Raw genomic sequence first — 72,089 nt, forward strand, 5'->3', positions numbered from 1 at the left:
ATAATGGCTGAAAACTTTAAAATTTAGGGAAAGTCATGACTCTACCCAAGCTGGAAATTAAACTCCAAGTGGGATAAAGCCTAAGAGACTCATATTAAGGCATATTTTAAACACACTTAACAACTAAAGACAGAGACTGTTGAAAGCAGAAAGACAGAAGTGACTCATCACATACAGGATCTTCCATAAAAGTGACAGTTGGTATTTCCTCAGAAACTACGAAAGGCATTAATCTGTGGCAACATGAATTTATAGTGCTGATAGGAAACATGTCAGTGAAGACTTTTCTGCCTGCCAACACTATCCATTCACAATATGTGGGAAACTAAGATATTTCAAGAAAAAAAAAAAAAAAGGTAAGGCAATTCATCATGCGTACATCTGTCCTACAAGAAATGCTAAAACAACTTAGCTTTGTAGCTGAAACAAAAGGAATCTGACATAATTGTCCTATGTAATATAGGAATACACCACAGCAAATTTCACCATTTTGTATATTCAGGAGAATGGGATCCTATTTAGAATAAAATGCATTCAATGCTTGTATAATTATATTAAAATGGATTTTACTGTCATGTATATCTACAAAGAACCTATAAAAAGAACATAAAAAAGCAAATAAAAAAGGGTATTAGAAGTAAATCACTGTAAAATTAAGAAAATGTCCTGATGAAGTGTAGTGCTGCCAATGAATTTAACTATCAATAAAATTCTACTATGTATTCAATCCTTTTTTGTCTTCTATATTATTTCAATGAATTTCATTAAAAATAATTATAAATATATGCTATGGGCACAAAATATAAAAAGGTGTAATTTGTGACCAAAAGAAGAAAAAGGAGGAAGTAGTTAATTGCATCAAAGCAGAATAAGCTGTATGAACTTGAAAGTTAACTGAGAATCATTTCAAGGTAGATATTTTTTAATTGAGGATGTTAACAACAACCCCATGGTAACTGCTAAAAAAAACTTCAAAAAATATACAGAAAAAAATCAGGAGGGCAATATAAAAAAAGTGCAATATAAACAAAGATCAAACAAAATATAATTCAATAGAAGAAATGAGGACAAGAACATATAAGGCATACAGAATGAAATAGCAATATAGTAGAACAAAGATTATCAATATGATTAAGGTTTTCAACTACAAAAGTATTAGGCACACCATTAAAAAAAGACATAGAAGAAATATGCAATCTATAAGAGACTCACTCATACCAAACTCAATTACATTGGAAGTTAAAATTGCATGATTTTCCATGCAATTACTAACAGAGTAGGGAATGGCATAGTAATATCACACAATCAATATTAAAGAAAATTTGTTTAGAGGCCGAATGTTCTCTGATATGTAGATGCTAACAAACAATAAAGGGTGGGAGGGTGGGGAATAGAAGTTAATTGGATTAGACAAAGGGGAATGAAGGGAAGAGAGGGGAATAGGAAATAGGAAAAACTGTAGGTAAATTATGCATAAGTTTCCTGGGTTCATGTACAACCACAAGAATGGGATCCTCATCGCAATAAGTTATACTCCATGTATTTATAATGTCAAAATACACTCCACTGTCATGTATATCTAACAGAACAAATTTAATAGACATTAAATTAGAAATGAGAATTTTTTATATTAGAAAAGAAGCTCAATTTACCTACATTATAATTATAATTGCATTATAATTGCATATGTAACAAGTCAGAGAGCCTGAAAGTGTAAAAGGTAAGCATTAATAACTGAAGAGAAATATAGTTGTAAAATAGAAGTTTAATGAGAAAGCTGTTTGCAGAGGTGTGCAGAAGACAAAGGAAGTGGAAACATGTGCTAAAGGATTCTGGGACTAGCATCAGCAGGAAGATATTACCATCCCAGGTTGGAAGGTACAAAGAAGAAGAGTGTCACTGGAGATCAAATAGATATTTAACCAAGAGACAGTGGATGCCTGCAATGTAAATGTAGGTACTGGTAGATGAATAGAGTCATTCCCAAAACTGTGACCTGGGAGTGTGGGAATGAAAGGATAATTACTCTCAACTTTTTAATATCCAGTTATCTGAATTCAAAGGATGTGGCTTCTGTCTTAATATAGTCCCTAGAAGTCAGTTTCCAGGAAACAGACATGAGATAAGGAAAGATTCGGGTTTGTACATGAAAGCAAGTCACATGTTAATTTGTCATTCATTAATTTATTTATCAGTTCCACATTAATTTAAACCTTCCGATGTGATAACTCAGAATTAGAATTAAATGAATAATCAATTCATATGTCATTTTCAGGGAACACAGCTTGTGTTGGAGAGGGTTGGTCCAGCATTGGGTTGTTTTTAATCCTCATTGCCCTGTTACAGTATTTTACCTTGAAACTTCTGGTTCATTCAAGACACACTGACACCACCCCAGCTGTAATTGGGCTAGTCTCTACACCACCATTCTGTGAGCTGTTTCATTCCAGTTTGAAGAAAGAGCAGGTTAACAGATTTCTGAATGAGACCCTGTATTCATCTGAACAAGTGTTTTGTTGTTGTTGTTGTTGCTGGATTGTTTTCTGACTAGTGTGTCAGTCATTCTGCACCCTTTAACAAGGATACTGTCCATGAGCTCTGTCTCTACTAATTTTCCCACAATTTAGATCCAATTCAAATTTCTTTGCATGAAAGAAATCTCACTCTTGTATATCCAATAAAATTCTTATAACACAGTCCTGAGGTCATAAAACTACATCTAACTTTCAGTGCATAACAAACAGAAAGCACAAACAATTTAATATTCTATTTTAGCCACAATTGACAATCAGAGATTATTCTATGGCCTTAAAATTATTTAAAAGAAAATATGAAATTAGCTCTTCTCATACTCATATGTAATGTCCAAGGAAATAATCACTTGACAGTTTGTCCTATATGCTTTTTGTCTTTTCCAATGGTTATTAAAATACAATTGTGTGTGACATGCATTTTATTTATGTATTGATAGGTAAATATGTGTGCATGTGCATGCACACAGTAAGAAAACATGGAAAGATCATTCCAGCTAGAGGAAATAGCATGAAGTACAACTTGAATTATCCGGTTGGTCTAAGGATACCTTTTCTTTCTCCCCCTAGTGGTTAAACAGTCTCCAGGCAGAGAAGGAGACAAATAAATCTAAGGCACATTAAGACAAAGAAGAGGAGAATATATACATATGGTGATATTTGAACACACACAAACAGAAATACCTATGTGTGTATATACAGAATGCCTATGATTTTGAAGTGACATTTGTATAATAACATGTAATACATATTTTGACAAGCAGTATAAATAAATGTAACTTTAAGTACCCCAATTGTTTGACTATTTCATAATTGCCAAAAATATTTGCCCATTTTAATCGATAAGCCTCTCTGATAATATTTAGATTATTTTTGAACTATTAATATGCAAATGCTATATGCATATGTATTTTTACTCATGTGCTTCTTCAGGATGGTTTTCTAGATATAAAATGAAAGCCCTATAGTGTATATGAGCTTTCATTTTCAGAGACAGTGAAACATAGTGCATTAAATATTATATGTGTTTACTTTTCTACTGTGAGTGTTATCTAAGGACTATTTGCCCAAGTTTTTGTAAATACTGAGAATTAGTGTTCTTTGGTAGATCCATGGTGTGACTTCCATGGATTTCTCAAGTGAAATGTCTTATTCTCTGCAAAGAGTATTTTATTACAATGATTACAAATTTCTGGAAATAATGTCTATGTCTATGTATCTGTTTCTATATTTCTATGTCTTGCCCTCTCAGTGATTATTCACACACACACACACACACACATACATCAATGAATATTTATTTGTGAACCTCAAACAATGTCAAATGTAAGCATACTTGGGAACAAAAAAACAGTGATTGGGAAATCCACTTTGGAAAAATCTAGTATTTTATGTGATTTGATGTGATTGTGGATTGTAGCCACATATCCATCATGGGTGAGGGAAAGGGTTTCTGTCAGAGAGATCAGCTAGCTGTAGTTTAATCACTAAGAAACATTTAATAGAATAACCACAGGAGACAATTATGTTTTTAGATCAAAGGGTGCATGATGGATGAACCATGCTAAGACCTGGCTCTATCAAAAATGGAGGAGCCCACCTTCTCTTTATTTGTAGTTGTACAGGTAAAGGGGGACCAGGAGGAACTTCTTCTGTGCGGAACAGGATGGGGTAGAGTTATGGAAGCCATTTGCTTTAGCAGGACATCCCAGAAGAACCAGTATATTCCAGGCAGATAGCACGGAAGCCACATACTTCAGGCAATCTGGAACAATCTTGATGATTGCCAGTTCCTGGAAACCAGATTTCTTTGTCTGATAGCTCATCAAGCCTGCTTTTAATTGTTGGTCATAAATTGCTCCTCACACCTTCTTTTTTCTTTTAAAAGTAAATGGTGGGCTGCTACTTTGAGGTTCCAGATCTTGCTTCTGAGGGTATGGCAACCTATTATCATGATACAAAAAAGAATTAGTAGCAAATATATCATTCCAATACTATATCATATAGAGTGTTTCAACATATTTCTAGGATTAAAGCCATTCAAATTATGAAGTATTTGATCAGTTAGAGATGCAGTGTTCATGAGATCAATTTTGCTTTTTTGAATATCCTATATGTGATGATGTGACTTCATAAGATCCAGGATATTATTATTGCTATGTCAAATGTCCATCAGATGATTCTTTATTATCTCCTAGTCCCACTGGGAAGTATGATATTTGGTTGCAATAACACAGACATGCTTACAATCATCATGGCACTTAAGACTTTGTTTAAATTAAAGCAGAAATCTCATTACTGATATTTGTAATAGTAGCTATTTAATTTGATCTCAATCATTTTGTTAATGCTTAACTTCCAGGAGTCATAGTATCTTGACGGAATGAACTATGCCCCTTGATACACTGAATGTGGGAATGGATAGAAACCTGAAAAAAATGTATTAATATATATAGGACCCAAATTATCATCAAATAAGAAATAACTGTTTCATTGCAAATGTGAATTACTGATCTTTCCAGTGTAACATCTATCAGTTTGTTGGATGCAGGAACAAAAGAGCAAAAGGGTCTCTGATCCAGATGTTTGCAGGGTGTAGAGGAAGGGAGGGCTCAGGGAGAGGATGGCAAGTGTTAGGGGAGGTGGTCCGAAAGAGGATGCCTCTAGCACCAATAAAGGATTCACTATAAATCCTTGCACTGTCCACATAACATAGGACATGAAAACCTAGCCCAGGGTTGGTTTCAGTTACAGGTCGCATACCAGCAGCTGCTCAGCCAAAGTGCATTTGGAGGATGTGGAGGGTCTCTTTCTGTAGGGTGGGGAGGGAGATGGGGCACTGAAGTGGAACACTGAAGACTCAGACCAAGATCAAGGGTGAAAGCAGAAGTCTATCACACATTGGAGGTGGTAGCACGAATTGAAGCTCCCTCAAAGCTCTATTCCAGAACACTGTCATTATTTGACTCATCTCGTGAAACTCTGGAACATCCCACATGTAGAGCTATTTTTATTTGACATTAATATCGTTGAGGACAATTAGAGGCAAATTTTGAGCATTATGGGTGTCTGAAGTCATGAAAAACAGTTGAAGAAATTAATAGGCTAATTCAAAACTTTAAAAGAAGAAGATGGTGAATGAGCTTGTTTTAGTCAGTGTTTTTACTACTATGACTAAAAGACCTGAAAAGAACAACTTTAGAAGAGGAAAAGTTTATAGGAGGGCTCAGAGTTTCAGAGGTCTTAGTCCATGGACATCTGGTTCCATTCCTCAGGGATCCAGGTGAGGCTAAACATCATGGCAGAACAGTATAATGGAGGGAAGCAGTTCATGTGTTGAGGAAGGAGAGAGTGACCTCTACTTGTCAGATACAAATGTAAAACACAAAGGCACACCACAATGCCCTACCTCCTGCAGCGACACCTAACTGACATTAGTTACCGTTCACTTAATCCCATCAGGTGATTAATTCACTAGTTAAGACTCTCATACCTCAATCATAATTCATGCATAATCTTTTGGATGACTCCTCATAACAGGGCTGATCATAAAAGACATCAAGGAAGTCTGACAACTCCTGGGGCATTAGAAGGTCAAGCAGGCTCAGGAAATAACTAAGAAGGTCCTAAGTTTTTACATTGGGACACCTTCACATCTCTGTACAAACTGGTACAAAAACAAACAAACAAACAAACAAACCCACAAAGATTAAATAATTTATCAAGTAATCCAGATCTCCAATTTGGGGACTATACTGAAAATAATTGAGAGCAGGGTCTTCAGCAGATATTTGTACATCTACATTAATAACAACATTATACACAATAGCTGAAGATTGGAAAATCCAAAATATTCATCAAAGGAAGAATGGATACACAAATTGTGGCATATACAGTCAATGAAATATTTTCAAGCCTTAAAAAAGTAATGACACAATTTTCCAAATGGATAAAGCTTGAAGACATTGTAATAAGGGAGAAATTTAAATAGGAAATGTTATTTAGTATAGAATTTTAGTGTAGGAAGATGAAAAAATCTATGGAGATGAATGTTCGCAATAGTTGCATAATTATTCAAATGTACACATCACTCAACTTTATACCTTAAAATGGTAAATATGGTAGGTTTCACATTATGCATATTTACAGAAAATAATGTGTGTTCGTGTGTTTGTGTGTGTGTGTCAGAGAGAGAGAGAGGGAGAGAGAGAGAGAGAGACAGAGAAGGAGAGAGATCACCTGGGAGAGATCTGATTTGACACATGCATGGGAGACAGAGATATAAATGAAGATGGAGGTAAAGTTGAAGTGTTGTAAACACAAGTCAGGGAGTTCTAGCAATCATGAGAAGAAAAGGAAAAGGAAAGGAATAGATTCTCCATAGAAAAGAGTACAATCCTTCCCACAACTTGATTTTGGCTCAGTGAAATGGATTGCAGTCTTCTGGCCTCTAGAAAGGTGTGAGAATGGATTTTTTTTTTCTATTTCAAAGCTGTAAATAAAAATTTAAAAGACAAAGATGTTTTCAGAAAGAAAAATCTTGGACATAGCACTATCCTTTTTAATAAGGAAAGAAAACAGTATGAGATTCTAGTTCAGATATGCAGGATATAATGAAGACTGATAAAGAACATAAACATATGTTTTTATCTAATTTAGTCTTTATTAAAAATGGTACGACTTCACAGGGACTTAAAAATATAGGAAAGTTGTTTATTTTCAAGGTATTTTAGTTGATATGTAAAAATATAAAAATCAGCTCAGATTCAAGATGGTGGATTAGAGGAAGGCTGCATTTCCTGTTGTTCTCAGGATTCAAGGGATTAGAGTACTCCTTCTCAGCAAGGTGAGTGAATGAGGGTGTTTTAGTCAGCTTGTACATCACTGTGACCAAAAGAGCTGACAAGAAAAATTTTATAAGAGGAAAAGTTTCTTTGGGGGTTCACAGTTTCAGTTCTTAGTCAATAAATGATCAACTCCATTCAAATGGGCTTAAGGTGAGTCAGAATATCATGGTGGAAGAGTGTGGTAGAGGAAAGCAACTCAGGAAAGGAGTTCAGGAAGCAGAGAGAGAGAGACACCCCTCAAAATGAACAAAATGTATAACCCAAAGCTACACCTTCAATGACCCACCTCTTCCAGTCACTCCTCACCTGCTAAAATTACCACCCAATTAATCCTTATCAGGGGATTAATGCACAGATCAGGTTAATGCTCTAATAACCCAATCATTATACCTCTGAACCCCCTTGCATTATCTCACACATAAATTTTGGGGGGATACTTAATATTAAAATCATAACAGAGGGATTTCACTAAAATTCAATATTGGTCAGAGAGTCTTAAAGACTTAGAAATTTAGGTGGCTAGAACTAAGAACAAGAAATAGTACTTTGGAGTTGAGTTGCATTGTATTGCAGCAGCAGCAGGGGTCACCACAATGGAAAGGGATAAGAGAGAGAGAAATGGTGGACAGATGGGCATGGAAAAACCTGGAGATGAGAAAAACTGACTAAACATTGCTTTTCCAGAAGCTACACAACAAACTGGTGTTTGAAAAGTTTTCTGTATTCATTAACTGCCCATGGAAAGGTGAGGCTTGGTGCTGTCTTGAAGAGGTCACACTGCAGCTTTCTGCTTCAGGAGCCTGAAGATTCATGTCAAAAATTGGCATAGTGCTCCAACAAGTGCCTATGTGTGGGCTACATTGTACCTAGTACAGCATGAGTGAAGCAGACAGGGGGATTTAAGTCAGAAACACAAAGGGAATCAAACTCATTTTCCATTTGAATCTGGCAGTTCACATGACTGTAGGGAACATTCCTCAAGCTTATTTGGAAGCAGTTGCTGATACAATGATTAAAATAAATCCAACAGTCTGGATGGGGAATCCGAGGAAATGGCAAAGACTCATCATGGATTGTAGGCCTTTGCAGTTACTGAGGCTGAGCTACAAGCTCAGGGAAAGCCTTGCTCAACAGGCATGGTGGCAAGCTGTGATGTGAGCTTGCCTGTACTGCCTCGCCCCATAATGTGTGGTGGAGCCTTGCCCTTCCCTCAGTCCTTTGTCTCAGACCTGTTGCTGGACAGAGTCACTTAGGGATACTTGGTTTGTTTACATTAGTAGGACATATAGCTCACTGATAGGTTGATTCTACATGCTTTAACGAGTGTCTTAATATGATTGGATGATGTGTCTATATATGTCTTGTATGAACAGAAGTAAAATCAGATCTGTGCCTTCTGAGCCTGGTCTCTGGTATCTGTGCTCTTTGGGTGACATTGTCATCCTCACTCTCGTTGCGACCCTGTTAGATGAAACTACACATGACCAGCTTGAGTGATGGGAAACTGAACTGGCTGACAGAATTTTCTCAGCCTGGAGGAGCTTACATTGGATCTTCGAACCCCAGAACTATAAGATAATTAATGTGTGCTGTTTTCAGTCATAATATTTGTGGTATTTGCTAAGGCAGTAATGGTGACTTATACAAATAGTATCTCCTAGTATTAATGAGAAAGAGTAAGTACAAAAAAGAGTGAGTGTAAAGACAAGGTTGGGGAATCAGAAGGTGAATAATGGGGAAGGTGGTGGCAAAGAGAAGATTAAAAATTTTTTGTAAGAGACTTACTTAGAGTAGCATCATTGAGAAATTATTGTTCTGTCAGGATATAAGGCTGTCTGGTGTTCCACCCTTCTATCAACACCTGATTAATGTATTTTCCTTTACCAGTGAAGAGTGTTAAAATGGATACAATGCAGTTTTCATTTGCCTTTTTATTTTTAATCTGTTTCCATATCATTTTTAGTTGACAAGTAGTGGAAGTAGTGATCATATGTACTCATGGGTACATTGTGATATATGTATACATGGTAGGATGATTGATCAAGATAATTAACATGGTCATTATCTCAAATACTGGTCACTTATATATGAGCAGGATATTTAATATCTTCCCATTTAGGAATTTTGATGTACACAATGCATTATTGTTAATAACAGGAAAAATGTTCTACACTAGATCATCAGACCCACTCCTCCTGTCTACCTAAAACTTTGTACCATTAACTACATTCTCTTCTTTCCCCATCCACTCACATGGTCACCCCCTTCTCAAGTTCTGGTAATCGTTACTCATCAATACTCTAAGAGTGTGACATTTTATATTACACATAAAAGTCAAACCACGTGACTTCATCTTCCTGTGCCTGACTTATTTCACTTTATATAATTCCCCCAGGTTTTCCTTGGTTTAACAATGATGGCATATTAAAAACTCACAAGAGTGTTAAAATATAGAGTGGCTCAAGCCAAGTGTTACACTATGGGATTAGGAAGCATGCATATGTGAAAACTGAGGACACTCTCTCCAGTGGGGCTTGGATGTTCACTGGAATTCAGAGAAATAGGGTGGTGAGAAGCTGGTCAGAGAAGACATGCCTTTAGGGAAGGATATGGGTCATGCCCCAAAGGGGAGATTCCAGATGACAGCACAGTAACAGCAGCAGCCTACAGACTGCTCTTTTCAGACAGGAATGAAGCTGAGCTGGTATGCAGGCGGCACAGAGAAAAACCCATTGACAACTGGGGTGGTATCAAGATCCTTTGGGTCCACCACAGATTTCAGGTGAAAGTTCTGTAAGATGGTGGTCAGGAATAAGAACAGTTCCATGCGGGCCAGACCTTCTCCTGCACAAATCCGTTTTCCTGAAATAATCAAGAGAGCATAAATTTTTCCTCTCACGGTGTCTCTCTGCGGGGCACAAGAAGACTGCAGAATCACTATTTGATGAATGACTGGGTGGACTGATGGATGGATGGATGGATGGATAGACTGATAAAGAGTAAACATAGTACTGGGGTTTTAGCTCAATGGTAGAATGCTTGCCTAACACATGTGAGGCACTGGGTTCAATCCTGAGCATCACATAAAAATAAATAATTTAAAGTATTGTCCATCTAAAATTTTTTTTTAAAAAGGAGTAAATAAAAAGTATGGCTGATTATACAGAAGGATGGGTACAGCTGTTATCCACCTAAAAATTTATCAGCACTCTTCTTTCAATCAGTGTTTATTGAGCATCAACTCTGTGCCAAGAACTTCATTAACCATGTCCACATTAAAACTGTTTTGTTGATAGTTCATGCTTCCATCAATCTTTTCCCAGAAACACAGGATTATTATTTGTGTTACCTGTTCCCAGTCAGAATTTCCATATTTCCTCCCATTCAACATATCTGTTAGACTTATTAGATTTAAATACACAATGCAGTTTCAAGCTTTATTTCATGTTGTTCCTTTTGACTAGGATGCACTTCATACTTCTCTGACATACTAGATCAAATATCATTTTTCTATAACACTCTCTGGAATTTTTCCAGTCTGTAGATTCTTATCCTCTTTGGCTTTAATCAGCAATGAAGCACAGATAATTTGAATCATTATTCTCTACTTTTCTAGTCTACTAAAGTATGAGTTCCATTAAGGCAGGCCTCAGTTTTTGTCATATTAGTATCTATAGTGCCAGACCTAACAGCAAGCCTAAAAAATCAAAGAATAAATTTATGTAATGATATGCCAGAGACTCAGCATATACTTCACATGTGAAGCGCCTTGATTCCCAAAGAGGAAGTACGTGTAGGGAGATCAAAGTACTCTGGTATACTTAAAGAATAAAATGCCCTGTTCACAGGGTTTGCTGACCCTCATTTGCTAGTCATAAGGCTCTGGTATCCTTGCTAAAAAGCAAATATCCTACTCCTATGGTTCATTGTCTCTGTTAAAATGTCCTACTTCCTCAGTCCTTTTTCTTTGGATCTTACTAAGAGGCTCTAATATCTTTTTTTTTTTTTTATTTAAATGCCACTCCATCCATTTTATGCCTCACTATGTGGTATGAGAGAACAGGCAGGAGGCATTTCTCCCTCTGCGGTCATGAGCAGCCAATCCTTTTCTCTCTCTCCCACAGGACTAGTCATATTGGATTACAACCATCTCTTTATTCATCTGCTTGACTAACTGGGGTATGGGACCCTTTTGCTGTCCCATACTGTGCTGTGGATCCTTTACCCAGAGCTCAGCAGAGGAATGAGAGGGACCACATGAAAAATACTCACTAAAGTTGTGGAATTAGATACCTTTCAGAGGGCAGAGGAGGAGAGTGGAGATGAAGTTTATCTTCTAAAAAGAGTTCTGGGAGTACAGTGTTGTATTTTGAGGCATGACTCAATCTACTCTCTGTAGCTTTATTACATTGGGGAAACTAGGTCACTTTTCCTAAAGCCCCAGTAATCAGACCCAGTAATGATGTTGTAGCCTGATCTTGGACAGTACATGGATACTGGGCATATTGTTCATGATCATGTGCAAAGAACATTTCTACCAACCCCAAAATAAGCATTGTGCAAGTTTAACTGATCCTATGAAGGTGCCTTGTCCCCTGAAGTACCAAAGGAAATAAATATCTCTCACCTGTTGAGAAAGCCATGAAGTAGTCACTTTTCTTGAATTTACCACTTGTATCCAGGAAGTGGCCAGGGTCGAATTTCTCTGGGTTGGGGAATTCTTTGCTGTCATGCAGCACGGATGTCAGGGATGTTATTATGGTTGTGCCCTGCAATGAACAGACACAGATAAACCAAGTTGTAAAGAAGAAATGAGGTAGAGGAAAATTTGGAATTTCCTTAGTCCAAATGTTAAGATCTGTAGATAAGAAACACTTTTCCAAAGAGCAGCAGTGATATTTCCAGTTAGCCAAACAAATAATAAAATGCATGAGTTTAAGATCAGTGGCTGTGACCACGACAAAGTACCCGCAAAAGCATTTGAAGTAGTGAGTACTTGAGAACTTGAGCACCAAACCTTTAATTCTCCTTGTCATCAAACTTGGATGCTGGTGTCTGTCCCTACTCAATATTCTTTTTTATCACTTCAGTTTTCACACATTTTGTATAGGATTCTGCTTTAAAAGGGTCTCTACTTGCTCTTGAAATGTCAGGGATATTTTATATATAGGAATTTCCTGGGATAATAAAAAGTACAACAAAAACTAACTGAATATTTAACCTTGTCACCAAATTTGAATCTCCATAGAAATGTGGGGGAGCTCTTTTTTTTTTTTTTTTCAAATAAATTATCTGTCCCTCCCATGGAAAAAAGTGATGATAAATTAAAATAAAAACAATTGCAACAATTTGGTGAAGATTATAAATTAAAACTAACATTTTTAAAATATTCCATTTTTGTTTTAAATTAGTATGTGAAAATGTTTATTTTTCCACATTTTATTGGTACATTGCAATTATACATAATACTGGGATTTTTTTGTTTGTTTTTCATTCATACTTACACATAATATAACATTGTAATTTGGTCAGTATCATTCCCTAGAGTTTCCCCTTTTTCTCCCCTCCTAAGTCCCCCTGGTCCTTTTTGTCTTCTCCATTGAACTTTCTTCAATTTTAATGAGACCCCCTTCTGGGTTTTTTTTTTTTTTTTTTTTTTTTTTACTTTTCATTTTTTCTCTCTGCATTTTACATGTACCAGTAAACATATGTCCCTTGACTTTCAGAATCTAACTTATCTTGCTGAACATAATTCTCTCAACTTCCATCTTTTCCTGAAGTTGAGGAATTCCTGATGATTTCTTTTGTTTATGTTTGAATAAAACCCCATTGTGTATATAACACATTTTCTTTATTCATTCATCTGTTGATGGTTATCCAAGCTGGTTCCATACATGGACTATTGTGAATTATGCTGCTATGGACATGACTATGAATGATCACTTTGGTATGTTGACTTTAGGTCTTTAGAATAAATACAGAGAAGTGGTATATTGGATCATGTGGTTGTTCTTGAGCATATAAATATTTCTTGAAGATACAAAGGCAGATATATTTTCAAAAAGTGTATTTGAATGGGCACTTTCCATAGAGAAACCAATATGCTGTGCATGGTGGCATGTGTTGTAGCTTTAGGTGCTAAGAGGCTAAGGGATTAGGATTGCTTGAACTAGGAGTTTGGAGCCAGCCTGTGAAACAGAGAAATCTTGTCTCAAGAAAAAGAAAAGAAAACAAAGGAACTACTTGCATGACCGTTATTTCACACTCCAAATAATTAACTTGAAATGAATCATCAATTTAATCACAGGACTAAAACTATTAAACTTCTAGAAAAATATAAGGACAAATTGTGCAATCTTGTACTGGCAAATATTTTTACATAGGAAATAAAGCACAAATTATAAAAGAAAATATTGAATTGATTCTGTAGTTTAGCATAAAGTTAAAAATTACAGAATACTCTCAGTATATTGAAAGCAAATATAGTCCACCTCAACACTTTTACACAAATGTTCATATTATTTATATTTAAAAAGCAAAAAAGTAGAAACAACCAAAATTTTTCACATCCTTATGAGTGGAGAAAGAATTCATGGTATTCATATCATGGAATACTATTCAGTAATAAAAGGGAATAAACTACTAATACATGTAAATGAAAATGAACCTAAAACATTTGTTCTGCTACATAAAAAAAAACAGATACATCAAAATATAAGGGAGACCAGTAGGGTACAGGGAGGGAATCAGGAGAAGGAGGGTTGTTGCATAAAGGAAGTTACTGGGGAATGAAATTGATCAAATTATGCTTTGTGCATGTATGAACTGACCACAATGAAACATAATATTCAGTATAATTATTATATGCCAATAAAACATTTTAAAAAGAAACTTAGATCTGTAAACAAAGAGTGTTGGAGGAGGAATAAATGAAGTAAAACAGCCAGAGATAAGTGATTTGATTTTGTATTGTACTATGTCATATTCTATTGTATGATTTTCATGATAAATCAAAACTATAGGTACAGAAATTAGATCCATGGTCACTGACTTGGAAGTGAAGAAGTATGACTGGCTGTAATAGGAGGATGAAGAAACTTTATGGGGTGATAGAAATATTATATATATAGACACAGTATTCCATGATGTTGCTAAGGCTGGTTTCAAACTTGTGGGTACAAGCAATCATCCTGCCTCAGCCTCCTGAGTAGCAGGGCCTACAGTACACTATCATGCCCAGCAGTATTTTATATCTTGATTGTCATGTGGTTACATCACTGCATATATTTGTCACAAGGCATTGGAGTATATGCATAAGATAGTCAGTTGTAGGTTGGGGATGTATCTCTGTGGTAGAGTGATTGCCTAGCATGCACAAGATCCTGGGTTTGATCACCAGCACTGCAAAAGAGGGAGGAGGGAATATATTTTACATTACATTACTTAGAACTCCATCAAAAACAGAACAAGGTTGAGTAATATTCTATTGTGTTTATGTACCACATTTTCTTTATCCATTCATCTTTGAAAGGGACTCAAAATACTTTCTTCTTTCATGTATAAATAAAAAGCACACTAAAGAAAAAATATAGAATAAGGGATTGTATCAAAATGACTATATGGTGAAAAGTAAGTCTCCTTCTCACTTTACCACAGAATCCAATCAGGACTTTTCAGACACAACTGCCTCCACCAATTAGTAATATATCTCTCCAGGAATATGATCCTTGGTAATTACTCTATGCATGTACGCAAATAAACCCATATGAAACAGGTTTATGCAACTTCTTACTTTGCTCTTATTTTCATCCATATTAAAGTTATTCTGCAGCATTTTTATTTTTTATTAATAAAGCAACTCAGATAGTGCCCTATGTTGACACATACATCCACATTATAAATGCTGAATAATATGAATGCATATTAAACTGCTGATAAGCTTTAAGTAATTTGCAAAAGTTCTTTGTGATGATCAACTATGTAATGAGAACACATTGGACATTCCTGTTTGCACATGGAGTATACACCAAAAATTAGAATTTCCATATCATAGGATATACATTTTATATATTTTTTCTTTTTTTATGTTCTTTTTTTTTTTGTTTGTTCCAGGAATTGAATTGAGGATGCTTAACAATTGCACCACATCCCCAACCCCAACTCTTTTTATTTTTTATTATTTGAGAGAGAATCTTGCTAAGTTGCTAGGGTCTCACTAAGCTGTTGAGGCTGGATTAAACTTGTAATCCTGCTACCTCAGCCTCCCAAACTGCTGCAATTGCAGGTGTGTGCTATTGCAACTGAATTACCTTCTACTTTAATGTATAGTGCCAAACTGTTGTCCAAAATGGATGTGCCAGTTTTGATCCTGTCAGCAGCACATGAAAGTGCTAATTTATACATATCTTCACCAACACAATCTTTTTTCAACCTTTGCAGCAATGAGGTAGGTGAAAGTAATATCTCCTAGTATTAGCTTTTATTTTGCAGATGCTATGTGGTTGAATTCTGACAGCATCATAATGAGAAAAATAAGGTATTATCAACAGTGTGCAAATGAGAAAGCCAAGACGACAAATCTACCCAGGATGACAGCTAAGACTTGCAGAGCCAGAGCTGATACTGAGGTCCTTCTGACTCTTGAATAAGATAAATTCTTAGATTAAGATAACTTGCATTTCCAAGTAGTTACATAGCTGATTTCCTGGATAAAGTTGACAGAAGGCAGTACCTGATTTTTTAGAAGAGACAAAGGGGAAATACTCTTTCACACAAGTGACACTTCTTTCACCTGCTGCCCTAAGTGTACAACTGTGATTTGGATCCTGCATTTTCCTGACTGAGAAATAAGAACTCTCCAACACAAAAGAGGCATACTTTTAATTCAGTAATTACCATTGACCTTCTACATCTCAGAGGAATCATCCTTTTCAAAATGTTTCATCCACCATTTCAGAATTATGTGTGTGTGTGTGTGTGTGTGTGTGTGTGTGTGTGTGTGTTAAGAGAGGGAAGTTTTATTGTGTCCTACCATTCTGATTCAGTCCTTAAGCATAAACATCTGTCTTAGAGGTACAATTGCTGCATCATCTGACTGTTTAACATTTTAGAAAGGCATTATGATGTATGTACTGTTGATATTTATGATATTCCCAATAGTAATGGAGGATAAGATCATAGAATCAAATGCATGAATGTTTTTAGAAAAATTAATGAATATTTCAAAGAAAGTGGAATAAAAAGACTATAAATGATTCACTCAAATTCAATTAAGTTTTAACCACTCAGTGAGACAATACCAAAATGCATTTTTTGTTTTCAGGGCTTTTGGTGGTGGAAGATTTCATTTTTAAAAATGTACTTATTTATGGTGTGATATAAACAGGTGTAATGATCAAATCAGGATAAATAGCATTTTCATCACCTTATTGATTCCTTAGTAACATTTGAATTGCTTTCTTACGATCATTTATAAGATATATAATAAATTGTTGTAAACTAACATTATCCTAGTGTGCTGTAGAATGCTAGGAGTTATTGCCACTATCTAACTATATTTTATTGCCTCTCATCCAAACATGATGAAATACATTGAATCTTATTTGGAAAATACCTAAGACATATGCTGTCCAACAAAAAGTCCTCAGGTCACACATTTAAATTTGTGAGTTAAAAATTAAAATTAGAAATTAAATAAATTTAAAGTGAATTAACCTAATTTAAAACAATGAAATTAAATCAGTTTCTTATTTGCACTAATATATTACAGGTACTCAAGGGTGTGTATGACTAATAACTACTTTATTGGGCAAAAGAGATATAGAACATATCTATCATGCAGAAAGTTGTGTGCACAGGACTAGACCAGTATTTAGCTAATCACAACCCACCCAAATTCAGTCTATCATCTGTTTATATACAGCCTTTTATCTAGTAATTTAGATAGAAAAATATATGTATTTTTTTACATGAAAATTATAGAGCATTGTACATAAAAATTGAAACACAACTTTTTCACTCATTTACATATGATCTATGAGGGCTTTTGGGTGATGATGGCAGAGACAAGAAGTGACAAGAGAGACCCTATTGCCTGAAAGAATAAAATATTTACTATCTGGCCCATTAGAGAAGAAGTTTGCCAACTTATCTTAGACCATTATGACCCTCTCACTCAGTGGCTGAATCCTGTAATAATAGGACTTATTTTTATAATTCACAAGAAGGTCGTTAAATAAATTATGAAGTTTTACAATTCCCTTCATTAGATTATACATGCAAAAAGGAAAAGCTTATTTCCTTGGGCTCTCAGACTGTCTTAAATCAAAAGTAACCAGGCATACCATGATTCCTGCTTGTATTCTTTGCTGAAAACAGAATGAATGGAAAAAAGCTAAACCTTGTATGGAATCTGTCATCATCAGGTCAAGGTCCATCGCCTCTCAGGAAAGTCCTCCATTCCTTCTTCTCCAGAAGATGAAAAGAGTGTTTCTAACCTTGCTAAAATCATACATCTTTCTCTACCATGAAAACACAACTTTTAATTTTATCATTTGGAAGTTTCATTAGGAATGTTTTTCTGCTTTAAGTGAAATGGTGTAGCTTGGAGCATTCTGATCAGAAAGTCTAAATAAATAGAGCAATGTTACTTTAGACTCATTGGAAAGCTGCTGAGATAAAAATTGCTTCCCAGATTGCACAGATGGGGGAATCTCAGAGGTTGTTCAATAGTTGCAGTCAATTTTCAACTTTGTTAGTCAACAACTCTGAGTCAGGGCAGGAGGTGTTATAGCATTTCCACTCTCTAGTAGAAAAGGGAAGAATTCTTTCTGGAAAAAGATAAACGTCATCTGAAACTGCAACTTTTCTTATACAACTGTATTTAGATATTATTAGGCATTCTAGAGACACAACTAAGAGGCTATAAAAAAAAAGTGGGAGGATAGAAAGGCAATAAAAATAGTCTCAAAGTAGAAAATATGATCTCCCATATTTTATGAGGTCAGCATTACTTTGACAGGAATATGACAAATTTCAAGAAGAGATATTGGAGAATAATCTTTCAAAAATAAAAATGCTTGGAAATGATATTGGCCAAATTATATTGATCTATTTTGTGCAGGCATTAATATGTAATAACAAATCACATCAATATGTACAATAGTAATGCATCAATAAAAATGTGAGAAGAGAAAAAAGTAATAAGCTGTAGAAGATAAATTTCTGCTGTGTCTATGCTTAAAATATGCATATTTAGTGAAGAAAGAGAGCAAAATATTATGATTAGCACATGATCAATGGATGCAGAGAATACATTTGATAAACTTGTACATTAATGTCAAACAAAATGACACATTATAAGAAAGCATCAAACACAAATAAGAAAAATGAAAACTTCCCTCTTCTAATCAAAATATCTGCCAAAATGTACATAAAACCTCACACTCAATAGTGTTATGTTAACCCTTCACCTCCTATAAGAATCAAATAAATTAAAAGCATGTGTAACACACCACTTGGGTTCTACACTCTGCTGGAAATTCCAGGGAGTGCAAAAATGTAAGAAACAGAAATTAAGGTCACTAGAAATGGAAAAGAAAAAATAAAACCAATACTAACCAGATAGCAGCTTAAGATACATAAGAAAATCCAAATGAATCTAAACACAAAATTATTATCAATGATTAGAAAATTTAAAAAGAATTCTAGATACAAAGTCATTAAAATAAAACTGTAACTATATATCCATATGCCAAGAACAACAAAATGAAAAGGGCATTATTTAAATTGTACAATTTTATTAGCATTCAAAATATTAAACACTTGATGAAGAATCTTTCAAAAAGTGTGTATACCACTTTCTTGAAAACAAAACAATATTGGAAAAAATAAAGAAAACCCAAATAGAATGAGAACATATAAAATGTTCATTAACTGAAATATTCAACAAGTTAAGATGTCAATTCTTTCCAAGCTGATCTATAGATTTAATATTATGTGGAAAAGTATTCCAATAGAGTGTTTCAGGAAATTAACAAAGTGATTCCAAAATTTGGAAACTAAACAGCTTAGAATAGATAATTCAAACTTAAAGGGGCAGAAGAAATTGGAAAAATTCACACTTCTGCATATCAGGAACAGTTATGAAGCTTTGTGACCTAGTCTGGTCCAGCACCAAGTCCATCAAGGTGACACACGAATAAGGTTTGCACATCTCTCATTTTGTGTTGGCAGATGATTGGACCCATAAGTGAATCTGAGAATCCAAGAGCACTAAAGTGCAATGTGGGACAAATAATCTTACCTTGGGAATGAAGTAGTTTCTGAATTTAATGTCACAGGTCACTGCATGGGGCAGACTGGTTGGAACAAGGTCAATGTATCTCTGGATCTCATGCAAGACAGCCTCTGTATAAGGCATACTGTTCTTGTCCTGCATGCAGGGGCTGCGGTGTCTGCCAATCACACGGTCAATCTCTTCATGGACTTTAGCTGATAAGATACAAATAAGAACCAATGGAAAAGAGAAACACCTGTGTTTCTTAAAATAATTCAGGATTATAGGAAGCATTGGATGTGTGTCCAAACAGTATTAGAAACACGACAACATGACAACAAGCACTTCTTCACATATAAAATGATCACTATGATACTATCTATATCTATCTATCAATACCTGTCAACAAATATTGACAGACATATATAAATACATACATACATATACTATGAGACATATACACATAAGACTCACCTATTAACTGGATTATTAAAATATATCTACAAACTTATATAACCCTATATTCTACCATTTATGATATCAAATATAAATAGAAATATTAAAATGTTTCAAAATGTGAAGTTATCACATAATTAATTAAAGAATTATCAGGAATTAATGTTTACAGGAATAAACATTAATTTTATACCAAAATAATATAAATGACATTTATATTATTAAATTCAACTAATGGATCTACATGTATCCATGCCTGTGGGGTGTGTGTGTGTGTGTGTGTGTTTGTGTCTGTGTGTGGTTTTCAGTGGAACATTTTTCAATCCCTCATTTCTTAAATATTTCCTTTTTGAATCATTATAGAAGTTTCTTCTGAAATGTCCATTTTTCTAGATAATAGTCTAGTTTGGTTTCTTGATTTATCCACTTTTAGAGAATTTCTAAGGACTTCCTGGTAAGGAATATTAAGATCCATCTCTACTCCATGCAAAATAGGAACCCCAAAGAATTATGCACCCACATCCCTCATATATTTCCCCTCTCTATTACTGTATATTTGGATCACAATTTTTTATTATATCAATATACTTTTTTTACACCATTATGACCACATAACTAAAGTTTACTGGTAAGTGTATATTTCACTCATTGCACATGTTTGACTTATATTTGAACAACTTACACCAATTTCTAATTTTCTAGTTTCTTATCTTATATTGTAGCCAAATGGTTAGTTGATGTTTCAAATCCTAGTAATAACTTTCTAAATGTTTAAACTTCAGATTCTCTCTTTTAATTTCCTTATCTTCTATTATACCTGCTTTATCTACTTAATATACACAACTGGTTGTTTCCTAGGCCTGGTGCCCAGGACCCTCCTTAAACTCCCATCCTTATATATAAGGTGTCCTGATTCTTGCCTTGATTTGGAATATTTGGATGGAGCATATCCTCCTGTATCTCTCTGTGAAAGTGAAAGAGGGGAAAAAGTTCTGTAGCAAAGATGGACCTAAAAACATCTTTTCCTTCTTTTTGTTGATTTTTTGGATTTGTTGTTGTTGTTTTGGGCTTGTTTGTTTGGGGTGAGGTTTTTGTTGTTTTGTTGTCCTGGAGATTGACCCAGAGGCTCTCTACATCTGGACACACCTACTGCCCTTTCTTTTTATTTTGAGACTGGCTGCCCCAGGCTAGCCTTAAATTTGCCTCAATTTCCAGCATTAATCTCTGAATAGCTGGGAATAAATGCTTGTGCCTCCACACCTGCCTCTTACATTTTCTATTAACACACAAAATAATAGTTGCTTTTTAGAATCTGAAGTCCTACTGATTTATAATTCTTTATATAAGACTTGGTTTATTTCTGAAAGTTTATGTGACTTTTTACTTTACTTTGATGTTCTAAAATTAATACAAGACCTCTTAGCTTCAGTTTTCCTAGAGAGTAAACTTCTCTTCCTATGAGAAGAAAACACTTAACTGCTCAAAGAGATTGTAGAGGGCACCTGAACATAGAGGGGCTTCAATTTTCTGCCTCAATTTCCCCTAACTTGATTGACATGTGGTGCTTCTAAATCCTGAACTTCATGGATAATTTTTGGTACACAAATTGGATTTTCCACACTAATACAACTTCTTCTTCTGTCATATAGGTTACAGTTTGATCTTCTCTGCTGAGGTATGTCCATTCCTTCTGCTCTCTGGGTTTCAGAAATTTTTTTAAGGTTCATTGGCTATTTCCTCTACACCTCCCATTTTAAAAGGAGTTATTCTTATTTGTGATTATGTTGTAATAGTTTTGGTGAGGGTCCTGAAACAGAAAAAGATTGTGTTTACTTCTAATCTGCTATGCATTACTGGGTATCTTTAAAGGTATATTAATAAGTAGAGATGTTCATGAAAATAATTATAATGGAAAAATACTTGTAGAATAACAAAATTCCTTTAGGCACATCTTCTAAGTGTCAACAATTTTAAAAAAAGATTAGTTTTCTAAATTTCTTTCTAACCTTTTAGAAAACTTCTCAGACTCTAGTAATGTACCTGCAACTTCATTAAATTTCAAAAGTTTCTATTTATGCTCCCATAGAGAGTTTTGATTTTCCATATCCAGCATTAGAGCATGAAATTTTCACAATAAGGAAAGATTTTCACAGAATCTTGCAAGAACACAGCTAATATTCCAAGTGACCTTTCCTTCAAAGGACCAATGTGCGGTCTTAGGCCAACTCATGCTGGCTGTTGCATGCTGCAAATCACTTCCCAGTGGAACTGAGACATGAACAGAGCTTCACTGCTTTGCTACTGCCCATGCTGTCCTTCACTTCTCTCAGTCATTGTGCCCTACTCTGCCATGTTCTCTTATTTTGATCTTTTTGTTAAATTTAGACCAATTATAACTGGTGGCACAGAAATTTCAATAACGAAACTTCTCTTAAGAGAAATAAGATGGAGGACAGTAGCAGTGTCCTGCCAGATTTCTGTTGTGAAATTCATCCTGCTCACACTCTGCAGTCATACCTGTGATCTCTGGGTGCTTCAACAGGAGCAGGAGTCCATATCTCAGAGTGGTGCTTGTTGTCTCTGTCCCAGCTCCAAACAGGTCATGTACAACGTTTATTAAGGCGTCAGTGATAAATTCAGTCTGTGGATTGCCCTTTTCCTAGGGTGATTCAATGCACTTATTTCACAATGAATTTAGTATTTAATTATAATAATTTCAAAATAAATCAGATAGTGACAAATGTAAGCCAACATAGAAACGAAAGAATACAACATTACAAAAAGCTAATGTATGGTAAGGTAAACTACAGATTAATTGACCAAGAGTCCCTTTCTTACACACTTATCCCTTGTTGCCTAAAGATTCTGTTCACCATCCTACATAATTTTTACAACTAGCAAGGACATGCAACATATTTCTTATCAATAAATATAAGCAAAAATCTGTTAGTGCCGCTTCTCTTTCCATCTTTTTTTTTAATCTAAAGCAATGAAGTTTAGTTTTACTAAACATTTAATCTGATATGTGCCATGTATCTTACATGTGCTAATTTATTAAATACTCATGACAAATCTGAACAATGAGTGACCAAAATGGTATTAAACCAGGGGATTACTTACACCAAAATCTGTTTCTACACCAGGTACCATCCATAAATGAGAGAGTATAGCAATTTTAAAACATATCTTCAGATGCTTTTGAAGCCAGAATTAAGGACAGGTAGTTAGTGTAGAAATAGAAAATCGGGTCAATTCGAGGAAATGAAGCCATGAAGCCATCTGCCTTTGGAAGTTGGAGACTGCCCCTGGAAGAATGGAATATCAAAGATCTCCGGAGCCCATTGATTACCAAATTTACCTGCCTTTATCAAGGACTGCAAACAAGGAGCTGCTAATTAATGCCCCCTGGCCCTTACCCGCCTGAATCACCTTGGCCCTCCCCCTGCCCTTGGCTTCTCACTTATGCAAAACCGGGCCTAGTCATGTAGGCAGGAAGGAGAGAGAGATAAGGGGGGAGAGAACTGGAGAACAAAAGAGACTTTAACCTATAAAAGATGCAGGGTGTGCTCACTTCTTGGGACTTTAGAACATCAGCCATGGCCCCCTTCTCCCTGCCGGGAGAAGTCTGTATTATTCCCTTTAAATAAACCTGCTTAATATGCTTGCCTTGGCGTGCTTCTCTAGTGCTTAATCTTCAACATTAGAAGAAGCAGAACTCGTCACCGGTAAACGGCGGTATCAGATTTGGAGGTCCCACCGAGACTTACGCCAAGGTAAGTAAGCTTCTCTCTCCACGCACCCCACATCTGTTTGAGGTGCATCTTTCTTTCTGTATCTTTATTTTTGGAGGGCAAAATGGGCACCCGTCGGCTACTTAAATGCAGTTAGTGCAGCCGCCATTCTTAAGACTCGGGTGAGAGGTTTCCCGGCCCAGGCAAGTTCCAATCCCCTGCTCTGTAGGCATGTTGGACTGTGCTGAAGCCGTTTCCTACTTTTCTGTCCAGGCCCGGAGCGCAATTGCCGCAAGTACACAGTGTCCCTAGTCCTGATCTGCCCAGGATGCGTGGAGGTGGAGGAAGGGTTGGAGCAACTGCGGGGTTCTCGGCCGGGCTACTCTCGGGTGGACCCCAAAGGTTCCTTCTCCGGACTCCCCCTCCCGACAGCCCTGAGGGGTATCCAGGGCGATCGGTAGACAATGGCACTGAGGGAAAGCGCCAATCACCTTTGCCTCCGTATGGGCCGCACAGTGCACAACACTCCCGCAAATCCACTCCCTCCTGGATGCTCCCCTTCCCTTGCCAGTCAGACATTAGGAATTCAAGCTGTAGGATTAAGGCCTGGGATGATTAGTATGAAAATGCCCAGGTTCCCTTTGTTCGCATAGTTAGCCTTCACTAGTCTAGACATCTAGAGTCTCCCCATTACTGTTCCCATGCTTAAATGTGCTCACTGTGTTCTCTTTAAGCTGCAAGAGGGAGGCATTTAAAAACCCCTCCCATGAGACCCTCCAAGCAAAGGGCGTTATACGCCTAACAACCAATAGATGTCCCCTCACCCTCCGGAGATTCCTTTAGTTTACAGGGCAAGAAGATAGGTAAAAGGCACACTTTTTACTTTTGTCATCGTTTTTCATAATTAGGAATTTATAGTGGCAGGGAGGAAAGCAGTAATGCCCTTAAGTCTGAATCCTCCCAGGGTCTCTAGCACAGGGCAAACAGGGACCCTAGCACTTTGCCGAAGAAGGCCAGAAATAACTTTGACAAAGCCAGGTGGTGAGAGACGGGTTTTTCTGGACCGTAAGGAAGCTCAAAGTTAGGGAGACGTCCCTAATACTTCTAACTCAGAAGGGAGCTTCTCTCTCAACAGTATTGCCAGGTTCACCACTAGCCTGCATACTGCTAAATTGCAAATGATCAAGAAAAATGCCTTTCATATGTTACCATGCTTGACATCAATAATCTCTACCATGAGAGGAGAAAGCCTTGAGGAATCGCCCACTAAGGGAGGAAAATTGAGGGAACCCTCCCAACTTAAGATAGGCAAAAATAAATTTAAGGAGGCTTTTGGAGGATCCTAATAAATATTGAGATGTTACAAAACTTACGCCAGGTATTTGAATTCACCTGGAAGATTATGCTATTAACCATCTAGAGAACAGGCAGTTCACAGAAACCATCCTAACTGGGATTCGAATAATGAGTAGAATGCCAAAAAAACTATTATGCAGCCTTCACGAAAGTCCTGCTATTTTCATGGGGAGACTTAGGAAAGCAATAAGAAAGCACACCACTCTGAATCCTGAATCCATAAAGGGTCACCTACTTTTAAAGTATAAATTTATCATTTAGTCAGCCCCAAATATTTAGAGGAAATTTCAAAATTGGCACATGGCCCTGATCAATCCTCAGATGATCTTCTCCAGCTTGCATCTTCCATTTTTAATAGACATCAAAAAGAAAAAAAGGGAACATATAGGCAACAAAAAGGACTTATTAAAGATCATTCAAACTGATAGAAACTTTTAATGCCTTGCAATAGTCCATGCAATTTGCCCATTTTAGGAGTTAAAAAGCAAACTGCCTAGTCCAAGACCTTAGAATAATGAAGCAGTAATTTCCCCCACCCTGTAATTCTTAATTCATACACTTTTATCTTGGATTCCAACTGCTGCTTGGTTTACTGTTAGATTTAAAAGATGGTTTTTCCTGTTTATGCTAGACTCGGAATAGCAATTTGTTTGCCTTTGAAAAGCCAGATACTGTAGCTCAACTAACCTAGACAGTATTGCCTCAGGATTTACATGGCCCTCACCTGTTCCGGACAAACCTTAGCTAAGGACTTAATAAAATTCAGAGATAAAACATTCTGTGATTGTTCTGTAAGTAAAGTACATCCTTTATGTGCCTCCACCCAGGAGGAATATCAAAAGGCCATTGCAGAACTCCTAAACTTCTTAGCTAATAGGAATTAAAAGATCTCAAAAAATAAAGCTTAATTATGTCATCAACAGGTTCAATACTACAGGAAATAGCCACCATAGGACAATATTCTGCCCCAGGAGGGGGCCTTACTTCAAGCTCCTGTCCTCAGCTTACCTATGAAGCAAGATTTAACCTGTTTGTCACAAAGGGGAAAATAAATCCTGGATAGGCAGCCGTAGGCAACTCAATAACCAATGGCATATCTCAGTGAGGAACTTAGCAAAGTAGCTTCATTCTCAAAAGAAATGGAAAATAAGGTCTCATAATTTTCTTTGACATCCAACCTGTCCTAATAAATGACTAAAATGCCCTAGGCACAAGGTTTCTGTTAAAACCTGTTAGATCCTTCCAGATCTCAGTCAAGGCTTACATTGAAATGTAAATAGGAAGCCTAAAGGCTCAGTAGGAGACCGGTCTCAAACCCAAGGAAAAAAAAGCTAAAAAAGAGCCTTACCTAAACTCCAGCAAAAGTGAATTTTATGGTGCTTTACTGAAGTAATTAACGGCCATATCATTTTTCCAGGACTCTTGTTTTTTTTAATTCTATATTTTTTTGAGCTCATGATTTTTTTTGATCAGTTCTATTTTTTATTCAACTAGAGTTTTTGAACATCTGTTACATTGCAATGGAGATTCACCTATAAAGTTACAAGGCCTTTGATTTTGTGTTATTTGTATGTCATGCTGTCTGGTGTTGTCTGTATCAAAACTGAGCGCTCCTAAAATTAAAATTTAAAAATGGATCCAAATACTTTTAATTCACATGATTTAAAGGTTCATTTCAAATTGGGTTAACTAATGAAAGTAAAATGTCTTTGAAAATAACTCACAAGTCTGTAGGTGGTCAATCTAATAAAATATTGATGTTAATAAAATGTCTAATATCAATTGTTTCTAGGACTTTTCTTCAACAGGAAAGAGACAGCAAATACTGTTCAGGACACTTGTCTGATTTCTTGGTTTTTACAGACCAAGTGAATTAGAGTTAACATGTATGGGATTACTCAAATGTGTTTGTAGAGACATCTGATTAATTTACAAAGTTAAAATGCTAATTGTTAAATAACATCAAGTACTCTTAACTCCTTAAATTCCATGGGGTAACATACTTAAATATTATTGGTGTTTTCATAGGTTAGGTTGGTAAATAAAAGGGTTTAAACTTGCTTTGTGTCATCACTAAACTAAAAACAAAGTTACTAAGAGTTATGTCCTAACAAGTGCAATTCTATATACAAAGGGTCCCAAAAGTTTCAACTGTGTTTCAATTAGAGTACTATAAACAACAAAATATTTAATCTTATTAAAATAGAGCAATTTATCTAAATTCAGAAATTTCATAAGAGTTGTTTCAGAATGTGGACAAAAAGGGGTCAACAAATAGGAAAGAGAAAATAAAAGGTTCTGGGTATGGAAATATATTTAGTAGAAGGGAAAAGGAAATGTTTCTGTGTAAGAAAGTGATTGTGTGATGAAATACATGAGGGTCTAAGTAAGTGCTAAGAAAGTCTGTGTAAGTAAAGGGCAAGTTTCAACAAGTTTGCATGTAACTAAGTTGGTTGTATGTATGTGAAACAGCTAAAGCTATTTAAGGTTTTTCCTAAGGTGAAATACTAATGTTCTGAACAATTAGTCTTAAAAATTTTGGTGTATACAATTATGGTTAAACAACTGTTAGAGTATTGTACTATGTTACAGAGTCTACATTTTTCTTTAAAAACTAAATTTGGTAAGATAAAGTGTCAAGGTAATTGTGAAATGGTTACTAGTTATATATTAAATGTGTTCATATTTTTCAGGTATACAAGTTTTAAAGCAGGGAATTTATCAAGCTGCTATTCTCCAGATTAAACTTGCCTGTAATGGTAATTTTAAACTTATAAAGAGTAAATTTTATTGGGGATTTATTTCTATCATTTAATGTTCTATTATAGGACCTGTTATCAATAGGGTATATGTAAAATTTGTTACTTTTTACACTGAGATAAAAAATTTCAAATGTAGATGTATTTCTAAACATTAGAGCCTGACTTGTTTAAAGGTTAATTTTGTGATACATAAAAATATTTTGCCACTTTGACACACAAAAGGAAAGTTAAAAACTCTCTCAGCCTTTCTTTGATTCATGTTTTAGATACAATGTTAAATTGTGTTAATTATAAAGTTTATATAGACTCAGGAAACAGTATATGTAAACTACTTAATGATATTTAAGGAAGAAGCAAAAATCAACATCAGAATAAGAACACTTAAGATCTGTAAAGAGCCACGCCTTACCTGAGATAAGGCTCTGCCTCCCACCTTACTGCATGTTAGAGTGACTCCAAAATAAGTCAGACTTCAGCTTATTTAAAGTTATATGATCTCAAATAGGGAATATAATGTGGTTCTCAGTCAAAATTCAAGATAGCTATTATACAAGCTGAATATATTTTTACTCTTACTAATTTCATTTTGTAAAACTGTTACCTGTTAATGTTTTGCAGAAGTAGGTGCTTCAAGAACACGCAACCTAGGTAACATGATAATAAGCCATCACCTAACAGATAGTGGTAATAGATACCAGAACAGATAGTGGTAACTTCCAGTTCTAATGCAGACTCCAGTTAGATAAAAGGGTAAATAACTGCGAAGTTAATGGACATTGAATTTAAAGCCCAGTACTCTTACTTTATGACTGGCGAGACTGGCTTGCTGGATGACTAAGATCAAACTTAGAGATTGGAATTAAATACAGAAGGCAAGATAGACCAGTATTTGGATCTTTTGCCCTCAGTCAGCCTGAACCCAGGGAATAAGAGGACTTCTCTAAGGAGTGCTGCAACTCTGGGTCGCACAATCTCCTGATCAAGGAGATTGTTGAGACTAGAGGATGAAAAATCACTCAGTGCATCTGCTGCAAAGGAGGGTCATGGAAAAAGGGAGACATCCCTTTATGCTTCCAAAGGAAGTCACCTCATCAAGGAGACCCTACCTAACCAATAGCACTGGTGGAGCTAAGAAGCTGCTCTTAAGTTCTCTACAAGTGGCCCCTGTGGGAACTCAGCTGACTCTTTAACAAGATAGGAACCAGGTCAATTTGACCAGCTTGATCTTAGACACCCAGCAAAACAGTTAAAACCAAAATATAGCCATTCTTGGGCATTTAAAAGAAATAATAGTTAAATGTAACTTAAGATGTACACTTGTATTAGCCCACTAGAATAGAGACTGGAAGCTACAAATAAAAGATCCTTCAGCAAATGTGCCTGAAAACTCTCAAGAGAAACTGCCAGAAGTTTTTAGTCAGTTTAAGGCCTGCAGACCTTCCTAAGCTACACAGGTAGACTTAATCTATGTTTGCTCGTATGATTATCTAGCCCTAAGTAACGGAAGTATAGAGATCTCTACTAAACACAGGTTATACCAATAAAGGGATATTTTACAAGAATCAGATGACATTAAGTAGCTTAACTATATTTTATGGGGACATCTATGACATTAAGAGTTAAATGTTGTGTTTACATTCCTGATAACCTGGACAATGTTAAAGTTCCCAAATAAAGGCCTTGTCCTTTCCAGCCTTTGCTAGGCCTAGTTATGGGAACAATTTCTCAGTTCTTCCACCACCTGGTGAGAGATTGACTTCTGTCATTTTCATGATACTCAGTGGCATGTTCCAGATGCTGCAACATTTACTTTGTACTAATCTCATTTCAGTACTCATGTCTTTTTGTTCTTCTATCATAGAAGCACCCACCCCCAGATGACTTTACAACCTGCTCTTCCCCAACCAGACTTCTACCTTGGGCCCCTCGATTGACCCGATTTTTAAAAAAGGAACTCCAAACTGCTTTACCCCTCGCTGCCCCCTTTCATCTTCGAAGCAGCCAGAACGACCAACGCCCCCTTTTCCTTAAAGCAGTTAGGAGTTCCTATAGCTAAAGGGGGGAATGAAGCCAGAATTAAGGACAGGTAGTTAGTGTAGAAATAGAAAATCGGGTCAATTCAAGGAAATGAAGCCATGAAGCCATCTGCCTTTGGAAGTTGGAGACTGCCCCTGGAAGAATGGAATATCAAAGATCTCCGGAGCCCATTGATTACCAAATTTACCTGCCTTTATCAAGGACTGCAAACAAGGAGCTGCTAATTAATGCCCCCTGGCCCTTACCCGCCTGAATCACCTTGGCCCTCCCCCTGCCCTTGGCTTCTCACTTATGCAAAACCGGGCCTAGTCATGTAGGCAGGAAGGAGAGAGAGATAAGGGGGGAGAGAACTGGAGAACAAAAGAGACTTTAACCTATAAAAGATGCAGGGTGTGCTCACTTCTTGGGACTTTAGAACATCAGCCATGGCCCCCTTCTCCCTGCCGGGAGAAGTCTGTATTATTCCCTTTAAATAAACCTGCTTAATATGCTTGCCTTGGCGTGCTTCTCTAGTGCTTAATCTTCAACATTAGAAGAAGCAGAACTCGTCACCGGTAAACGGCGGTATCACTTTGACATTCCTCCTAATGATAGATCAGGTCTATACCTATTTCCCTTGAATCTGGACAAATTTTAGTGATTGGTTGACCAGCAGAAATGACAAGTGATTGATGGCTTCTGAGATTAAGCCATAGTGGAAGATCATTCAGCTTCTACCCTGTTCATTTGGAACACTCATTTTTCCCACTTGGTTCAGATCAAAACACAGACATAGTGTAGGTAAGACAGAAATCACTTGAAGATTGCACACACACACACAAAAAGATTTAGGCATGAAGGTAAAAGCTAGTATATTAAGTATATTATTTTAGTTCATTATCTGTTGCTCTAACAGACTACTAGAAACTGGGTGATGTATAAAGAAGAGAGGTTTATTTTGTCCTCAAATATCTCAACACTGTTGCATTGGGGAAATTTTTCAACATAACGTTTGGAGGGAACAAAGCTCATGCAACCTGAAACATATGCTGAAGGAAAAGAGAAGGCACCTGAGTCTCTAATGTTTCTGGGCTATTGTACTGACCGTAGTCTGGTGTACCACAAGTCTTCCATGTATCTACGATGAAAAAATTCACTATTTTAAGCCCTGGTAATTAAGTTTTACCTGGAGATAAAGATGATCATAATTAAAACAAATAGGTAAATTAGGGCCATATCATGGGAGATAAAATAATTTCAATAGAAAATATGCAGTTTTCTTCTTCTGATAAAGAATTTATGTGGGCTCAAGATTACCCACATGCTAATTAGGAACTGGAAAATGTGGGAAAGCAAATATGGCAGCACGATATAAAATGGAGGAAACAAAAAGATGATGAATTGTAAAGACAGAATGCATCCCAGATGTGAGGCCACAGGTAACTTGATTTAGGAAAGAAGTACAAGGATGAATTCACCCTAAAAGAGTGAGTATAGGTATTAACTGTTCATTTAAAATTAGGGAGAATGAAGTTATAATGCAGATTCTGAGAATAAGGAACTGACTCAATAGAGCTCTCATATATTGGCAATTGAGAAATAGAAAGTACTTGATAAGGTACTGGGGTTGTGGCTCAGTGGTAGAGAGCTTGCCTAACATATGTGAGGCACTCAGTTTGATTCTCAGTGCCAAATGTAAATAAATAAAATAAAGGTCAATTGACAACTAAAAAACATTCTTTAAAAGTACCTGATAAGAACAACTAAAGTTGATTTAGAACTGAGGGCATTATTTGACACAGACCTGACATCAACAAGGATTAATTTTAAATATTGACTAAAGGGCATTTGAAAACACAAAATAACCCTAACACATAAATTACATATAAAATAGGTAAGTTTATAATCAGTTGGTTGGCAAGAATTCATTTTATGTGGCTTGTATAATCTCAAGGTGGATTATAGGATGTTCAATATTATGTAATCAACATTTAGAGAGAATGCTATTTCAACAAGCATATTTCCTGGACAAGTTCACATTTACCTTACCTAGTTTTCAAAGATTGTCTAATCAATAATTCTAAGAAGACCCAGATAGGAGCATATTCCATGGCATGGAGTAAAACATTTAGTTTAGTTCAGATGAAAGTACTGAATATAAGGAAAATGGAAGACCAGAGGAGCCCACAATATTGTAGCAGCTTCCCAAGCATCAGTTAAAACATCAGTTCTACAGACAAAACTCAGGTAGGAAGACTGTGGGAAATTTTCATAGAGTTAGCAGACAGATGAATATCAAAAACATCTCCTTCTAGAGCAAAAAAGAGAATAACAGGAAAAGAAAGACACAGCATCCAGTGAGCGGTGACTCAGGGGGGAGTAGTTCCCCTCCCCTTCTATGAGACAAAAGAATCTCTCCAACCAAGTTTAAGAAAAGCAGACATTATTGTCCAACACAGTCACATTCTGATCAGAAAATAAACTCAGATGACATGATTCTATACTTAGAAGTACCCCCCTAAAACTACAAGAATCATAGAAATGATTTTTAAAAATTATGCCTATAGAAGAATACAAGATGAAGGTACAAAAATCAATAGTTTTCTTTATTCTAATAAAAAATCTTCTGAGACAGAATTCAGGAAAACAATTCCATTCACAATTGCCTCAAAAACCCAAAATTAATAGGAATAAGTGTAACTTAAGAATTGCACATCTCTACACTGAAAATCATAGAATCCTAAAGAAAGAAATTGAAGAGAACCATAGAAAATGGAAAAACCACCATGTTTTGGACACACATAATTAATATTATTAAAATAGTCACCTTACCAAAAATGACTTACAGATGTAGTTAATACTGAACAAGCTACAAATGATATTCTTCACAAAACTTGGAATATCAGTTCTATAATTTATATGAAGAAACAAAAACCCAGAATATCCAAAGCAATACTGGGCAATAAGAACAATTCTAGAAGCATCACAATATCTGATCTCAATTTAAACTACAGAGTTTTAGTAATGAAAGTAGCATAGTATTGCAAAAAATCAGACATAAAAACTAATTATATGAAATAAAAAATGTAGAAACAATCCACTCTGATACACTCATCTGGTAACTTGACAAAGCTGCCAAAAACATATGTTGGAGGGAAGATATTATTTACAACAAACAATGCTGAGAAAACTGGATATTCATATGTAGATAAATGAAACTTGATTACTGTCACTCACCCAACACAAAAGTAAACTCAAAATGGATCAATGACATAAGAATTAGATCAGAAACTGCAACAGCTGGAAGGAAACATAGGGTCAGGATTCTAACATATTGACACAGGCACCAACTTCCTGAATAAGATATCTAAAGCTCAAGAAACAAAACTAAGAATCAATAAGTGGGATGGCTTCAAATTAAAAAGTTTCTTTATAGCAAAGAAAACAAGATTATTGAACCTACAGAATTAGAGAAAATCTATTCCAGGTATTCTTCTGACAGAGGATTAATATCCAGACTATATATAGAAATAAAAAAAAAATCCTTAACACCAAACCAACAGATAACACAATCAGTAAATGGGCAAATAAACTAAAAGACATTTCTCAAAAGAAGAAATGTAAATGGCCTACAAATACATAAAAGAAATGTTCAGCATCCCTAGTAATCAGAGAAATGTAAATCAAAGTTACATGAAATATCATCACACTCCAGTTAGTATGTCAACCACCAAGAATACAAAGAACAATAATTGCATTAGAGAATTTAAGGAAAAAAGGTACATTCATACCTTCTTAGTGGGACTGGAAATTGGTACAATTACTTTGGAAAGCAATGCAGCAATGCAGAGATCTGCAAACACCAGGAACTGAAACACTACATGAAGCAACTCTTCCATTCTTTGTTATTTACCCAAAAGAACTAAATTAAGTGTGCTGTAATGATACAGACACACCCATGTTTATAGGTGTACAATTTACATTTACCAAGTTGTGGAAACAACCTAGATGTTCCTAAATAGACAAATTTATAAAGAAAATGTGATAAAAATACACAATAAACTTTCATTCTATTTTACAGTAGAATGAAAGTATGTCAATTGCTGGTCAATGGATGAAACTGGAAAACATCATACAAAAACATATCTGAACTCAGAAAGTCAGAAGTTCAATGTTTTTGCTTATATGTAGAGGGCAGACAGAAAAGTAAGAAATAGAAAGGAAAACAATAGAATAGAGTAAGGGAATCAAGAGGGAGAAAAGAGGGAAGGGCATTTTACTGGAGCACAAAATCTACCAAATTATGCTATGTTCATGTATGAACATACTTCAATGTTTGCATATATGCAGGACTTAATCTAGTATGGTCCTATGTGTGTGTGTGTACATATGTACATACACAGAGAGAGAGAGAGAGAGAGAGAGAGAGAGAGAGAGAGAGAGAGAGAGAGCTCAGAAAAGCAAGCTGAACTAGAATGAAAGAAACACAGTATCCCCAGTGGAGACAAAGTAGGGAAACCATGAAGCTTAAAAAACTAGAAATCCCTTCAATTTACCTTGTCTTTCATATTGCAATATTTTTTTTTCTTTTTCCCTCTTTTTCACTTTACCTTTTTTACTGATTCTTGGTACAATGACTCTTAGAATTCCCAAGACCAGTTAGCTGCTTAAGCTGTACTATTCCCTTGGTCAGTGAGTGTCCAACCTGTGACTCAGTCTGGGCATAAAGCAGACACTAAACTACAATGGGAAAAACAATCTTCCTCTTAGAAAATTTTGGAATTGAAACCCTGAAAGAAAAAGGTCTCTATTTCAAAAACCTTAGCAAGGGAAAACACATTTTAAATAAGAGAGAGAGTACATCAACTATTTGATACTATTTCCTAGTGTCTTCCCAAATTTTGTGTTTTGGCAGAATTATCTCCAATTATATATATTTTGTCATTTATTGTGTTCATCACTTAACATATCTTTTCTTCTCTTTGATGTCCATTCCTTTCTCATGTCCTTCATCCTTTATATTTACCTTATATTAAATTGTGTCTATATTCTTTCCATGACACTTTTTTTCCTTATTTATTCTACTTCCTTTATTTTATTCCTTAGTCATTTTATCCCTTTTTCCAATGAAATTTAATGTATTGTTATTTACAATTAATTTTTCCAGTCCATTGTAAATTAATACTTTTTGGTCAAAAAAGTTATAGCGATAAGTAAAAATAATTTCTGTGAACATTGTAACATATGGTTTGCTCTTAAATTACCATTGTATGAGTGGTTACTCTTTCCTTTCAAAGGGCTTCCAATGATTGAATTAAAGTTTTTAAATGCTAACTGGATTTGTTGAAGCTAGGTCCTGGGCTTATTATTCAGACATAACTACTTACAAAAGACCATCACATAAAACAAGAAGAGGAATCCATTCCAACAGAAGCAAGACCCCAGATAACATGAGCAAACTGACCATCGAAACATCTACAAAAATATATCACTAACCAATTTACTGAATCCACAAATTTAGAGGCAGACGAAGTACCAAAGAATTTTAAAAATTTAATGGTTAAAAGATCAATAAACTAAACGAAGACATAAGGAAATAAAGGGGAGAGGAAATATAAGAACTGAAAGAGAATTTCAAAACAGAGATTTTGAAAAAAAAAATACAGAAATTCTGAAAATGAAAATTTTAGTAAATCAAATATTCAGTTAAAAGTCTCACCAATAAATTAGACCACATAGAAGACAGAATTTCAGGGACTCAAGACAAGGTATATAAACTTTAAAACTCAGTCAGCAATAAAAAAAAGAAATAAGAAATCAAAATCACAGGTTAAAGAAATCTGGGACAACTCTAAGAGACCAATCTTAAGAATCATTGGGATTAAAGAGAGAACTGAGATTAAAGCTAAAGGAATGAATAACCTTTTCAGTGAGATATTTCAGAGAAATTTCCACACCTATGGAGTGAGAGGGGCTACAGATAGGACACATTCAGAACCCCAAATAAGCAAGATCAAAAAAGAACCTCTCCAGGACACATCACACTTAAACATCGGTCACACTGAAGAGAAGAATTTTAAAAGTCTCAAAAGATAATATTTGGTCACATTTAGAGGTATTCTAATCAAAATTACTTCTGGTTTCTTAGCTGAGAATTTAAAAGATAGGAGGAATTAAAATAATGTATTCCAAGCCTTGAAGAAAATAATTGCCAATCAAGATTACCATATCACACAAAACTATCATTCAGAATTGAAGGGAAATAAAAAGAGATGAGCAGAAACTGAAAGAATTCTTGACTACAAACTCATCATTACAAAAAGAAAGAAGAAAAACTATATACAGAAGTTAAAAAACAACTTCAAGACCAGCAGATAGATATATCTCATTAAAAGAATAGATCAGTAAATGAGAAACAGGAACCCATTAAACATTAGAAACAAATCAAAAGGAATGTAACCAATTAATACCTCTCAGTAATAACTGTTATGGTTTAAATATGAGGTGTTCCCCCAAAAGACCACATATAAGAAAGTACAAGAATTTTCAGCGTAAAATGACTAGATTATGAGAGCTGTAGCCTACTCTAAAAATCAATTCATTGATATGGTTTACTATTTGCAAGTACTGTGTGGTTGGATGAAGTGAGTCACTAGGGAGTCATTGACTTTGGGTTCATATTTTGTCCTTTGTGAATGGAGCTCTCTCTTTGCTTCCTGATTGTCATCCATTTCTGTCATTGCCATTGCCTCTCCTGGGGTCCAGAGGTGGGGAGTCAACCAACCATAGACTGAACCTCTGTATCCAGGAGACCAAATAAATGTTTTCTTTGCTATTTTTCTTGTTAAGTACGCGGTCACAACAAAGAAAAAAGTTGACCAAAAGAGGAATTGATATTGGAAGTGGGGCAATTGATGTGACTATAATTTCCACTTGTTTCAGAAATCTTTGAAGTTTGTTTGATGGGGGAGGAATTGAAGTTTACGGATGGAAGCTTCAAAGGACTTAGAATGTTGTAAGTGGAGCTTAATGGGTGATTCTGGTAGGAACTCAGAAAACCAGAATGCCAAGAGGACTGTGGAGAGTTAAGATGGGGGAGGGGGTTTCATCAGGATTCAAAGGAGGAGACTCTTGGAAATTGATTTGGAGGACATTTCTATTATGTTGCAGCAAAAAGTTGTCTGCTTTTTGCCCATGTCCTGAGAATTTCTCTGAGGCTGAAATGAATAGTGCTAAACTAATTAATCTGGCAGGAGAAATTTCAAGACAGTACAGCACTTAGGCTGTGTCACGAATATTGCTAGTGACTTTTAGACAAGTTTAGTGTGATAATCAGAAGCAGAAATAAAAGCAGAAAGATTTGAAAAGATACAGTTTGGCCAGAAAAGTCCAAGTAATACTGGGACTACAGAATTTGTGATTGTTAAAAGATTACAGGCACTAAATGGATGCTAAGTACTTTAAAAAGGACAATAAATTAAAAAATAAATAAATAAAATGCAATATAAGAAGGATAACATAAAAAAATAAAAAGAAAAAAAGGACAATTGGAAAGATGGCTTGAGGGCCTCTGAGGGATTGGCAAGTCCACACCCATATCAGATTTAAAGGTGTAAAAGGAAAAAAATTCCTTTGAGAAGGGATCATGGGAGCACCCTATTTGCACACGCAGTTAGGAAAATATTTCAATGTTCAGGGTGATGTAGACCATAAGCCTTGTGCAGCCATGGTCCCTGGAAGCTTGGTTACTGCTCCAAATGGTGGCAAATCTTGGTGTCAAATATGTGGTGCTGGAACTGCACTAATGCAAGACACTGGAATTATGGGGTCAAGGAGGCCTCTACCAAGATTTCAAAGCAAGATCTGGGAGGCCAGGCAAAGTGGAGCAGGGTCAGATTCTGTGCAGAAAACCCCTGACAGGGTGGTGCATGAAGATGTGAGCAGGAAGTTGAAGCTATAGTGGAAACCCTCGAGCTTAAGAAAAGCTAAAAACATCTCAAGGAAATGCGAAAAGCTAAAAAAAAAAAAAAAAACCAGCAAGACAAATCAGTATATGTACATATCATACATTCCTGGTGGGATTGCAAATTAATGTAACCATTATGGAAAGCAGTATGGAAAGAGTTCAGAAAACTTGGAATGGAACCAGCATTTGACCCAGCCATTCCACTCTTCAGCTTAGACCCAAGGACATAAAATCAGTATACTACAGTCATACAGCCACATCAATGTTTATAGCAGTTCAACTCACAATATAACTAGAATATGGAACCAAACTAGGTGCCTTTTAACAGATGAATGGATAAAGAAAATGTGGTATACACATACAATGGAGTATTACTCAGCTTTAAGGATGAATGTAATTATGGCATTGTAATTATGGTAAATGGATAGAGCTAGAGAATATCATGCTAAGAAATAAACCAGAGGTCAAATGTTTTCTCTGAGATGTGGATGGTAATTCACAATTAGGGTAGGAGGGTCCTAGGGAAGAATAGAGGTACTTCAGACTAGGCAGAGGGGCATAAAGGTAGGGGAAGGGTTATGGAGGTAGTAAGGAAAGTAGAATGAATTCTCATATATGACTAAAGACCAGCATGTTTCTACATAATATATGAGAAGAATGAGAAGTTATACTCCATTTAGATATGGTTTGACAAAATGTATTCTGCTGTCATGTATAACTAATTAGAGCAAATAAAAAAATTAAAAAGGAAAACAAGGTTGGAATGAGGAATAGATTGCTAGCCCTTGAACTTCCTAGTCAAGTCATTGGTCCAGATTGTTATTAGCCCACAAAATTCCACTACTTAGGAATAGCTCTGCCACCATTTCTTTCTCTCTCTCCCTCTCTCTCTCACCCTGCTGGCAGACACTCTGCCTGTCTGATTAATAAAATCTCTTGCGCGTCTGGAGTGGTTTCTGGATACTTTCAATAGGACTATTTGCTGAGCTGGATTTTGTTTTGGTTTGGTCCTATACTACTTTTTCCTCTATTTCAATCTTATAGGAAATATTTATTCTGTGCTACTACATATTGATATATATAATGTCCTTTTCATTTTTAGGAGTTCAAACCACAAGTTTGCCCTTGAGTCTTAGAAAAGATTTTGTAGTTGGACTATTGGACAATACTAAAATTGTTAAAATTATGGAATTCTTGAAATTGGAGTAAATGAATTTTGCACTGTGAAAGGGCATGAGCTTTTGGGGACCAGTTGTGGAATGTTTTGATTTAGATATGAGGGATTCACCAAAAGATCACATGTGAGACAATGAAAGAATTTTCAGAGATGAAATGATTCAAAGATGAGAGTTATAGCATAATTGGTTCATTGATCACTGATATGGATTAACTGGGCAGAAACTGTAGGCAGGTAAGGTATGGCTGATGGAAGTAGGTTACTGGGGGAGTTCCTCTGTGATTTATATTTTGTTCTTGATGAGCACAGGTCTCTCTCCTTCCAGGTTGTCATGCTCTGAGCTGGTTTCCTCCTCTACACTCTTCTGCCAAGATATTCTGCCCCATCTAGGGCCCTGAGGTATGGAGTCAGCAAACCATGGATTGACCCTCTGAAACTGTGAACAAAAATAAGCATTTCCTTTTCTATATTAACCTTGTCAAAAAAAAAAAAAGAAAGAAAGAAAAAAACTCACTAAAAGAGATAAGCGTAAATGGACATTAAAAAACAAAGAATGGCAGAATGGATTTAAAAATAGGACCCGCCTATATACTGTTTTCAAGAGACTCTCCTCTTACAGGCAAAGAAATATATAGGTTAAAAGTGAAAGGATGGAAAAAGATATTCCATGAAGTTGTAGAACCAAAACAAGCAGTAGTAGGTACTCTCAGAAAAATCAAAGCTGACTTAAAGGAAAAATTAATCAGAAGAGTCAATTCATACTGGTGGAAAACAATTCAGCAAAAATGTAGTGATACTGTTTATACCCCAACCTCAGTACACCTAATTACATAAAGCAGATGCTACTCATCCTAAAGATTCAAACTCGCCACAATACAATAATACTGGTCAATTTCAACACACTTCTCTCCCCATGAGATAGGTCATCCACACATAAAATCACTAAAGGCTCTTCAGCCATAAAAATATTATAAATCAAATGTACTTAGCAGACAGTAGAATATTTCATCCTACTACAGATCAACTTTTTCTCCTCTACATGGAACTATCTCCCATTTGACCATATTTTAGGACACATAGTATTAAACCTTAGAAAATATTCTTAAATTCATGTAATCCCTTGTGTCTATCCTATCAGATCATAATGAAATGAAATTAGAAATCAACAGAAAGAAAACAATCAGAGAAATTATATATGGCCATGGAGATTAAATAATACAATTTTAAATGATGAAGCGATCATTGAGAAAATGAGTGGACAAATTTAAAATGACTAGAATCAAGAAATAATAAAGATGCAACATACCAGAATCTCTGAAAGAGTAAGATGGCAGTTGTAAGACAAGAATTTATATACTATGAATGAATACATTAAAAAATCAGAAAGTTCCCAAATAACCTAATAATGCATCTCCAGGCCTTATAAAATTAAGAAAACCCCAATCACAAATATTGTAGAAAGGAGAAAATAATTAAGATGCAAACTGAAATTAATGATAAATTTAAAAAGTACAAAGAATTGATGAATCAAAGACTTAATTATTTGAAAAGAGTAACAAGAGTAATAAAACAGCCAAACTAAACAAAAGAGAGAATACACAAAGTAATAAAATTAGAAATGAAAAAGGAGCTATGCCAGAGTCATCTCTGAAATCCAGAGGATTAACTGGGACAACCTTGAAAACTCCTATTACAATAAATTAGAAAATCTAGAAGAAATGGAGAAATTCATACCAAGATTCTACCTACGAAAATTGAACTGAGAGGACATAGAAAACTTAATTATAAACAATGAGATTGAAGCATTGACAAAAAGTTTCCCTGAAAGAAAAACTCAGGACCAGTTGGTTCTCAGCTGAATTCTATCAGACATTAAAAAAAAAAAATCTAGCTCTTTCTTATGTTATTCCATGAAATAAAAAGTGTATGGGGGAGGGGGATTACTCCCAAATCATTTTATGAAACTCATATCACCATGATCCCGCAAACAGATAAGGACAAATCATGGAAAGAAAACTAGACACCAATAATCCTGATGAACATAAATGTCAAAATTCTTAATAAAATATTGGCAAATCATGTACGAAATCACAATAAGATTGTATATCTAAAAAGAGCAAAAAACAAAATTGTACATGATAATTAAGTTTGTTTCATTCCTGAGATGCAAGGATTGTTTAACACCTACAAATCAATAAATATGATTCATTACATATATAGAATCAAGAAATAATAGTCACATGGTAATCCCCACAGATGGAGAAAAGTCTGTGGCAAAATCTAGCATCTTTTCATGTTAAAAATGCAGAAGCAAGTAAGGATAGGAAGAACTTACTTAATATCATAAGGGCTGTATATAACAAACTCCAAGCCAACATATAGTGAAGGGTTAAAAACTGAAAACATTTTTTCCTACTTTCTGGAAAAAGACAAGTATCTCCACTCTCACTACTTCTGTTCAACAAAGTACTTGATATTTTAGTCGGAGCAAAAGGCAAGAGAAAGAATAAATGAGATACAAATAGGAAAGAAAGAAGTAAAATTACCACTGTTTGCAAATGATATGATTCTGCATTTAGAAGACACAAAGAATCTTCACCAGAGGACTTCCAGTGTTGTTTCAGGAAACAAGTTCAGAAAAGTAGCAGGATATATGATCAAAATATAGAAATCAATAACTTTTATACTCAGTAATAATAAATCCAGTGAAAGACAAATCAGAAACAAAATTCCATTCACAATAGCCTGAAAACAAATGAAACCCTAATTCCTATATTCTAGGAATGAATCTAACCAAGGGGGAGAAAAATCTCTATGATTAATATTATAAAACTGAGGAAAGAAACGAAAAAGACTGTAGAAGAAGGGAAGACTCCCCATGTTCTTAAATAGGTAGAATTGACATTATAAAAATGTCCATATTAACAAAGCATTCTATAGATTCAGTGAAATCCCAATCAAGGTAACAATGCCATTCTTCAAGGAACTGGAAGAAAGGTCCTAAAATTCATTTGGAAAAATATAAGAGTACCTTAGGCAATAAGGAGCAATAAGAGCAATGCCACAGGGATCACAGTACCTAATCTCCAATTACCCTACAGTGCTCTGGCAACAGTGACTATGTGGTTCGTCATGTAGACTAATGGAAAAGAAATCATCAAGATAAACCCACCTGGAGACAATGATCTGATCCTTGACAAAAGTGCCAAACACATACATTGGAGAAAAGGTAGTTTTGTTGTTTTAAACAAGTAGTGCTGAAAGAACTGAATATCCATATGTAAATGAATGAAATTATGTTCCTCTCTCTTATTCTGCCCATGAGTCAACAAAAACTGGATCAAAAACCTAGGAAGTAGACCAGAAACACTGCAATTGCTGGAATAAAACAGAAGAGGAACACTCCACCCAATAGGTATAGGCATTGACTTCTACAATATAAGACTTCTAAAGCTCAAGAAAGAAAATAAAAAATTAATAAATGGGATGGTATCAAATTATAAAACTTCTGCACAACAAAGGAAATAAAAAAGAATGTGAAGAGACAAGCTACGGAATGGGAGAAAAAATCTTTGCCAGCTACTCTTCCACAAGAAGATTAATATCCAAAATACTTAACTTAAAAAATTTAAACCAAAACCTACAAATAACCCAACTAATAAACGTACAAATAAACTAATGACACACTTCTCAAAAGAAGAAATACAAAGCCTGGACAAGTATATACATGAAAAAATAGTCAGCATTTTTACCAATTAGGGAAATTCAAAAATAAATGATACAGATTTCATCTCACTCCAATTAGAATGTCAGTAATCAGGAATATAAACAATAATAAATGGGGAGATGATATGGAGGAAAGAAACCCACTAATACACTGTTGGTGGGATTGTAAATTAGGACAAACACTATGAAAATCCTTTTGAAGATTCCTTAAATACTAGGATTGGAACCATCCCATGACCCAACTCTTCCACTTTTCAGTAATTATCCAAAGGATAAAATAAGGACAATAAAGTAGGAGGAAATACCATGAAAATAAATAGGAAATCAGTAGACTAGAAGATAGGGACCAGGGGAAGTGAGAATGTGAAAGAAGGGGAAAACTGGAGAATAATTTTAGCTGAATTACGGTACTATATTGACTGCATGTGTGAATATGTAACAACAAATCCTACATTATGTACAACTATAATCAAGCCATAAAAATATGGGGAAAAAGAAAACAAACAAGAATAAACATTGGAGAGGATTTAACATAAAAGGAACACTTTTACACTGTTGGTAGGATTGTAAATTAGTATGATCACTATGAAAATCACTATGGAAATTCTTCAAAAGAGTAAGTTGGAACCACAAAATGACCAAGCTATCCCACTTCTTAATATTTATCAAAAAGAATTAAAGTCACATATTCTAGCAATACCTACATAAACATGTATAGCAGCACAGTTCACAATATCAAAGTCATGAAACCCACCTAGATATCCTACAACAGATGGATGGATAAGGATAATGTGGTATGTTTACACTATGAAGTTTTGCTCAATCTAAAAGAATGAAATGTTATCTCCAAGGAAACAAATGGAAGTGGAGAGCATAATGCTAAGTGAGATAACTTAGAAAGTCAAGGATCATCTGTTTTCTGTCATATGTGGGAGAGAGAAAAGTAAAAGTAAAAGGAGCTCATCAAAATGGAAAAAAGACCAGGAAAGTAGAGAAAGGGAAGAGGGAAGGAAGAAAAGAAGGAAAAAGAAAGCATGGGGGGAAAAAAAAACTGACACATTTGTGCTATGTGAATGTATGAAGATAGTACCATAAATCCCACTCTTATGGATAATTCTAATGTGCCAATAAAAAACTTGTATGAAAACTGGTGGAATGAGACAGACATTATTACCCTATGTAATAATGATATGTAATGATATATGATTACAAGAATGGTATGAGTCTGCATCATGCACAACCATAAGAATGAAATGATGAACCCTATTTGTGTAGAATGAATTAAAATGCAGTCTGTTAAAAAAAAATGACAGTACAGGAGTAATGACTCAGATTATGGAGTAGGAAGATCTAGGTCTCAGTCCTTCCAGATAAACAACTATTGACCTAGTATGAACTGTCTGAAGCAACTCTTTTGTAACTCTGGAATCTAGTTGAAAACTATAGTATCCAGGGAAACATTTGATAAAGAAAAGTTCTGATATATCCCAGTGTCTCACATACCAGCTACTATTCCCCACAGAGCAGCACCCACTGCAGGCAGCTGTGAGGACAGTGGTCTACAGTGCTATTGCATCTTGTTGAACTTAGAATAGGCAACAGGGATCGTGTTCTGGTGTCCTGCAAAAATCACTGTTGTATGTTTTGGTCCCTTGATCTTGACAATAGAGGAGTCATTACACCAGCTGGCCACTGAATACTTTCCATTTCCCCCATACACTGAGTACAAGCATTTCAATTTGCATTTCATGGCTCCAACTTTGTATTTTGTAGCTTGTTTATAATTATTTCCTTTTCACCTGAGATGTCAATTTTGTCTTTCCTCAGGTAGATTATTAATATCAATAGAACAGTGTTTTTGGATTCTAACTATTAAATGATTCAGTTTTAATTGTTTATGATAATTCATATAGATCTTTAAAGACAAGTTTTGCTTAAAGTGCTTGTGAAGTATGTCTTGCCTGACCACTAAACTAGCCCTAGTAACCATAAAATTAATCAATGAAACAAAAAATGTAGAAGCACTCAGATAACTGAGCTATTGTTCACACTCTACCTCTTCCATTTTAATCAGGAAGCAGTCGATGAAGTCCTGAGGATTGTTTATATCCAGGGATTCTTGGTGTTCTTTTATTTTCTCCAAATAATACTTTTTCATATCAGCAACATTTTTAAGATACTTTCTATGACTCCCTGGGAAATAATCAATAAGAACAGGAAAATTGTTGCAGACCTACAAAATAAAAATTTTTATTAACTAAAAAAGGTATGATAGACATGAATATCATTCCTGATGCATCTTAGAAACTATAGCTTTAAAAGTAAAAAATAATTTGGCATCCACCATGAGGTAGAAGTTTTTACTTTACATATATAAAATTCCCAAGCTTATAGAAAGATTTGAGGGAGAGAACTATGACCACAGGATCAGAAACAATAACCCTTTCTCATACAACTTTAGAGATAAAAATAAGTTGATATATTCTCTCCTTTTTCAAACCAATTTTCCCCTACAATCTGGAAATACAGATTGGCATGAATTACCATGATTGATGCTTTGAAGTTGAGAACAGAGTTAGAGGGGCTTTGGGTAACCAGAGAAAGAATAGAGTACTTGGTAATTGAGAATTGTGCTCAGTGGAGTAAAGAAAAGAAATCATGGGGAGGGAAGAAAGGAGGTGAAAAGAAAATGGTGGGGACTTAATTAAAACATATTATATTCTAGGGTTTTACATTTATTTCAAAATGAATCTTATTGTTATGTATAACTAAAAACAACTAATAAAATTTTTTTTATAAATTAAAAAAGAGCACAATGCTGTTCTCTGATTTTCCTTCTATGAAGCATCCTCATAAATAGAGTAATTACCATAGAATAGGGGAGGTTTTGAAAAATATCATGAAATGCAATTGGGCATTCTATAGATAAAATAACTTTGCACAGGAGTAGTTAGGAGATGATTTACTTTAATAAAGATTGCTGAATCTTCCAGCTATGTATAGGGAAACACAGTTCAAGGTCCTACACACTGAAATGCAATCGTTTTGTTAGCCAAATCCTGCTACCTTGTCAAGTAGGATGCCATCTGTAGGGTTTAGATGAGAGGTGTCCCCAAAGAGTTCATGCCTGAGAAACTGCAAGAGTGTTCAGAGGTGAAATGATTAAGTGATGAGAGCCTTAACCTAATCACAGCATTAATCCTCAGAAAGGGATTAACTTGGTGGTAAATCCTGGCAGGTTGTGGCTGGTGTAGGTGTGTCTTTGGAGAATTTACTTTGTCCATGGTGAGTAGAGGCTGTCTGCTACCTGGTCCAATGTCTGAAGCTACTTTCCCCCACCACACCCTTCTGCCATTATGTTCTGCTCACTTCAGGCCACAAAGAATAGAGCCAGCCATCTATGAACTGATATCTCTAAAACTGGGAGATCCAAAGGAACTTTTCTTGTTCAAAATAGTTCTTTTCAGGTCTTTTGGTCATAGCTGTAAGAAGCTGACTAAAACAAGCATCAAAAATCTCTATCCAGTTCAGTTTCCTTATAGCATCTATGTTTCATTCTCCCTTTTTAATATCCTAAATGAAGGCATTTCTTTGTGTGTGTGTGTGTGTGTGTGTGTGTGTGTGTGTGTGTGTGTCTGAATGTCTGTCCATTGGGGTTTAAGTTTTTTTATTGGTTCTTTTTAGTTATACCTGAAAATAGAATTCATTTTGACATAATTATAAAAGCATGTAATAAAATTTATTCTAATCTGTCAAGTAAAGTGATAAAATTTCTAAGTGGTGATTGGAGTGCAGCCCTTGTGAATGTTGAGTCCTCCGCAGGGGTCTGGATGTCCACTGAGTGCCATGACCTTTCAAATGCAGTCACCAAAGTGCTTTATAAAGGTTAGGCTTTGGAGGTTACTGAGAGAAGCACTGGCCAGGAGTCAGTGGGTTTGCATGTCATCTCTATGTGGGCATTCATTTTTCTGTGCATAAAGTAAAGGACTCCATCATATTTTCCTGATACTCACTCCAAGTCACCCAACTCTAAGTCAGACTGTGGTATCTGGACTCACTTCACTGCTTGAACCTCTAGAAGGTTTCACACGTAAGACTAAAGATTGTAAGGTTTCCTAGAACAAGGGGAGGGGTTTTACCTCACCTGGAGCCATGAGGAGCTCAGAATCTTTACATTTTCATTTAATTTCTGCAATAGGTTGAGAAAATGATGATCTCTATAATCAAAACGATTATGGAAGATAATGGAGCAGATCACATTGCAGGGAGCACAGTCCAGCAGAAAGGTAGGATCACAGGGTGAGGCTGAAGAAAGGTAAACATTAAAAATTAACATTAGAAGAATACATAAAAATGTATTTCTCTTTGAGGTAACAGGGAAAAGTAATTGTAGAAACTCTAAGCAAAATATATCCAGAATTTCTCTTAAGATAAAAAAATATTCAGAATGCTAAAAATCATTATCACTTTTACCTTAAAGTCAAATTGACTTTCAATGTCTAGCAAGTATAATAGCAGTTTATCCAATGATCCTTGAAAGATTCATGTGTGAAACGTGCAGCAGTAAATATTAAGTAGAGAGGGCTGGAGTATGTGGCTCCATGGTGGGGCACTGGCTTTGCATTGTGAGGCACTAGGTTCCATCCTCATGACCATATAAACATAAGTAAATAAATAAAGGTATTGCATCCATCTACAACTAAATTTTTTTAAAAAAAGATTAGAGAGTAACTAGGTCCAGAGTTGTATATTTGTGAAATAAATGAATATAAGCAGAAAACATTCATGCTTTTTGAGAAAGAAAGGCAAACTACATAAACGAGATGTGTTTATCAAAGTTAAAGTGATAAGTTTTTATTTTGAAGTAAATTCAAGGTAACAGAAAGGTTAAAGTCATGATGGAATCTATATAGTTGTTCATTAGAGAGAGAGAAAGAGAGAGAGACACTGTCATGAGCTGCATTAAAGTTTCCTAATTAAAAAATTAACCAAGAAAGTGAAAGACATCTACAATGAAACTTACAAACACTGATGAAAGAAATTGAAGATACAAAAACATGAAAAAAATAAACCTCCCATGTTTATAAACTGGAGAATTAAAATTGTTAAAAGAATCATATTATCCATCTCAATTTGCAGACTCAATTCAATTCCCACAATAATACCAAAGACATTCTTCACAGAATTAGAAAAACAATCCTAAAATTCACATGTAAATAAAAAAGAACAATAGTCAAGACACTCTTGAGCAAAGGAGCAAAGCTGAAGGCTTTCAAGCCATCCTACAGAGTCACAGTAAGCAAAACATTATGACACTAACATAAAAACACCCAAATAGAACAATGGAAAAGAAAGGAGATGAGGGTGACCAAAAAAAAAAAAAAATCTAAATTTGACTGATTCTTAACAAAGTTACTAAAACTTGTGGTGCAGAAAGAAGAGACTCTTAAATAATTAGAGCATGCAGAAGATGGCAACTCGACCCTATCCCTCACCCTGTTCAAAATTCAATTCTAAATGACTCAGAGACATTACTGTAACACATGAAGTCATAAAAGAACTAGAAGAAAACAGAGGAAACACATTGAGATGGATACAAATGATGATTTTTTTGTACATGACCCTAAAAAAAAAAAATAGGCAAGTAGATTACATCAAACTGAAAATCTCTTACACAACAGTCAGTAGACTGAAGAGACATCCTCCAAAATAGGAGATAATTGCCAATTATTCATCTTCCAAAGGATTAAGATCAATAATATATAAAGAATTAAAAAGCTTAACAACAAACCCCAAGCAATACAATTAAAAGCCATGAAATGATGTCATCAACTCAAAGTCAAGTCTTGCATGGTCTCTCTCAGGTGTGGAAGGTAAAATGAATGTGGACCTGAGGGTAGAATAGTGATTACTGGAGATAGGGAAGGGTGTGTGGTGCTGGTGAGGAGAGTGGAGAGATGGAGAGGATGGATTTTAACAGTATATACTGTACACGCATGGGAACACCCATGGTGACCCTCATTAATGTGGACTGATTACATGGTAATAAAAGATATAATAGAAGGATTTAAAAAATAGACAAATAAAAAATGAAGTATAGAGCATTGGGAAAGAGCAAAACGTTCAAGTTATTCTACTCCTCCACCAGGTCTGTAAATGTTGCAGAGTTCTAAGTTTTCACAACAAAGGTTTATTTTAGTTATGGAGTTAGACAGTAATTAGAAAAGTCTGGTAATTTCCTTGTGTGTGTGAGATTCACTGATCAAGTCTGACTTTTAGTCTTATTTTTTTTGTTAATTGGGAAGAGAAATTTAAAAACAGAGCATCTTTATCCAATTTGAAAATCAAAGACACTGTGAAAAACACTTCATGGTCAGTAGACCTCATTAATGTGAACTGATTAAATGTTAATAAAAATAAAATAAAATATTTTGATTTAAATATCCTTTACATATAAAAGATATTTTAAAATATATATATATGATATATGAAAATCTTTGCCACACACACTTCAGATAGAGCACTAATCTCCAGAATCTATAAAGAATTCAAAAAACTTTAGACAAAGAATACAAATAATCCAATCAATAAATGGACTAAGGAAATGAGCAGACACTTCACAGAAGATCTACAAGCAATCAACAGATATATGAAAAATGTTCAACACCTCTAGTAATAAGAAAAATGCAAAACAAAACTACCCTAAGATTTCATCTCACCCAATTAGAATGTCTATTATCAAGAATACAAGCAACAATAGGTATTGGCGAGGATGTGGGGGAAAAGGTACACTCACACATTGCTGGTGGGGTTTCAAATTACTACAGCCACTCTGGAAAGCAGTGTGGAGATTTCTTAGAAAACTTGAAATGGAACCACCATTTGACCCAGTTATCCCACTCCTTGGGCTATACCCAAATGACTTAAAATCATCATAGTACAGTGACACATCTACATCAATGTTTATAGAAGTTCAATTCACAATAGCTAGATTGTGGAACGAACCTAGATGCCCTTCAATAGATGAATGGGTAAAGAAACTGTTGTATATATATATACACAATGGGATATTATTCAGCCATAAAGAAGAATAAAATTATGGCATTTGCAGATAAATGGATGTTGGAGAATATCATGCTAAGTGAGATAAACCAATCCCATAAAAACAAAGGCTGAATGATTCCTCTGATAAGTGGATGATGATATATAAAGGTGGGGAGAGGTAAGAATGGAGGAAGGATGCATAATATAGATGAATGAGGAGTGGGGAGGGGGTGGGGGAAGGAAAAATAATAGAATGAGACAAACATCATTACCCTATGTATGATTACACAAACAGTGTGACTCTACTTTGTGTACAACCAGAGAAATGAAAGTTGTACCCCATTTGTGTACAATGAATCAAAATAAAAAAAAATCAATCACAGGGGAAAAAAAAGAAAAAATATAAATATAAATAAAAATAATTAAAAATAAAAAATAAAATAAGATAAATAGAATAGAATAATTTTAAAATAAATGAAAAAATGATGCAAAGGAAGTATAATGTATTGGGTCAGAATAAGGCTTTCAAGTTATCTAATCCTCCACCAAAATCTCTCAGTGTTCCAGGTTTCTGAGCGTTCAGAACAAAGGTTTATTTTAGTTATTGGTTTAAGGATAATTAGGGAAGTTGTAAATTTCTTTATGCGTATCATTCACCGGTAAAATCTGATTTTTAGTCTTTCCTTTCTAGTTAATTTGGAAGAGAAATTTAAAAACAGCAATCTGGATCCAACCTGAAAATCAGAGACACTGAAAAAAACAACATGGGTCCGTAGAGAAGACATGGAGAGGTAAGCAATTACCATAAGCATGATTCATGAGACTTTCCAGGAGATATGCAAATCAATGGAAAACCATAGATTAGGATAATTATGAGGTACTGGCCTTGGAAGAAACCCTGAGATATGTGAGACAGCAAAAGAAACTCTACAACCACAGTCCAATTAGGTGAAAGCACACCTCACTTGCCTCAGCTCCACAGGGTCTAAGGCTGATGTTTCCACTATGTCCAATGAACAGTGGTGAAATGTGGAATGGGAAGCTCACAAGTGTGCCCTGGGGAAACCCTGCTCTTTAATTCTTTAAGGAAATGGATCTCTAAACCTTCTGTATTCATGATGTAATGATGTGAAAACAGAAATAAAGCTGGTCACAGGAGGATTATGTGACCTTTACACCCACCATGCAGCCCACTCATGCCTGTGCACAGGCAGCACAGACCCACAGACTCTGGCTCTCTGCTTCAAATCATCCCTCCTCCACATGAGGTCTGGCTGTTGTTGAAATGTGTCTGCTAGACACAGAAGAGAGCAGTCTGTTAAGGACAGTGATATGATGAGTCACTCACACTTGGTTTTCCTCAACTCCTCCACAAGGCAGCGGGCTTCCTCTTGAACTCGGTCCTCAATGCTCCTTTTCCCCATCCCAAAATTCCGCAAAGTCATGAGTGAGAAGCGCCTCATCTCTCTCCATCCGTTTCCATTACTTGTAAGGATTCCTAAATGAGGGAGAGCAGAATCTAGGAGGGATACCCCAGGTGAGGTAGAGGAGTCAATGAGTGACAGTCACTGAGAAGGTCAAGCTCAGTCTGGCTTTCTCTGTATCATTCTCCTCATCCCCATGACCATTGCTCACCCAACTCTTATGCACGTACACTTACCTAATCCTCTATGAGCTCTATCAGGCACTGGGAAACTGCCTCTTCCAGAAAATACTTCTCCTTGATCAATCAGGGCTTCCTTCACAGCTTCATATCCATGCAACACCACAGTGGGCTTCATGCCCAAATACAGAGTGAACACAGGCCCATAGACTTTGGAAAACTGGAAATGGGAAAGATAATGTAAAAGTTTGCTGAACAAAATCAGGATTTAATATACATGTTTGGAATGATTCAGATTGTTATTCAGATTATTCTCATTATATTTGTTATATTTTATTGTGCCACAAGATTCTTCAAATATTTATTAATTTTTTTTTCAGAATGTGATGGTAATCATAGCTGTTATTTATAGCTGGTCTGTGATGTGTCATGCCTGGCTCAAGCAAATGATAACTCCACTAGAATTAAGTCTCACACCAATGCATTTAGTGGACTTATTTGTTCACTTTTTCATGCAGAGTAAATGAAGGCAGAGAGTTACAAACTCATTTGTAGTGTACCATAACTAATGAATAGAAGAATAAAATTTGAATCTTAATTTTGTCAACTTCCAAAGTTTGAACCGTCAGTCCCCAGTGATTATCTACCTTTGCATGCATACCAAGTTCAGTTCTTCTGGGACATTAACAGGACTTGTTTCATAGAGATTTTGACTGAATAAGCCCATGATGAGGATGGGAAGTTTATATTTTTGGTGGTGACCCCCAATGATCTTAAAATTCATAGGTTGAGACAACAGGTATCACTCACACAGCAAGAGAGTTAGTTCCAGAGAGGCAGCACCAGGCCAGGCTGCATATCACTTTCTCTCACCCAGCAGCACTTCAGAGACTATAGACTATAGACTGAAGCTTTAGGCAGACCCACAAGGACCCTGAATGGTTAAAACTTGCCTTCTTTCCCTCAAGCTGGTTCCCAGCCCATGGTGTTATTTTTATTAATGGTTTCATTGGGGTTTGATTGAGAAATAAAAAAGCATATACTTAGTGTGTAAAATGTGATGTTTTAATTTTTATAGACATTGCAAATTGATTTTCACAGTCAAGGCAACTAATATATATATATATATCACCACAGTATTAAAATTTTCATGTGTGTGTGGTGAAAACACATTGGTAAGTTTCAGGTATAAGATACATTGTTATTTACTGTAGTCACCATGCTGTGCTTTAGTCCTCCGTACTTATTTACCTTGTAACTGAACCTTTGTACCCTAGTACCAACATTTCACTTTTTCTCCCACATCACATTCCCCAAGAACCACCATTCTACTTTCTATTACTATGAGTTTGAGGCCTTTTGCTTTGTTTTGTAATATTCCACATCTGAGTGAGATCATGTAGCGAAGGTCTTTCTGTGTGGCTATTTCCCTCATCATAAAGTCCTCCAGGCTCATTCCATGTTATGGTAAGTAGTAGGAGGACCAAGTAAAACTCCAGCACCACTTCCATTATAGGAGTATACAATTTGTCAGCAATACTCAGTGGATCCCACTCTACAATGGATAAATGGAAACTGAGAACTACTACAACAAATAGGCTCCTAATCAGGATTTCTGGCAGCTGGCTGAGTGAGAAATGCAAACAGGTTTGGCTAAACAACCCCAAACCTTGACCCTAGAGTTACAAAGCAAAAAATAAGTATAAAAATTGAAAATACATTTCTACCAAAATTTAGACCACCTTAGTGGAAAATGTCCATTATTTTCCATTAATATTTTTCCTATAATTTCCTCCAAGTACACACCATTTAAAATATATTGTTTACTTTATGTTTTAAAATTAAAGAACTCAAAAAGTTAACATCAAAAAACCCCACAAATAACCCATTGAATAAGTGGGCAAAGGAGCTTAATGTGTACTTAACAGAAGAAATATGAATGATCAACAAATACATGAAAAAAATGTTCAACATCTCTAGCAATTAGAGAAATCACTCCAGTTATAATGGAAATTAGTAAGAATACAAATAACAATAAATGTTGGTGAGGATGTGGGGGAAACTGTTCATTCATACATTGATTGTGGTACTGCAAATTGGTGCAAACACTCTGGATAGCAGTTTTTCTTAGAAAACTTGGTTTGGAACCACTATTTAACCCAGTTATCCCATTCTTGAGTTTATACCCAAAGCAACTAAAATCAGCATATTACAGTGACACAGTCACATCAATGTTTATAGCAGCTTAATTCACAAAAGTCAAGCTATGGAACCAACCTAGGTGTTCTTCAACAGATCAGTGAATTAAGAAAGTGATATATATATATATATATATATATATATATATATTTACATACACAATGATTCAAATATTACTCAGCTATAAAGAAGAATGAAATTATGGCATTTATCAGGAAATGGTGGAACTGGAAAATATTATGCTAAGTGAAATAAACCGCCCCCAAAAATCAAAGGTCAAATATTCTTTGATACATGGACACTAACCCACAACAAGGAAGGATATGGAGGGGAAAAATAGAAGTTCATTGGATTAGACAAAGTGAAGTGAAAGGAAGGGAATAGAAAAGAGAGTAGAATAAATCGAAAATAACTTTTCTTTGCTCATAGATGAATACACAACCAGTGTAACTCCACATTATGTACAACCACAAAATGAGATCTTAATTGGAATAGTATGTCCTCCATGTATGCATATTAAGTCAAAATATACTCTATTGTTATGTATATTTAAAAATAAAAAATACAAACTTTTTTTCAAATATCATTTCACTGTATATTATTATATATTATTTCTTTCCATTGTGCAAGAGTGAGGTATGTGTGGGTTCTCACAGCACAATAGGTTCAATATATGTATATATTTATATAATTTTGCTTTCACCTTAACTGTTTTATCCTGGACCTGTTGTTATTTTGCCTTGGTTTCACCTAGGAGGGGTGCATTCATGCAAGGGTTTGAATCATTCTGATCTCACATTTACTTGTTTCCTGTACCTTGGTTTTTGTCCCTCTTAGTGCCCCTTCTTCACTCTCTTCTCCCAGTAACAATTTTTCCTGTTACCTTTGCTCTTGTTAATCTGTAAACTATTTGCATTTAATTTTTTATTCCTTTTCTTTTAAAGTCAACATTTGTGATCTATCTTCTGCCTTCCCTGTCTTCACCTTTTACAACATTTCAAACTTTCTCTGGTCTTTCTACCCTATTTTCTCTCCACATAAGAATGTGTTAATTCATTAAATATAGAATTATATACTTTACACAATGTTTACCTCTTTCATGTTGTCATGATTATTAACACAGCTGGCAATGTATTAGACCCCTACTGTCTAAAGACTGTTCTCGTTCACAGTTTTTTATTGCTGATTCCACCATTTCTCTATAGGTAGCAATTAGCATTCCAGATGTCAAAACAGATACTGGAAACTTGTCTTCAGGCTGTAATCTGTGGACAACAGTGCAGTTCCCAGTCCATTGCTTCCTCTCAGTGGGGTTGGAAAGTGAGTGGGTTACTTTAGGCTCACAAAGAAGACATCCTACTCCCAAGTAACACTCCCACCTCAGCCCAGTAACAAGGACTCTCCCACCACTTGTGTTCTAGCCACCTCAGTCTCAACACTATTTCAACACATAGACTTCAGGAGACAAAAACCTCAAAACAACAACCAGGCTCCAAGGAGGATCCAAAAAAGCAGGACCTCAGGTCACATCTCTGGACCTCATATACCAAACACTGAGATAATTCTCAAAATAAAAGAGATAACTACCCCAAAAAAGACATTGGCATAAAAGAAATGGAATTTCTTCTCAATTGAAGTGCAAGTCCAAGACCTCTGGAAACATGAGGAAACAAACAAATTTTCCCCCAAATTCGCAATCCCCCTAAAAGGATTCCACACATAGGAAAGTGAGTGAAATTCTAGAGAAAGATGAGAGAACAAAAAAAGTTCCTTAAAATGTTCATAAAGGAAATAAGAGGTTGAGAGACCATTTCAATAAAGAAATAGAGACATTGAAAAGATACTAGAAAGAACTGGAAATAAAAGACAAATAAAAATTCACTTAAAAGACTCATGAACAAATTAGAATGTGGAGAAAATAGAAAATCCAAGCAAATGACTATGAAACAATGAAGGGCAGGGGTACTCCTGACTTTTGCCATTTTAATATTGCCATCAAAGTATTAAATTTAAACATTTCTTTAATCCTGGATGCATTGATCAATACACTACATCTAACAATGGAACAATATAAGAAACCACGGAAACATCAAAATCCACAGAGACTATTTGCTGTGCAACAATCTCCTTTAACAAATTGCCTTGTGCATGTATTTAATTTAAAATAAAGTTTTAATTTATTTACCATTTATAAGCCACTGGAGAAGCATTGATATACTTACATTAGTTAAGGATCTGGGGATGTTTTTGGCATCTATCTGCAGGATATTCCCAAGGATTGGCAGAGGCAAGGGTCCTGGTGGGAGTTTCCCTCTCCTGGATCTCTGTCTCCATAGTGAGAGGAGAAGCAGACAGGAGAGACTGATCACCAGGACCACAACTGGATCCATTGAAGCCTTTTATTACTGAGACAACTGTGAGCTTGAATCAATGTAAGTTTTAGAGTGTTCCCTGTTAATCAAAATGTCTCCCATTAACATAAAGTGCTGGGTCAATCAACTAGATAAATTCTAATCCCTTCTGAGTGTACATTGGTCACCTCATAAGGATGAAAACAAACTGTGTTTTACTCTTGCTCTCCTTTCCAAACCTCTAACATTGACAATCTAGTTGAGACACTCTGGAATAAATCACAGGAATCAGCATGCTAAAACAAACAAGCAAGAAAACACAGAAGCACCCAACCTCTAGTGGTATCAAAGTGCAGGTAGGATTATGAAAAAATAAACCATTTGATCCAAAACATTGCTCAATATGCTGGATTCTCAGACTGATGACTGGGTGGAAATTCATGACTTGGGGGAAATAAGTGTATCTCTGACTTTTATATAAAAATATTGAACATGTAATACTTCATCAAACAATTAGATTTTGATCTTTAAAAATCAAGTGCTTTAAATATTTAAAAATGCTGAACTATCATCATAAGAGTCTAAGAATATACTAGGTAGTACAACTTAAACATTTTGAAATAACTAACACACATCATTATGTAACTAAGAAAATGTACCTAACATTTGATATTTAGCACCCCAACCCCTCAAATCCTGGAGACCAGAGGGTAGAGACAATTATTATTTATTTGACAAATGGGGAAACAGAGATACTGTGAGCCTGGGAGACCTTCATTCCTGTGGTCAGAACTGGAATTTGAAGGAGATCTAATGCTCATAATGGTGTGCTGTGGCTTAAATCAGAGCTGCCTCCAAAGTCACATTAGAAAAGTAAAGCAGCCCACCAACCGGCGCCTCCTCCCCGCACTGACTAGGTGCGCCTTTGCTGGGGTTCCCCAGTTTCTTTGGAGGCTGGTGCAGGCATTTTGGATTATTCCTGAGGGCATGACCACCATCATTGGAAGGGCAGCTCCCTTCCTGAGACACCTACAGGAGACTGGAGGCTTTTTGAAAGGTACCTCTATTTACTCATTACATCATACACCCTTCCCCATCCTCTTGTTCACAAGTAGAAATACTGTAAATAATAATCAACCTCATCTGTTTATTAATGTTAAAGTCTTTATAGGGGCTATCTGGTTCAGGCTTGAATTTTCTCTGTATTGGGTGCTACTAATATTGATCTTCCCTTCAAAGGAGAGGTACTGGAAAACTGCAGGGTCATAATAAGTCCACAGGGGGAAATTTCAGTACCTCAGATCTTCACTGCTAGAGGGGAATATACAGAAAGAATATTAAAAAACAGGGGAAGAAAGTGTTCCCAACAGTCCAAGATGCTATTTTGATAGAATCCAATGACAGCATGACAGTAGAAATGACAGAAAAAAGTTTAGAATCTGCATAATTAAAATGATCTGTGAAGCAAAAGAAGAGATAAGAGTGCAAATGCAGTCAATGCAAGATCATTCCAATAAACAGTTAAAAGAGTGAATGCAGGAAGCAAAAGAATACTTCAATAAAGAGATAGAGATTCTGGCAAAAACAACCAAACAGAAATACTAATACTTGAGATGAAAGAAACTATGAACCAAATTTAAAACTCAAAAGAAAGCATCACCAACAAAATAGGTCTCATGGAAGACAGAATCTCAGAAAATGAAGACAAAATATTCAATCTTGAAAATAAAGTTGAAGAAACTGAGAAGATGTTAAAAAATTATGAATGGAACCTCCAAGAATTATGGGATATCATGAAAAGACCAAATTTAAGAATTATTGGGATTGAGGAAGGTGCAGATACAAACCAAAGGAATTAACAACCTGTTCAATGAAATAATATCAGAAAATGTCCCAAACCTGTAAAATGAAATGGAAAATCAAACACAAGAGGCTTACAGAACACCAGCTGCACAAAATTACAACAGAACCACATGAAGACACTCTATAATGAAAATATCTCACATGCAAGATAAAGATAGGATTTTAAAGGCTGTGAGAGAAAAATGTCAGATTACATATAAGGGGAAACCAATACAGATATCAACAGATTTCTCAGTCCATACTCTAAAAGCAAGAAGGGCCTGGAATAATATATTTCAAACTCTGAAAGGACATGGATGCCAACCAAGAATCTTATACCCAGCAAAACTAACCTTCAGATTTGATGATGAAATAAAATCTTTCCACGATAAACAAAGGTTAAAAGAATTTGCAAATAGAAAGCCTGTACAACAGAACATTCTCAGCAAATATTTTGTGAGGAGGAAGTGAAAAACAACAATACAAGTCAGCAAAGGGAGGAAATACCCTAATGGAAAAGTCAATCAAACTAGAAACCAAGTCAAGGTAAAAACTAAAATAAGCCAAAATGACCATGAATACAAATAATATTATGGTAATAACCTTGAATGTTAATGGCCTAAACTCAATAATCAAAAGACATAGATTGGCAGATTAGATTAAAAAGAAAGACCCAACAATATGCTGCCTTCAAGAGACTCATCTCATAGAAAAAGACATCCACAGACTAAAGGTGAAAGGATAAGGAAAAACATACCCTGCATATGGACTCAGTAAAAAAGCAGAGGTCTCCATCTTCACATCAGATAAAGTGGACTTCAAACCTAAATTAGTCAGAAGGGATAAAGGACATTTCATACTGCTTAAGGGAAGCATAAATTTTAAATATTTATGCCCCAAACAATGGAGCATTTATGTACATCAAACAAACCCTTTTCAACTTTAAGAATCAAATAGACCAAAACACAATAATAGTGGGGGACTTTAACACACCACAGTCACCACTGGGTAGATCCTCCAAATAAAAATTGAAAAAAGAAACTATAGAACTAAATAATACAATCAATGATATAGACTTAACAGACATTTACAGAATATTTCATTCATCATTGATTGAATATATTTTCTTCTCAGCAGCTCATGGATCCTTCTCCAAAATAGACCATATACTATGCCACAAAGAAGCCATTAGTAAATACAAAAAAATAGAGATACTATCTTGTATCCCATCAGACCATAATGGAGTGCAATTAGAAATGAACGGTAAAAGGTTTTTCAAGATGGCGGACTAGAGGGGGGCTGCATTTCATGTTGCTCCAGGACTCAAGATTCAAAAGAAGAGATAGTGAGTGACTTGGAACCATTTCAAAGCCACCGGGTGAGTTTCTCCCATTGGGGAGGTGTCCTGGATGGGGTGGTAGCCCCGGAACGCAGGGAACTTCGTGAAGTAGAGTGGCTCGGGGAGACGCCCCTCCCCCCCATAGGAGCGGTAAACACGGACAGCGAAGCGGAGCAAAAAAACGGAGCGAAAGCGAAGGTTCCAGGACGTCGGGCAGCTTCTCTAAGGAGGGAAAACCTAAGGAGACTCATCTGCGAAGGGTGAGGCTCCCAGGCCCAGGAGGTAGGTCCGGGCCCCTGGCAACGTTGCCTGGGAAGGTTGCCTTGCCCAGGCGGCAAGACACCCCTCCCCCCACTGGAGCAGTGAACACAAAAAGCGGGGAACTTTGCAGAGGAGGCCGCACAGCACAGTGCTTGGTTTTGGAGCAAGCTGCCGGGGCTCCGGGGGCTGCCAGAGGAAGAACTGGGCCGTGAGCTATTTGGACTCAGCAACCACCTGAACAATGAGGGGGGGTTGGCCTGAGGAGGTGGAGGTGCACAGTGAGTTGCTTGGTCTCCAAGCGCCCACACAGAACACCGGGTGGCTGCCTGGAGGAAGAGGCGAGCGGCGGGTCACTGGGGCTTGGAGCATATGAACGAGGCTCCAAGTGGCTGCTCAGAAGAGGGGTCGCATAGCCAGGCGATGAGGTGCAAAGCACGGTCTGGTCCGGGGAACTAGGCGCCTTTTGTTGAAAGAGCTACACAGAGACAAGCTGAGGGGCGGAGCGAAGGTTCCAGGACTGCGGGCAGCTTCTCTGAGGAGGGGCTACCTAAGGAGACTCGTCTGCAAAGGGTAGGGCTCCCAGGCCCAGGAGGTAGGTCTGGGCCCCTGGGAACGTTGCCTGGGAAGGCTGCCCTGCCCAGGCGGTAGTTGTGGACTGAGGGGAACCTCTAGGAGGGGAACTGACCAGCGAGACTTCCCCATCGGGTGAGTCTTCCCCGCCGGGTGAGGTTTTCCCACAAGGACAGTAAAACCAGAGACACAGGCCCAAACAGGCCTTGCCTTAGCCCGCAGACTAGTTCCCCTTTGGATGACCATTGGTCAACAAGTAGAGGCACCTCTGCCCACTAGCAGGGAATATACCCCACCTGAAGACCACCACCCCTAGAGAGGCAGCTTCCTAGGGGAACACCACCGTATCAACTTCCACTAAGACTTCAGGCTACTGAAGGATAAGAGGGGATACACTAGCAATCTTCAGAGACATTAGAAGTCAATAGAGGAAATCTGCAACATCTCTGCAGTCCACTGATACCTGAACGACATGAGAAAACAAGGGAGGAAAATGCCTCAAACAAATCTGGATGTTACATCAATAAAATCCAATGACAGCATGGCAGAAGAAATGTCAGAAAGGGAGTTCAGAATGTACATAATTAACATGATAAGGGAAGCAAATGATGAAATGAAAGAGCAAATGCAGGCATTGAATGAACACACCAATCAACAGTTAAAAGAGCAAATACAGGAAGCAAAAGACCATTTCAATAAAGAGTTAGAGATATTGAAAAAAAACCAAACAGAAATCCTTGAAATGAAGGAAACAATAAACCAAATTAAGAACTCCATAGAAAGCACAACCAATAGGATAGAACACCTGGAAGACAGAACCTCAGACATTGAAGACAAAATATTTAACCTCGAAAACAAAGTCGAACAAACAGAGAAGATGGTAAGAAATCATGAACAGAATCTCCAAGAACTATGGGATATCATGAAAAGGCCAAATTTGAGAATTATTGGGATTGAGGAAGGCTTAGAGAAACAAACCAAAGGAATGAACAACCTATTCAATGAGATAATTTCAGAAAATTTCCCAAATCTGAAGAATAAAATGGAAAATCAAGTTCAAGAGGCTTATAGGACTCCAAATACACAAAATTACAACAGACCCACACCAAGGCACATTATAATAAAAATACCTAACATACAAAATAAAGACAGAATCTTAAAGGCTGTGAGAGAAAAGAACCAAATTACATTCAGGGGGAAACCAATACAGATATCAGCAGATTTTTCAATCCAGACCTTAAAAGCTAGAAGGGCCTGGAATAACATTTTTCAAGCCCTAAAAGAAAATGGATGCCAACCAAGAATCTTATACCCAGCAAAACTTACCTTCAGATTTGACAACGAAATAAAATCTTTCCATGATAAACAAAAGCTAAAAGAATATATAAAAAGAAAGCCAGCATTACAGAACATTCTCAACAAAATATTCCATGAAGAAGAGATGAAAAACAAAGAAGCAAATCAGCAAAGGGAGAAGATATCCTAAAGGAACTCTCAAATAAAGTGGAACCAAGTCGTGTCAAAAATAAACAAATAAATGAATAAAATGAGTCAGATGACCGGGAATACAAATCACATCTCAATAATAACCCTGAATATTAATGGCCTGAATTCATCAATCAAAAGACATAGACTGGCAGATTGGATAAAAAAGAAAGATCCAACAATATGTTGCCTGCAAGAGACTCATCTCTTAGAAAGAGATACCCAAAGACTAAAGGTGAAAGGATGGAAAAAAACTTACCATGCACATGGACCCAACAAAAAAGCTGGGGTATCCATCCTCATTTCAGATAAAGTGGACTTCAAGCCAAAGTTAATTAGAAGGGATAAAGAAGGACATTTCATACTGCTTAAGGGAACCACAAATCAGCAAGACATAACTATCATAAATATCTATGCCCCAAAAGGTGGCTCACCCATATATGTCAAACAAATCCTTCTCAATCTCAGAAACCAAATAGACCACAATACAATAATACTAGGTGATTTTAACACGCCTCTCTCACCACTGGCAGATCTTCCAAACAAAAATTGAACAAAGAAACCATAGATCTCAATAACACAATCAATAATTTAGACTTAACAGACATTTATAGAATATACCATCCAACGAAGAGTGAATACACTATCTTCTCAGCAGCACATGGATCCTTCTCTAAAATAGACCACATATTATGCCACAAAGCTAATGTTAGCAAATACAAGAAGATAGAGACACTTCCTTGTACTTTATCAGATCATAATGGATTGAAACTAGAAATAAATGAAAGAGTAAAAAACAGAAATTACTCCAACACCTGGAGATTAAACAATATGCTATTATATGATGAATGGATAACAGAAGATATTAGGAAGGAAATTAAAAAATTCTTAGAAGTAAATGAGAACAAAGAAACATCACATCAAAATCTCTGGGACACTATGAAAGCAGAACTTAGAGCAAAATTTATTTCATGGAGCGCATTCAATAAAAGAAACAAAACTCAACAAATAAACGACAACACTACAGCTCAAAGCCCTAGAAAAAGAAGAACAGACCAACACCAAAAGTAGTAGAAGACGGGAAATAGTTAAACTCAGAGCTGAAATCAACGAAATTGAAACAAAAGAAACAATACAAAAAATTGACAAAATAAATAGTTGGTTCTTCGAAAAAATAAACAAAATTGATAAACCTTTAGCCACACTAACAAAGAGAAGACAAGAGAAAACCCAAATCACCAAAATTAGGAATGAACAAGGAAATATCACAACAGACAGGATTGAAATACAAAACATAAGCTATTTTGAAAATCTATACTCCAACAAAATAGAAAATTTCGAAGATATCGACAAGTTTCTAGAGACAAATGAATTGCCTAAACTAAACAAGGAGGACATACACAATTTAAATAGACCAATTTCAAGTAATAAAATAGAAGAAGTCATCAAAAGGCTACCAACAAAGAAAAGTCCAGGACCTGATCATTTCTCAGCCAAGTTCTACAAAACCTTTAAAGAAGAGCTCATTCCAATACTTTTCAAAGTATTCCATGAAATAGAAGAGGAGGGAACCCTCCCAAACTCATTCTACGAAGCCAATATAACCCTGATACCTAAACCAGACAGAGACACATCGAGGAAAGAAAATTTCAGACCAATATCCTTAATGAATATTGACACAAAAATTCTCAACAAAATTTTAGCAAATCACATACAAAAACATATTAAAAAGATTGTGCACCATGATCAAGTGGGTTTCATCCCAGGGATGCAAGGTTGGTTCAACATCCAGAAATCAATAAATGTAATTCACCAAATCAACAGACTTAAAGTCAAGAATCACATGATTATTTCAATAGATGCAGAAAGCATTTGATAAAATACAGCAACCCTTCATGCTCAAAACAGTAGAAAAAATAGGGATAGTGGGAACGTTCCTTAACATTGTAAAGGCCATCTATGCTAAGCCCATGGCTAATATCATTCTAAATGGTGAAAAACTGAAAGCATTCCCTCTAAAAACTGGAACAAGGCAGGGATGCCCTCTTTCACCACTTCTATTCAATATCGTCCTTGAAACTCTAGCCAGAGCAATTAGACAGACCAAAGAAATTAAAGGGATACGAATAGGAAAAGAAGAACTCAAACTATCCCTATTTGCTGATGATATGATGGTATACTTAGAGGAACCAGGAAATTCCACCAGAAAACTTTTAGATCTCATAAGTGAATTCAGTAAAGTAGCGGGATATAAGATCAATGCACATAAATCTAAGGCATTTTTATATATAAGCGATGAATCTTCAGAAAGAGAAATTAGGAAAACTACCCCATTCACAATAGCTTTGAAAAAAATAAAGTATTTGGGAATCAATCTCACAAAAGAGGTGAAAGACCTCTACAATGAGAACTACAGAACACTAAAGAAAGAAATTCAAGAAAACCTTAGAAGATGGAAAGATCTCCCATGTTCTTGGATAGGAAGAATTAATATTGTCAAAATGGCCATACTAACTAAAGTGCTATACAGATTCAATGCAATTCCAATTAAAATCCCAATGATGTACCTTACAGAAATAGAGCAAGCAATTATGAAATTCATCTGGAAGAATAAAAAACCCAGAATAGCTAAAGCAATCCTTGGCAGAAAGAGTGAAGCAGGGGGTATCGCAATACCAGATCTTCAACTCTACTACAAAGCAACAGTAACAAAAACGGCATGGTATTGGTACCAAAATAGAAAGGTGGATCAATGGTACAGAATAGAGGACACGGACACAAACTCAAATAAGTACAATTTTCTCATACTAGACAAGGGGACCAAAAATATGCAATGGAGGAAAGAGAGCCTCTTCAACAAATGGTGCTGGGAGAATTGGAAATCCATATGCAACAGAATGAAACTAAACCCATATCTCTCACCATGCACGAAACTAAACTCAAAATGGATTAAGGATCTCGGAATCAGACCAGAGACCTTGCATCTTATAGAAGAAAAAGTAGGTCCAGAGCTTCAACATGTCGGCTTAGGACCAGACTTCCTCAACAGGACTCCCATAGCACAAGAAATAAAAGCAAGAATTAATAACTGTTTGAATCAATCTATCCACAAAATCTGCATAAGGTTCATTGCTGCCTTGAATGACTTTAGACAATTGATCCTGCAAGTCACCAGTGCCTTGTAATGTCTTCCACGCCCTAGTAGCAGCAGTAGCCCCTTGTGCATATGCTCCTGGATGATACTGTATTTGAGCTTGTAAATTATCATAAGGACCTGTGCCCATGAGCATGTCTAAGTTCCATTGAGGATTGCCTGCAGCTGCATTACGCCTGGCAGTATCTGAAGATATCTCTTGCCAAGACGTCTTCCACATAAGATATTGCCCACCAGAAAGAGTGGCTCTTGTCAAATTAATCCAGTCCTGGGGTGTCAAATTTAAACTGGATATGGTTTCTACTAGGGCGATCGTAAAAGCAGCCTGTGGACCGTATGTACTGACTGCCTTTTTTAACTGTTTAACATGTTTAAAATCTAATGTCTGATGATATCTTTGATTTTGAGGATCTTCAAAAACAGGATATGCTGCTGATCCCAAATGACTGCACTCCCTCCACGTTTTTTCATAAGGTGGTGGAGGAGGAGGCTCAGGAGGCGCAGTAGGTGTCAAAGAGCGTTCCTCCTTGAACATCCATTTTTTAACATATTTAGCTAATTCCTCTCCTGATAGTTCCCCTTCAGATTTACTTCCCGAATCTTGTGTTTTTTGTGAACGGCATGAGCGTTCCTCTTTTATTTCCTCTAAAACTTGACTTCCCTCTGTAAAGGGCTCATCAAATTTGTCCTTATTTGTGTCTAGACACCCTCTCACTAAAGACCATATAGCCATAGTTCCATCAGGCAGTGGATCTTGTCGATCTTCCCTATGAAGAATCTCTCCAAGATGTTCCCACTGTGGAATATTTAATAATCCTTCATCTAAAAACCAAGGAGCTACCTTCTCTATTGTATCTAAAAATGTTCTAGCAGTTTTAATTTTTAAAGGTGTACCATTGGCCTTAAGCAGTTCCTGTAAGGGTTGTTGCATACGAACTTTTGATTTTTCAGACCCCATCTTGTCCTTGAACTGCCTTTTGCTTAGTCTACTATCTTTCCTTTCTTTCTAGATTGCTTTCTGCTTAGTCTAGGGTGTAGCCGCCTTTCGCGTGCTATTTTCACTTTAATACCTTTAATGTGGACCGCCTTTCGCTTAGTCCAGGTAGCTGCCTTTCGTGTGCTACTTTCACTTTAATACCTTTAATGTGGACCGCCTTTCGCTTAGTCCAGGTAGCCGCCTTTCGCGTGCTACTTTCACTTTAATGTGGACCGCCTTTCACTTAGTCCGGATAGTCGCTTACCGCGAACGTCAAGGCTGCCTTTCACCTGTTTACTTTTGCTTCTGGATAGTCGCGTACCGTGAACGTCAAGGCTGCCTTTCAAGGCTGCCTTTCACCTGTTTATTTTTTGACCTTTTTATAACCAGTTTAACTTGTTAAAAAATTTTAAAATATCTTACCTTGTTTTCTTTATAAAGTTTTCAGTTTCCCGGGTTTCGGCACCACTTATCACTGCCCTCCACCGGCAGAGGCAATGATAACGCGTACGCTTCCTTTTCACACGAACAAAAAAGCCCAAAAAACAAAGACCAACGAACGACGAACAATGCCCAACAAACAATGCTCTTTATTCGAGGAAGTGTCTGGGTTATATAGCAAGCATAAGCCAATCAGAGTCAGCCTGAGATCAGTCTCTAGGCAGTTACAAGAATCACCTCATATACAGCAGCCAATCAGAGTTACTGAGCATGTGGGGAGAGCATGATAACAATGTAATACAATAAGGGCAACAAGAGGGCACGCAGCGAGCATGAGTCAGCAGTGTTAGCTGTTTGTTGCAAACCAGGGGCCCCAGACTGAGGTCCTCGATGTTGCAAACTGGGCCACCCCGGCTCAGTGCCAGACTAGGGTGGGGTCCGTGGTACCCCGACAATCGTTGAAACTCTAGCCAGAGCAATTAGACAGACCAAAGAAATTAAAGGGATACGAATTGGAAAGAAGAACTCAAAGTATCCCTATTTGCTGATGTTATGATTATATACTTAGAGGAACCAGGAAATTCCACCAGAAAACACTTAGAACTCATAAATGAATTTAGTAAAGTAGCAGGATATAAGATCAATGCTCATAAATCTCATGCATTTTTATACATAAGTGATGAATCTTCAGAAAGAGAAGTTAGGAAAACTACCCCATTCATAATAGCCTCGAAAAAAATAAAATACTTGGGAATCAATCTCACAAAAGAGGTGAAATACCTCTACAATGAGAACTACAGTACACTAAAGAAAGAAATTAAAGAACACCTTAGAAGATGGAAAGATCTCCCATGTTCCTGGATAGGCAGAATTAATATTGTCAAAATGGCCATACTACCAAAAGTGCTATACAGATTCAATGCAATTCCAATTAAAATCCCAATGATGTACGTTACAGAAATAGAACAAGCAATCATGAAATTCATTTGGAAGAATAAGAAACCCAGAATTGCTAAAGCAATCCTTCGCAGGAAAAATGAAGCTCAGGGTATTGCAATACCAGAACTTCAACTGTACTACAAAGCAATAGTAACAAAAACGGCATGGTATTGCTACCAAAATAGACAGGTAGATCAATGGTACAGAATAGAGGACACAGACACAAACCCAAATAAATACAATTTTCTCATACTAGACAAAGGTGCCAAAAATATGGAATGGAGAAAAGATAGCCTCTTCAACAAATGGTGCTGGGAGAATTGGAAATCCATATGCAACAGAATGAAATTAAACCCATATCTCTCACCATGCATGAAACTAAACTCAAAATGGATTAAGGACCTCGGAATCAGACTAGAGACCTTGCATCTTATAGAAGAAAAAGTAGGTCCAGAGCTTCAACATGTCGGCTTAGGACCAGACTTTCTCAACAGGTCTCCCATAGCACAAGAAATAAAAGCAAGAATCAACAACTGGGATAGATTCAAACTAAAAAGCTTTCTCTCAGCAAAGGAAACTATCAGCAATGCGAAGAAAGAGCCTACAGAGTGGGAGAAAATCTTTGCCAATCATACTTCAGATAGAGCCCTAATCTCCAGAATCTATAAAGAACTCAAAAAACTCTACACCAAGAATACAAATAACCCAATCGACAAATGGTCTAAGGAAATGAACAGACACTTCACAGAAGACCTACATACAATCAACAAACATATGGAAAAATGTTCGTTCAACATCTCCAGTAATAAGAGAAATGCAAATCAAAACCACACTAAGATTCCATCTCACCCCAATCCGAATGGTGATTATCAAGAATACAAGCAACAACAGGTGTTGGCGAGGATGTGGGGAAAGGGTACACTCATACATTGCTGGTGGGGTTGCAAATTAGTGCAGGCACTCTGGAAGGCAGTATGGAGATTCCTTAGAAAACTTGGAATGGAACTACCATTTGACCCAGCTATCCCACTTCTTGGCCTATACCCAAAGGACTTAAAATCAGTATAATACAGAGATACAGCCACATCAATGTTCATTGCTGCTCAATTCACAATAGCCAGATTGTGAAACCAACCTAGATGTCCTTCAATTGATGAATGGATAAAGAAACAGTGGCATATATATACAATGGAATATTACTCAGCCATAAAGAATGATAAAATTATGGCATTTGCAGGCAAATGGACGAAATTGGAGAATATCATGCTAAGTGAGATAAGCCAATCTCAAAAAACCAAAGGAAGAATGATCTCGCTCATAAGTGGATGATGATACATAATGGGGCGTGGGAGGGGTTAGTTTTAGGGTTAGAGTGAGTGTTAGGGAGGGGGGCAAGAATGGGGGAAGGAAGGACTGTATAGAGGGAAAAGAGGGATGGGAAGGGTGGGGGGAAGGGGAAAAATAACAGAATGAATCAACCAACATCACCCTATGTAAATTTATGATTACACAAATGGTATGCCTTTACTCTATGTACAAACAGAGAAACAACATGTATCCTATTTGTTTACAATAAAAAAAAGAAAAAAAAAGAAATGAACGGTAAAATAACAAAAACTAGTACTACACATGGGGACTAAATAATATGCTATTTTATGATGCAATTATAACAGAAGGCATCAGGGAGGAAATTTTAAAAAAATCTTAGAGGCAAATGAGAACAATGACACAACATACAAGAATCTCTGAGACACTCTGAAAGCAATACTAAGAGGAAAGTTCATTGGATTGGGCTCATACCTTAAAAAAAATAAAAAGTCAACAACTAGGTGACCTAACACTACATCTCAAAGCCCTAGAAAAGAAGAACAGATCCACACCAAACATAGAAGGCAGAAAACAATTAAAATCGGAGCTGAAATCAATGAAATTGAAGCAAGAGAAACAATTCAAAAAATTGACAAAACAAAAAGTTGATTTTTTGAAAAAGTAAACAAAATTGATAAGCCCTTAGCCACACTAACAAAGAGAAGGAGAAAGAAAACTCAAACTACTAGAAATTGTGATAAAAAAAGGAAAGATCACCACAGATGCCATTGAAATACATAACACAATTAGAAGCTACTTTGAAAATCTATACTCTGACAAAATAGAAAATATCAAAAGCATTGTCAAATTTTTAGAGACATATGATCCTCCCAAAATGAATCAGGAATACATACAAATTTAAATAGATCATATTCAAGCACCAAAATAGAAGAAGCCATCAAAAGCCTACCAACCAAGAAGCCCATGACCAGAGGGATTCTCAGCCAAATTCTACGCGACCTTTAATGAAGAAATAATACCAATATTCCTCAAAGTATTCCAGGAAACAGAAAATGATGGAACCCTTCAAAATTCATCCTATGAGTTTAGTATGACTCTGATACAAAACCAGACAAAGACACATCAAAGAAGAAAATTTTAGACCAATATCCCTGGTTAACATAGATGCAAAAATCCTTAACGAAATACTGGCAAATTGCATACAAAAATATATTAAAAAGATAGTGCACCATGATCAAGTGGGTTTTATCCCAGGGATGCAAGGTTGGTTCAACATCCAGAAATCAATAAATGTAATTCATCACCTCAATAGACTAAAAGTTAAGAATCACATGATTATTTCAATAGATGCTGAGAAAGCATTTGATAAAATACAGCACCCCTTCATTCTTAAAACACTGGGGAAAAATAGGAATAATAGGAACATACCTCAACATTGTAAAGGCTATCTGTGCTAAGCCCACAGCCCACATCATTCTTAATGCAGAAAAACTGAAAGCATTCTCTCTAAAAACTGGAACAAGACAGGGATGCCCTCTTTCACAACTTCTATTCAACGTCGTCCTTGAAACACATGCCAGAGCAATTAGACAGACCAAAGAAATTAAAAGGGTACAAATAAGAAAAGAAGAACTAAAGCTGTCACTATTTGCTGATGACATGATCCTATCTTTAGAAGATCCAAAAAACTCCACTAGAAAACTTCTAGAAGTAATAAATGAATTCAGCAAAGTAGCAGGATATAAAATCAATATACATAAATCTAAGGCCTTTCTATTCATAAGTGATGAATCCTCTAAAAGAGAAATTAGGAAAACCACTCCTTTCACAGTAGTCACAAAAAATAAAATACTTGGGAATTGATCTAACCAAAGAGGTGAAAGACCTCTACAATGAAAACTACAGAACATTAAAGAAAAAAATGAAGAAAACCTTCGAAGATGGAAAGATCTCCCATATTCTTGGATAGGCAGAATTAACATTGTCAAAATAGCCTTTCTACCAAAGGCACTATACAGGTTCAGTACAATTCCAATTAAAATACCAATGACATTCCTCATAGAAATAGAGAGAGCAATCATGAACTTCATCTGGAAGAATAAGAGACCTCAAATAGCCAAAACATTTCTCTGAGCAGAAAATTGAAGCAGGAAGTATCACAATACCAGAACTTAAACTGTACTACAGACCATTAGGAAGGAAAATGACATGGTATGGCACCAAAATAAACAGGCAGACCAATGGGTACTGAATAGAAGACACAGAAATGAACCCACATAAATACAGTCACCTCATACTAGACAAAGGAGCCAAAAATATACAATGGAGAAAAGATAGCCTCTTCAACAAATGGTGCTGGCAAAACTAGAAATTCATATGCAGTAAAATGAACTTAAACCTTGGTCTCTCTCATCCTGCACAAAACCCAACTCAAAATGGATCAATGACTTAGGAATTAGACCAGAGACCCTGAACCAAATAGGAGACAAAGTAGAATCGAATCTTCATCATGTTGGCTTAGGATCAGACTTCCTTAACAAGACTTCCAAAGCACAAGAAATCAAAGCAAGAATCAGTAAATGGGATAGACTCAAACTTAAAAACTTTTTCTCAGCAAACGATACAATCAACAATGTGTAAAGAGAGCCTACAGATTGGGAGGAAATCTTTTCCACAGGCACTTCAGATAGAGCAGTAATCTCCAAAATTCATAAAGAACTTACAAAACTTTACCCCCAAAATACAAAGGACTCAATCAATAAATGGGCCTAGGAACTGGACAGACACTTTACAGAAGACATACAGGTGATTAATAAATATATGAAAAAGTGTTCTACATCTCCAGTAATTGCAGAAGTGCAAATTAAAACAACTCTAATATTTCATATTACTCCAATTAGCATGACTATTATCAAGAACACAAATAATAATAGATGTTGGTGTGGATGTGGGGCCAAAAGCATACTTTTATATTGCTGGTGGAGTTGCAACTGGTGCAGCCTCTCAGGAAAGCAGTGTGGAGATTGCTCAGAAAACTTGGAATGGAGCCACCTTTTGACACAGTTATCTCACTCCTTGGTCTATACCCAAAGGACTTAAAATTAGCATACTATAGTAACACAGCCACATCAATGTTTATAGCAGTTCAATTCACAATAACTAGATTGTGGAACCAACCTAGATGTCCTTCAACAGATGAATGAAAAAGAAACTGTGGTATATATACACAATGGAATATTATTCAGCCATATAGAAGAATAATATTATGTAATTTACAAATAAATGGATGGAATTGGAGACTATCATGCTAAGTGAAATAAGTCAATCCCAAAAAACCAAAGGCTGAATGTTTTCAGTGATGTGGAGGATGAAATATAATGGGAGTGGAGGAGTGGGGAGTGAGAGAAGAATAGAGGAACTTTAGATTATTTACAAGAAAATGAGAGGGTGGGGCATATGAAAAATCATGGAGTGAGACAGACATCATTACTGTATGTACATGTATGATTACATGAATGGTATGAATCTACATTATGTACAATCATAGAAATGAAATGATGTACCCCATTTGCATACAATGAATCAAAATGCAGTCTGTAAAAAATAAATAAATAAATAAATAATTTGAAAAAAAGAAAAGTAAAGCAAACACCACACTGGCTCTCTTTATAGACAAACAAGCTTTCCCTCAAATCACTACCCATTATTTCA

At 36.1% G+C, this 72,089-nt stretch overlaps 1 protein-coding gene across 2 annotated transcripts; it reads right to left on the minus strand.

Moving 5' to 3' along the window:
• Positions 1 to 3,815: 3,815 nt before the first annotated feature.
• Positions 3,816 to 56,295, minus strand: LOC124985051 (cytochrome P450 2C9-like). 2 transcript variants are annotated; one of them, XR_007108792.1, is made up of 10 exons: positions 55,914 to 56,295; positions 51,550 to 51,712; positions 51,238 to 51,387; positions 46,990 to 47,150; positions 44,902 to 45,078; positions 22,629 to 22,770; positions 19,683 to 19,870; positions 12,006 to 12,147; positions 9,974 to 10,240; positions 3,816 to 4,475 (listed from the first exon to the last, which is right to left on the minus strand). XR_007108792.1 is itself a non-coding variant. In XM_047553405.1 (9 exons), the coding sequence occupies exons 1-9, from the start codon at positions 56,079 to 56,081 to the stop codon at positions 10,059 to 10,061; spliced, it is 1,473 nt and encodes a 490-aa protein (XP_047409361.1). In that variant the 5' UTR covers positions 56,082 to 56,295; the 3' UTR covers positions 7,804 to 10,058. The 2 variants fall into 2 exon arrangements, 1 of the variants encoding a protein (XP_047409361.1); XM_047553405.1 differs by lacking the exon at positions 3,816 to 4,475 and having other exon boundaries at positions 7,804 to 10,240.
• Positions 56,296 to 72,089: the final 15,794 nt, after the last annotated feature.

Source organism: Sciurus carolinensis, chromosome 5 (genome assembly GCF_902686445.1).
Source record: "Sciurus carolinensis chromosome 5, mSciCar1.2, whole genome shotgun sequence".
Lineage (NCBI taxonomy): Eukaryota > Metazoa > Chordata > Mammalia > Rodentia > Sciuridae > Sciurus > Sciurus carolinensis.

Bases quoted from the DNA above. Each gene is read 5' to 3' on its own strand.
- LOC124985051 (XM_047553405.1), bottom strand. From the start codon at position 56,081: ATGGATCCAGTTGTGGTCCTGGTGATCAGTCTCTCCTGTCTGCTTCTC. The intron at 22,771-44,901 runs GTAGAGTGTGAA...GAATCACCCTAG, and splicing joins TCCTGATTAAAATGGAAGAG to GAAAAGGGCAATCCACAGAC. The intron at 12,148-19,682 runs GTAAGATTATTT...TGTTCATTGCAG, and splicing joins GAAACTACTTCATTCCCAAG to GGCACAACCATAATAACATC.